Raw genomic sequence first — 60,948 nt, forward strand, 5'->3', positions numbered from 1 at the left:
TTTCCATTATTGAGCTGTAGTTTAACTCACACTTTGTATAATTTCAATTATTTAAAAATTTTTAATATTTTCTTATGATCCAGAATATAAGCTTTAGTGAATGTTCTGTGGACACTTGAAAAGAATGTGTACTCTGATGTTGAGTTGAGTGTTCAGTAAATGTCAATTAGATCCAATTTGTTGATAGTGTTTTTCAGTTCTTCTCTATTATTGCTGGTTTTCTGGTCTACAGGTCCTATCAGGTTTTCAGAGAGGAATGTGAAAGTCTTCAGCTACAATTGCATATTTATCTATTTCTCCTTTCAGTTCTGTCTGGTTTTGCTTCCTTTATTTTGAAGCTCTATTGTTCGGTGCATATCAAAGTGTGTTTTAGATATGATACTGTTTCTCCAGGGAAGTGGAGATATTTTGTATATTAATCATGTAGAATAAAAAAAATACGTCGTGCAGAAAAAAAATTACCATGCTAGTCCTGAAACAGCGATTCTTAGAAAAGCCTGCTTGCAAGGTTGGCTCTTGGCTAGTATCTGGGAACTTAACTGGTAGACAATTCCCTATACTGACATAAAACATTCCTAACTATTAAGAGTGGCTCACTGTGCCTAAACTGTTTATATAAAAATATAGTTTATGCTGAATACCCAGTTTCCTTCTGGGAATCTAGAATTTTGGTACATGCTAGGCAGAGGGTGCCTATATTACTTACCCTTTATAAAAGCCTGAATTTCTAGACTCAGAGAACTTCCCTGGTAGACAACACTGCACATGTCACAACTCATCAATGGAAGAATTAAGCACATCCCGTGTGAATGCACTAGAGAGAACTTTGGAAGTTTGCCTTTGGTTTTCTTCTGGACATCACCCCATGTGCCTTTTCCCTTGGCTGATTTCATTTTGTATCCATTACTGTAATAAATCTTAGCTGGAAGTATGACTATATGATAAGTCCTATGAGTCCTTCTAGTGAATCACTGAACCTGGGGTGGTCTTGGGAATCCCCAACACATATGTCTTCTTCTTAATGAATTGACTCTTTTGTCATTTTGCAAAGTCCCTAGTTATCCCTTTACTCTGAAGTCCTCTTTGTCTGATATCAGTATAGTCACTCCAGCTTTCTTTGATTAGTGTGTGTATGTTGTATCTTTTTGGCATCCTTTTACTTCTTTTGTTTTTAACTGGAGTATAATTGCTTTACAATGTTGTGTTAGTTTCTGCTGTTTGTGGATCAGCTATATGTATACGTATATCCCCTCCCTCTTGGACCTCCCTCCCACCCCACCCACCATCCCAGCCATCTAGATCATCACAGAGCACCGTTTTACTTTTAACCTATCTGTATCGTTATACTTGAACTGAGTTTTGTGTATATAGCACATAGTTGGGTCATGGTTTTAGTTTTTGTTTGTTGGTTGGTTGGTTTTTTTAATCCATTCTGACAATATCTTTCTTTTAATTGGTGTGTTTAGACCATTTACATTTAAAGGAGTCATTGATAGGTTTGGTTTTAGGTGTACCATTTTATTTGTTTTTTTCTATTTGTTCCCACTGTTTTTTAGTCCTCTGTTTTTCCCTTTCCTGCCTTTTTTTTGGAATATTTGAACAGTTTTAGCATCCAATTTCAATTAACCTATTGTCTTTTTTTACTATATCTCTTTGCATAATTATTTTAGTGCTACCTCTAGGAATTATAATATACATACTTAAATTTTTTTTAATTGTATTAAGATATAATTGACATATAACATGATATTAGTTTCAGGTGTACAACATAATGATTCAATATATGTATATATTGTGAAATGATCCCCACAATAAGTCTAGTTAACACCCACCCCCATATATAGTTACAATTTGTTTCTTGTGATGAGAACTTATAAGAACTTATAAGATCTACTCTCTTGGGACTTCCCTGGTAGCGCAGTGTTTAAGAATCCACCCGCTAATGCAGGAGACACAGGTTCGAGCCCTGGTCCAGGAAGATCACACATGCCACGGAGCAAATAAGCCCACGCGCCACAACTACTGAGCCTGCGCTCTAGAGCTTGCTGTCTTGTTTCATCCCTCCCCTATCCCAAAGGGTTACAAGTATTATCATCTCCCCTTAAGAAGTTGTCTCTTGAGCCTCAGGGAGATGAGTAGCACCCAAGGACTCTGCTGAGATATGGTGGAGCCAGGATTTGGAAGCAGGACTTGCAAGCTCTGAAGGCCCTGCCCTCTCCTTGGAGCCAGACTGACGCTGTGTGGATCTTTTGCAAACAAGCTCCTCTGGGGACATGTGAGAGGAGTTACCAAAAAGTGCAGCTCAATCAATGTACAACAAATTCCATCCTATAGAGAATAAAGTTTCGGAGTCTTTTACAATATGTCCAAAGAACTCAAGGTGGAAAAGAACACAATTCAGTGTGCACACGTTCATGCTTCCAAACTCAAGGGATGATATTTAGACAGAAAATCCTTCCCTGTTTGCGGGAGCCAGATGGATCACGTTCTCATCTCGTAGCCGCTTTGAAAAATCTCAACCAGGTCTCCAGGTGTAATGTCTGGCCTGCCTGCCCTAGAACAGCCAGAGGTACATGAACCTGAGCCCCACCGCCCAGAGAGTGGCTTCTTTGGGGGTAAGGGGGGATGCTTTAGCTTCATCAACTGGTGGGAAACTCAGAAGGTGCAAGCAGTTGTCTCGGCCGGCACCCTCACCCCCACACACACACACCGAGACATGGGAAAGGAGGGAGGGTCCAGGGACTGTGCTGGCTGAGTACATGTTCATTCAGATGTGCCTCCACATGCACAGGGCTGTGTGGATGTGTTTCTGCACATGTGTACTCATGACACGGTATGTACAGCATCTTTCCAACATGTCCAAGAGCCAGGCCCACCCAGGACAGCACTGAGCAGTCAGTCTCGAGTCCCTGCCCTTCCTGCACACTGACCCTCAAGCCCGGCACCCCCCGCTCGTGGTGTTCAGGGTCACATTGAGCCCCCACTTAGATCCCCTCCTGGCCTCAGGATGCCCTTCTCTCAGAGCTGATGTCCTGAAGATGCAAGTTGAAGGGATCTTAATGTGACCCAACAGGCAATTCAGCCAGGGACCAGGACCTTGTGGGATCAAACAGCTGTGTCTGCAGTGGGGTGGACACCTGCCATGTGGCCCTCAAGGGCGATGACCTGCTCAAGGTCACTTGTGTGAAGAGTTCGAGCTGGGTCTTTCCTCTGCCCACATCTCTCACTAGGCACCCCATGGTCCTGACTTTCTTCCCTTCCTCACCCCATTCCTCACCGTCCATGTTCCACCCCAGGGCACCCCAGCTGCAAGAACTAATACTTTTTCTATTCCCTCTACATTCCTGATCTGGGGAATGACATCCCCCCTTCCAACCCCTCCTCCAGGTTTCCCAGTCCCAAAAGAGGACCATCCTAAGTCTTCCATCTCCCTAGCACATCCTTTCCCTCTGCCCCTCCTTCACCCCAACTCCTGCCACCTGCATCCAATCACGAAGTCCAGTCAATGCCAACCCTGGAAGTTTCTCCTGAATTCACTGCCTCGTCCATCTCCCATCCACTGACTTGGTCCAGGGCAGCCCCGTCCCTGCCTCTGTGACCCCCTCGGCCCCCTGACTGTGCCCCCCCCGCTCCCATCACTCCACATCCAGTGTCCCCAAGACTCTCTGTGACCTGCCTCCTAAGGGCACGTCTGCCCATGACTTTCCTCTGACGTCAGAGCACAGGGAAGGTCCTTTGGGCAGCTCACAGCACTTCCTGACCTGCTCTCCTCACCTCTCCTCGCCCTTCCTGCTCCACCCAGGCTGACTGGATGACTTGCCCTTTCCCTGACCCACTGCTTGTCGTTGCCTCTGCTCCTGTGCACATCCAGTTCTCTCTGACCTCACACCCTGCTCCATACCCCCCTTCCTCTTCTTCCCCATCAGATACCCCACATCTGAGAAGCTGCCCTGCAGGCCCCAGCCTGGTCAGCTGCCATCCTCTGGGTCCCCAGGCACCCAGGACCTCCCCGTCTCCCCCATGGTTGTGTCGTGCTGTGATTCCCTGTTCCTGTCTGCACCCCTCTGGACTTGCAGCTCCATTCAGGCAGGATTCTGTGTGCTCGTCCCTCCCTCTCTGCGTCTCCAGCATCCACTGAGGGGCTTGGCTTGGGAGAGAAGCAAAGCAATTGTGCAAGCAGGAGGGCTGGAGGCTCTGCGGGGCCAGGACTCCTAGGCAGCTCCTCTGCTGTCTCATCCCAAGGCACCTTGTCAGCCAGGCAGGGCCAGAGATGGTCTCCATCTGGAGGACATGTAGGGACTATTCACTCCATCCCTAAATGTCCCCAGATGTCTAAGACCATGGCCAGGGCACTGTCAATAGCAATGCTGAGCTGAAGTCTACACTTGGCCCCCATCTGGATGAAGAAACAGGGAATGGTCACGAGGGGTGGGGAAGTTCCCTTCTGGAACTAGGCCAGACAAGCTCCTTTTTTTAAGATTATGATACATGCCTTCCTGGAATTGTTCCGTTTCCTGGAATAAATGTATGAACGCAGCTTATCTTTTTCAGCTGCACACCCCTGAGCTGAATCCAACCCCGCCTAGAACTTCAATCACACAGAAAATCAACGCTGCTGGATATTGCACAGCTTAAACTAGAATGGTCTTGAGCTGGGAGGAAAAGACTGTGAAAGGAAACGGGGGACAGAGGTGCTGTTTGGGGGCTGAGAAGGGTCTAAACCCTCACCAGCAGCAGAGGGAGGCAAGACAGGGATTAGTTCACCTCCCAGAGACCCAAGGTTTTCCCCACAGACTCAGTATCGAGGCTCCTCTGTGAACTGGGCATGAACAAGCTGGGCCCCAAGACCCAGACAGACACAGCTTCTAGAACAAGGACCAGATCCCCGCCTGTATCACTCACAGTGCCTCCCCCTCCCCATGTGCCAGACATGTAGTCTGTGGTCACAGAAAAGAGATATCCACTCTGCAAAGACCTCATGGTCCCCCAGGGAAAAGAGGCTCTTATGTAATAACAGAATCCTTATACAAGTTTTCAAACTAGCAGCTGGCGCCCGCTCTTCCCAAGACCAGCAAAGGGAAATGAGGGGGCCAATCCACTACGGATTTTCCCTTATCAGTCAAGAGGACATAGCGTAGACATCACGGAGCCCAGGCTGGGTGTGCCCGGCCTTCTAGATGGATTCCAGCACCTCACTCTTGGTTTCATCTGCACTGCTCAGTCTATGATTCACTGACCAAACTTTGATCAAAACTCCAAAGCCTGAGAAGGGGACCACAGTATGCAGTTGGCCCATCACACATGGAAGCAGGAAATTAAATTTATGTTCACATAAATACCTGGACACAATTGTTCATGGCAGCTTTATTTGTAATAGCCCAAAACTAAAAACAACTAAAGTTATCCTACAACAAGTGAACTGTTAAACAAACAGTGATACATCCATATCAAGGAATATTACTCAGCAATAAAAAAGGAACAAACTGTTGATTCAGGCAACAACTTGGATGGATATCGAGGGAAATATGTTGAGTGAAAAAAGCCAATCTCAAAACTTCACATGTGTGATTTTATTTATACAGCATTCTCAAGAAAGACAAAATTATAAAGGACAGATAAGCACTTTCCAGGGGTTAGCCATGGTAGGAGGGAGAGGAAGAGCTGTGATTATAAAGAGGTAGCTTGAGGGAGAGCTTTGGTGTAACGGAACCGTCTGTCTTCTGGTGGTTATGGTGGTTACATGAATCTATACCTGTGATAAAATGACATAAAACTGTACACACACTTATGCCGATGCCAATTTCCTGGTTCTGTTATTGTACTATAGTTTTGTTCGACGTAACTATTGGGGGAAACTGGCTAAAGATAACAGGACTTCTCTGTATTATCTTTGCAACTTCCTGTGAATCTCTCAACTCTTTTCAAAAGGGTTTGTAGCCACTGGACAGCAACAAAGATCCTGGATAGAAGGGACGTGATGGAGGCAAGGCTCACATGCGCCCAGACTTATGCCTGAAGGTATTTCCCAAACCTTGGTGCAGGTAAACAGCGTCAGACGTAGACTCACAGTCTCATTAAGTGCAGGAAGCAGATCAGAGTTCAGGGTTTTTCTAAGACCACTGGGATTCAAGGAACAGGGGACCAGAGAACAGGGAGCTGCAGAGAAAGAGGCCCCCAAAACTGCATAAAAATGTCCCTTGGAAGAGTGAATGCGAACGTAAACTATAGATGTCAGGTGATAATGATCTGCCAATGTGGGTTCATCGATAATATAATACCTAGAGCAACCACCAAAAAAATCTACAAAAACACTATAGATCATAGAATTCTAAACATGTTCAGGTAAGACATACAAAGGCAAGAAAAGTGAAGCAGAAGAACAAATACAGAAGGAACAGAGAAAGTGTTCAAAACAGTGTAATGGCAGACCCATGCCCCTAACATATCAACAATTACATAAAATACAAATGGCTTAATAAATCAATTAAAAGAGAGATCGAGGGCTCCCCTGGGGGCGCAGTGGTTGAGAGTCCGCCTGCCGATGCAGCGGACGCGGGTTCGTGCCCCGGTCCGGGAAGATCCCACATGCCGCGGAGCGGCTGGGCCCGTGAGCCATGGCCACTGAGCCTGCGCTCCGCAACGGGAGAGGCCACAGCAGTGAGAGGCCCGCGTACCGTAAAAAAAAAAAAAAAAAAAAAAGAGAGAGAGAGATCGATAGAATGGATTTTAAAAAAGCATGTTGTCTACAAGAAACTCACTTCAAGTATTGATATAATGATATGCGTAGGTCAAACGTAAACAGAGAGAAAAATATACACACACAAACATTACTCAGAAGAGAGCAGGGAGACCATAATAATATCAGAAAAAGTAGACTTCAGAGCAAAGAAAATGACCAGGGACAGAGAGGAACATTTTATAATAATACAGGGGTCAATCCACCAAGAATATTTACCAATCGCAAATATGAATGTACCAAACAGCAGAGCTTCAAATACATGAGGTGAAAACTGATTGAGGTGAAAGAGGAAATATATTTCTTATAGTGCAAGAGTGCTGGCAATGAAGTCTCCTACGTGTTATTTATCAGAATACATTTTTCTTTCACTTTTGCTCTTGAAAAATATTTTAGCTGGATACGTACTCTGATTTCTCATTTTATTTTTCATCACTCTACAGATGTTAATTGTCTTCTGGCTTATTCTGTTTCTGGTGATAAAATCTTCTACTGTGTTTTGTTTTGTTTTGTTTTGCTTTTTACGGTACGCGGGCCTCCCACCGTTGTGGCCTCTCCCGTTGCGGAACACAGGCTCCGGACGCGCAGGCTCAGCGGCCATGGCTCACGGGCCCAGCCGCTCCGCGGCATGTGGGATCTTCCCGGACCGGGGCACGAACCCGCGTCCCCTGCATCGGCAGGCGGACTCTCAATCACTGCGCCGCCAGGGAAGCCCTGTTCTACTGTTTTTAATGTGTCTTTTTCTCTAGCTGATTCTAAGGCTTTTCTCTTTAACGTTTTGCTTTTCGACAATTTGGTTGTGCTGCTGACTTTGTGTGATTTTCTTTGTTTTTGTCCTGCTTGGGACTTGTTGAACTTTGCAAACTTTGAATTTATATTTTTCCTCAGATTTGTAAAATGATTGGGTCCTTGGTGGCCTTGGTGAGCTGCTGAACTGAATCTGAGTCACCTGCCTCTGTCTTTTTGTTACGGAGACACCGACTATCCAGGCTGTCAAAACCCCCTTTAGTTAAGTTCTGCTTCTTGCAGCCCAATGTGTCCTCCAGGGGCAATGAACTCCTGGATCCACGTGCTCCAAGGCCCCCACCTCCTGAAGCCTTGCCCTGTGGAGCGCAGCACCCCATTTGGCCTCCCCCATGGCTTCTGACCTAATATTTCCTGGAGTTTTTATTATGGCCTAGGTAAGTGCACTCGGGGTTGGCACCTCTGTGCCTCTAAAGGCCCCCCTTCCTGGAGTAGGAATACTTGTCCAGGTTTTTGTTGAAAGAGACCTTGGTTTTCTCAAGCAGGAGCAGATCATAAGGTCTCCCTCCTACTCTGACTGCTTTTAGGTGGCTTTGAAGCCTCGGTGATTCCATGTTTTGATGTAGGTAACTATTGACCTTCCCAATTAAAGCAAACCTTTAGTCTCCCTTAAATGAAAAGTTTAGTGTTTAAAGCTTTTTAACAGTGTCAGAAGGAAAGTGAAAGCAAAATTCTTAACTTTAACATAAAACTGGGTTCAGGAACACCTGAACCCCAGACACAGCCCTGGCTTCCAGATGGCTTCGGTAAGTGCCCTGAAAGTTCCCATCACTGACTCTGTGGTGAGAGGGCAGCTCCGCTCATATTAAGGCCTCAGTCTGGCTGCCAGAGCCTGTCTTGAGAAGGCTTTCATGCCAAAATACATTTGGTGTTTGAAAGTCCCTTTTCCTGTAGGACCGTGAGGTCTTTGGGCAGAGAGAGCCTCCTCTCTGCATCCAGCTCAGTGAGGGGCAGGGACCTCCGCGGGGAGGAGCGCGGCGGGTGCTGTGGGCGACGTGTCAGGGGGGTGAGGGGGGTACCCTGGGACTTGGGGAGTGAGCGCATCCCACCTATTCTGCCTCAGCCACTGGCTGGAGTTTGGTGCCTCCTCCATCCCCCAAGGCATTTGTCCTGCCCTGGAAAGTGCATTTGCATTTCAGTATTCTGACTCTGAAATCTCCCCTCCCAAGTAGCCCAATGTTTCTGAATGAGAGAAGTTTCAGTGGGCGGCAGGCTCCTTTTGCGGTGTGCAGCTGGGAAGGAACAAGCTCGATTCCTGCCATTACTGAAAATCAACCAGTTCCGGGGAGAGGTGTCTCGGATTTCACAGGAAGGGGGAAGCGGGCAGCATCTAGCCTTGCTCTGTGCTGCTCTGTGCCTACGTCCTGCTCCATTTCCTTTCCAAGTAGAGACACAGCTGAAGTCTTGCCTTTCCACTGGCTGCTGTTGTCAGTGCCCTGGCCATGGTCTTAGACATCTGCGGACATCTAGGGATGAGTCCTTACATGTTCTCCAATGAGGACCGTCTCTGGCCCGGCCCTGGCTGACGGGGCGCCTTGGGGTGAGAGAGTCTGCAGAGGAACTGGGCAGGAGTCTTGGCCCCTTCAGCCTCCAGCCCGCCCCCCCCTCCCGCCTGCACAATTGCTTTGCTCCTGTTCCAAGCCAGGCCCCTCACTGGATGCTGGAGATGCGGGGAGGGAGAGACGAGCACGTAGGATCCTGCCTGAGATCTAGTCCTCACTCCTCTGGGACTACCAGATGGAATGACACTATCTTTCTATGCCCAAATTGGCCATGGCTCAGCTGCCCCTGGGTTGAATGCTGAAAATTAGCCACCTCAATTGTTAGGTCAGTGAAACTACTCTGCATGATACTATAACGGCAGATACATGTCATTACACATGTCCAAATCCGTAGAACGTACAACACCAAGAGTGACCCGTAAGGTGAACTATGGACTCCGGGTGTTTATAATGTGTCTATATAGATCCATCATTTGTAACTGTAAGGTCGGATCTTAACAAACAGCACCGCGAAACAGAGGAAAGCTTCAAGTGAGCTTTATTAGGGAGCGCTCCCGGGCGAGGTTCACTGGTCCGAGAGAAAGGGGCCAGAGAAGTCGCGCCCGGGCGAGGGTTTGGGCAGAATTTATAGGGGAAGAAGGGAAAGGGGTGTGGTGAATCCGGGAGGGCGCAGGGTATTCCTTATTTGGTGGTCTTTTCGGGTATCGTGGCAATATCTGGTGCCGGTTGCATTAGTCTTGGGACTGTTAGTCCCACCCCTCGAAAGGCGGGAAGGCTGGGCCGGGTGGAAAGTCCCCAGGTCAGTTTCTGGAACTGGGTGGTCCGGAAAGTTTTGGTCTGATGCAACCTGTGAGTCTGATTGCGTTCCCCTGCCTCGGGCCAGTTGGCCTTACAGTAACCAAATGTACCATTCTGGCCTGGCATGCTGATAACGGGGGAGGCTCTGCATGCTGTGGGCGTGGACAGGGGATGAACGGAAATCTCTGTACCTTCTCAGTTTTGCTGTGAATCTAAACTGCTCTTACAAAATAAAGTTGTTTTGGGTTTTTTTTTGGTTTTTTAAAATTAGCTGCCTCGGACTATTCCTCTGCTAATTCCCGGCATGTGCTGGGTGTGGCCTCAGAAGGGCCCGATCCGCATGTGCTCCTGCTTCCCCAGTGGCCTCTGCCACCAGGGACCCTCCTGAATGGCCACTCTATCTGGCCGTCCTCCATGGTGTCACCACAGCCACTACCACTCTGGCTTGAGGATTAGGGACATCACCCTCCGCTGGGCTCTACCTTCCCAAGTCTGCAAAAGCTGGTGGGTCCCTTGATCCCCCAGTGCAGTGGAGACCAGGCTGGAACAATTCCCAAGACTCCTCTGGAAGCTCAGGGCTATAAGAAGGTTATAGAACAAGGAGAGTCACTTACAATTGCTGCTTATCAAGTGGGGCCCTGCTCAGATCCCCAGGCTGAAATGTCAGCCTCCATTTGGGGGTTCCAGAAAGGTCCGTGCCTACCTTGTTTCAGGGCTCCCTTTGGCTCAGCGGGCCCTGCTGCTCTATGCAGAGCCCAGGCCCAATAACCAGACGAAGGAGAAAGAGGAGGAGGCCTTCTCATTTCTTACAGTCTAAGGCTCCCCTCCCCAGACCTCATTTCCGGTCCAGGACCTATGGCTCCAGAGTCATGGACAGTGTGTGCTTGGTCTGCACGACCAGGTCACATTCCCATGAAGAGTCTCAAGTGTCCATGTATCTGCCCTTCGTGGGGATTCTCACAGTTACAATTGAACATTGATCCATGTGGCTAGTTTACTAATATCCCACTCCCCGCTACAACTACAGGGGTCCCAAGAGCTGGGACTGTCTAAGCTTGTTACCATCAGACCGCAGCATCAGTCACAATGTCTGGCCTACTATAGGTGCTCAATAAACAGTTGTTTCCCTTATTAATAAATTTACTAACCGATACATTAAAAACACAATGATTCTCTGCAACTGTGAGAAAAATTTTGATATGAAAATTTTTAAAATTGAAGCCATCGTTATACAGGTTACCATCCACCAGATGTGTGTTGCTGTGAAGCTTAAAAATATGCTGGACTGGTTCCAGGGCACTGCTCTCTGGACTGACTTCTATGAACTGGATTCCGCTAAAATGTGAAAAGTATATGTGTACATATAAGTAATAAAAAGCATGCTTTACTTTTTCATAATAAACTCATAAAATGGCTGAGCTATCTCTGGACAATCCTTGGTCTCAGCAAAACTTGTTTTTAGGACTATAACTTGCTTTCAAGAGCGTGCATATATTTCCACAGCCTGATTTTTTTTGTTTGTTTGTTTTGTTGTTTTTTTTTTGCGGTACGCGGGCCTCTCACTGTTGTGGCCTCTCCCGTTGCGGAGCACAGGCTCCTGACGCGCAGGCTCAGCGGCCATGGCTCACGGGCCCAGCCGCTCCGCGGCATGTGGGATCTTCCCAGACTGGGGCATGAACCCGTGTCCCCTGCATCGGCAGGCGGACTCTCAACCACTGCGCCACCAGGGAAGCCCCCACAGCCTGATTTTTACGTCAAGAAAAGTTTAAGGACATGGTGATTGGTGCTGGAGAAATAGGAACCTTGGGGCCTGCATGGTATGACTAGGGTTGCCCTTCTGACGTCATTCTGTCACTTTTGTAAGACAGCATGTCCGTCCCCACTCTGGGGACTGTGGGACAGCTGGCAGGTCACAGGGAAGTCCTCGATGCTGCCCCTCCTGCCTCGTGGATGTCTGGGTGTTTCCCTCTGTGTGCGTCCACCAGAGTGTTCTTTTTTTTCCCATGGAAAGGCATTTGATTTTAAATATAGCAGCGTGTACATGTCAATCCCAAACTCCCAATCTATCCCTCCCCCCGACCCTTCCCCCCCTGGTAACCATAAGTTTGTTCTCTAAGTCGGAGAATCATCAGATCATTCCGAAGGTTGTTGAGATCTGAGTCAACAGGGACATAGGAGGAGCATGGGAACTCTCAGGGCTGCCAGCTGACTGGATGTACCACAGAGCCATCCTCCAGGGTGAGACCCTATGCTCCCTGCGCTTGGAGGACGGGTACTTGGGGGAGTCACTTGCCAGGGTGACAGGAGTGCTGAGGCCATCTGGAGATCCATGGCAGTCTCGCCTGCTGCAGGGAAAGGACCATCGTCCTCACAGCCAGGTCACGTGGAGAGCTGCCAAGGTCATCACCAGACACAGCCATCAGTTTCCCTGCAGGTTTTGGGGGAAGGCCCCCAGCCCTGGGGCCTGAATTTGCCATACTGAATTCAGTTTTCAGCATTTTGTCCCATTCGAGGTGCTGTCCCAAACAACACTGGCATTCAATCTCTTTTAAAGCATTTTAGTAAAAATTAGTCCTGCCATGGCTTTCAGCTCTCTGGGAGGGCATGGAAGAAATGGAGCTTGGGATGGGTAAGTCTTGGTGTGAGTGTGTTTGTGTGAGAGGGCGTGTGTAGGTGGGATCCTGGGTTGTTGGCTGGTGCCGGGGGTGGCCGCGGTGGATGGGCTCTTTGGAATAACTGGTCAGAGTGGGAATGGGGGAAGCAGTAGGAGGTCAGGAGAGGGATGCTGAAGTGGGACGTGGGGGACTTGCAAACGAAGGCCAAGGGGGTCAGCTTTCCTGGGAGCTTTGGGAAGCCTTGGGGGGCAGAGGGCTCTGTGTCCAACCTCAGGGCAGATGTTGCCGCCATCAGACTACTCTCTCCACACCCTTCCTCTTGGCTTTGCTCTCTGGGCAACTCTAGCCAGCCTCTTTCTTTGAGATTTTCCAGAAGAGAGTCATGCTCGGTCCTATCCACATTCTCCTGCTGCTTGAAAAACAAAAGGGACAGAAGCTAGGGTCTCCCAAGAATTCCCCAGGTTCCACGAGCTCTCTAAGCAGGAAACCACACCCTGGGGCAGTAGGCTGGCACCATGTCTGAAAGAGGTGGCTGCTCTTACCTATCTTTAACTCTAATCAAGAGATGTTTTTCAAATTAGCAAACTGAATGCTGGAACTGGTTTTTCCTTGGAAAAATTAAGGACTTAAAAATCAGGATAACAGGGGCTAGACAAGATCTCTCATTGGTGAAACGAGTGCCATTCAGGAGATGTACGCTGGCTAAAATATGTTAGAGCCACTCTCCACCCTGGCAGGTGCAGAGGGTGAGAGAGGAAACTGTTTCTCTAGGGGTGCCACCTGGAGCTTGATCCCCAGCGTGCCTGTGCCGGGCTCTGGATTGGATTCTGGTTGCCTGATGCTATCTGGGCACCCGAACCCTGCCTTGAGTGAGCCTGTCATGCAGCGTGTGGTCAGAGCCCCTGAAAGGACGAGGGCTGTGTCTTCATTCTGCCTTCAGAACAGGCTGGACGGACGGCTCAGTGCTTCTTTGGTGAACACATGTTTAATAAATGCCTAGGTGTGTGATGGAATTTGGTCTGAGATTTGCTTTCATCATAACCTGAGGGGGAGGCTTGGGAGCCATCTAACATGAGCTCATGTGAACATTCCAGTGGTTTCTGCTATTGACCAAACAGAAGCCCAAGAGCTGTACCTGAGCTGATGGCTCAGCTGGATTTGCTCAGAGAGCCGGTTCTGCACCCACCCTGGGCCCCTCACAGATGCTGGAGCTCTTCCTCTTCATCTTGTGGGCCCTCAGTGCAGACAGGACATCTGGCCTGGTGAGGGGTGGAGGTGGAGGGGACAGAACCCTCTTCTCTCTCCCTACTCCTGATGGCTTCTAAAGAAACAGGCATCTGAGACATGAAAAAAATAAATGAAAAGTTTGGATTCAAAGATTTTATTTTCCAAATAGTAGTGGTAGACTGGAGAATCAGATCTTATGAGAGATGTGAGTTCCAGTCTCTAATGCCAGTCAATGAATATCCTCTGGGACAAGACCCAGGACCTCAGCAGCTTTCCAGGGGCCAAAGCTTGGTGCTGGCCCTGCCCCCTCCCCTGGGTGCCCTGAACCAATCACGCTTGTCTCACCCACAAATCCCTCCGAGTGAAACTGCCTCTCCTGTCAGGTTTGAACTATGTGACCACGCTGCCTCCCGCAGAGCTGATTGGCCTAGTGGGATCACCTGACCCAAGGACAGCCAATAGGTAGGCGGAGATAGGATGCGACGAGCTGAACCAATCAGATTCTCTCTCGTGAACTTGCACTGGGAGCCGCAGGCAGCTTGAGAGATGGAAGTGAGTGGATGCAGGAAGAGTAGCCTCTAGAGGGCATGTGCAATCAGACCTTGGGGGTAGATGGCTAACCCAAGTGGTGAGGAAGCAGGAGCGGGGGCGTGAAAGTAACAAGGCACATGAAAGATGTGGAGAGCAGAGGGAGGTCATGACGCTAATGGTTCCTGGAATCCAGAGGAACAGGGAGTTACTGGAGGAACTGGGAGCCAGCAGTCACTGGTGGCTGAGTCATGTTTGTGGTTGAGAATCTTCAACGCAATTCCAGCTGCTGAGGTCCCGGGCTCTGGCAGGCGGATGGTTCTGGTTCTTATCCATCACAGGTGTGTCTCCCCTGCCCCTCCTGTACCCTCACACCATAAAAAGAACACAGCCCTCCAAGAGGAAACCTGACAATAGCAGTGAACAGCCCAGACGCACCTCAGTGTAGCTGGGAAGGAGCCTGTATTAGTCAGCTCTGGTGCCATAACAACACACCACAGACTGGGTGGCTTAAATAACAAACATTTATTTCTCACAGTGCTGGAAGCTGGGAAGTTGAAGATCAAGGTGCTCCCAGATTCAGTTCCTGTGAAAACCCTCTTCGTGGCTAGCAGATGGCTGCCTTCTCACTGTGTCCTCACAAGGAGGAGAGGGAAAGAGAGAGCTCTGGTCTCTCTTCTTCTTATAAGGGCACTAATCCCATCATGGGGGCGTCCAACCTCATGACTTCATCTAAATGTAATTACCTGCCAAAGCCCATCTCCAAATCCCATCACATTGGAGGCTGGAGCTTCAACATGTATTTTGGGGGAACACATTCAGTCCATAACAGAGCTGAACTGTGTCTTTAATAGAATTCACGCTAGTCTGCATTTCCCAAAATAACTCTTCCTGTGCTTTTATTTAGCTCCATTAAAGTAAGCCTAAGGACTTCTCTGGTGGTCCAGTGGTTAAGACTTCGAGCTTCCACAGCATGGGACACAGGTTTCATTCATGGTCGGGAAACTAAGATGCCGGATGCCTCATGGTGCCGCCAAAAAAAATAAATAAAATTTTTTTAAAGCCTAAAGGATGATGAAATAGTGAAATTAATAAAGCAAACTCCATGCCTGCTGGCTAAGTAAGATTCCTCTATACTAAATGGCTGCTGTCAGGACAATTCCTTGAACTTAACTGCTTTTCCTGCTTGCTTCGGGCTGGCAGGATCCCAATGAGCTGGCGGCCAGACACCTACTGTCACGCCTACAGCCATGACCACAGGAGTGACCTGCAGCAGAGGAGAAGGGGAGGTCACACCATCAGAGTCCGACCACGGATATGTACGCCAAGAACCTTCATTTCCGGAAAGACCCATCTGGCCCTTGTCCTCTTCAGAGCAACCACAGAGGAAACAAATATTGGCAGAGAAGGGAAACTCAATAGCCCTATGGGTACAACACATCCACAGCGGGTGGGTGCCCAGGTGATGTAGGTCAGGCCTGACCGACTGGGAGCCTGGAAGCCAGTGTAGAGTGTTGGAAAGCACCCCTGCGACCTCTCACTACCCAGAGCTTGAGGGCAGGGGGCTCGCCTGGATTGTTCTCTGTCCCAGGTGCTCAGCCACCGCCAGGCACATAGTAGGCTCGTGATTTATCTGCTGAACAAATGTCTTGACTCTGAGTAGCACTGAGGCTCTGCGTTTATGAGATAAGATTACCTGGCTTGTATGCTGTCGGGGAGGGAGAGATGCCTGCCCCCCTCTATCCCTCTTGAATTCTTGTGGCTGAACTAATAATATAATCGACTCAAGACAGACTCCTGGAGAAAAAGAAAGAAATCTTAATGCGTGCTCACGGAGGCCTCGTGGAAATGGGACCGAAGAAGTGGCCAAAGCAGGCCGCTTTTATACTTCTTTAGACAAAGGAACAATAAATTTATGAGAAATTGACAGGACAAAAAACAGGTTTTGCAAACTATGGCACGTGGGTCAAATCGAGCCCACCACTTGTTTTTGTAAAAAACACTTCATTGGAACACAGCCTTGTTCACTCCACTACATATTGTCCATGGCTGCTCTGGGGGCTACAAAGCTACAATGGAAGAGACAGAGACCATCTGGGCCACAAAGCCTGAAATATTGACTGTGTGGCCCTTTACAGGAAGAGTTTGCCTGACCCTGACATGACCCTGACCCTGACATGACCCTGACCCTGACATGACCCTGACCCCGACATGACCCAGGTTTTTTCCTCCACCTGGTTCACACTGCTTGTTCCTTCTGTCTATAGTCCTATCACCCCTGTTTCCCAGTAAGCCCCAGCTCATTTTCCAGTTTCAGATTAATCAAAAGAATTAAATCAGACTCAGCTCAGGTGTCCAGGTGTCCTGTGAAGCCTTCCTTGATCAGGGCCTTTGGAGCAGAACCCACGTGGGTTCCAGTCCCACCTCTGTACCATGGCTGTCATGGTCTAGAGACTCAGCACCTAATTGTTTAATGAGTGTGGACAAGCTGCTTCAGTGCTGTGAGCCTCCGATTCTCCATCTGTAAAGTGAGGATAGTAAAACCTGCCTCTGGGGCTGTGGGAAGGGCCCATCTCAGGGCCTGGTGGCCAAGGAGGGCTCGCCAACTGGGCCGAGCAGCATGGCCATGCTCACGCCCTCGGCCACGCCCCCTAACCGCACTGGGTCTGCAGAGCCCGTCTCCCCACCCCCATCCCCTTCGACTGTGACAGCAAAGGCAGGGGTTCTGTCTCTGCTACTTAGGCTTGTTTATGCCTCTGTCTCCACCCCAGCCCAGGATGCCCAGCCACTGTCTGCTGAGGTTCCGGGGGGGCTCATTCTCTGTGTGGCCTCAAGCAAGTCCCTCCTCTTCTCACCTGCTTTTATCATGTATAAATTGAAGGGATTGGGCCTGGTGTTGTCCACGTTCTCCCAGCTCTAAACTCTCTGCTTCGCATCTAAAGGGGACCCTGGCCTCCTGCCTCACCCAGGCTTCCAGGCAGCTGGAACGGGAAGGCCGGGTGATGGCTCCTGGAACCCTCAGGGAGGGGCCGGTGGGCCTGCTGGAAGCAGCACAACTCACAGGAAGCCTGCGGTGTAATGCCAATCTCTGAACAGCCCGTTCATCTAATGACCAGCTTCTAAATTCACTTGTGGGTGTGCGTTTAAACTTTAGTTCACCGGTTTGATTTTCTTTGCAAAAGGGCATTTTTAAAAGTCTCTGCCCCAGCTCGCTCCAGCTATAGGAGCAGGGATGGGGGCAGAGAGACCCCCTTCTGAGTCAAAACCAGGAGGGGCAGCACCAAGCTTTGCCAGGGCTGCAGATCATAACGAGAAGGGGTGGGTGGAGGAAACAAGATCAACATAGGCATGAAAATGTGTCTCCAAGAATGTATTCTATTTCATGAGAAAAACACATTGTCTCCTCCATCTCCGCTCCCGGGGATCCCCCAACCCCGAGTCTCTCCTTCTGGGTTCGTTTTCCCTTTTCTGCCCCTCAGCTCTGAGATGGGCTTCTTCCTTTCCTGGGTAGAGGGCGACCTCTCCTACGTTGCTGTGAGGTACTTGGACAACAGCTGGGCAATTTCTTATGATAACCGTTCACCTCCCATGTGACCCCACAATCCTACTCTTAGGTGTTTACCCAAAAGAAATTAAACTCTATGTTCATGCATACAAAACAAACCTGTATGGGAACATCTATAGTGGCTGTAATCATTATTGTCAAAAATCAAAAACCACGCAAACGTCCTTCAGGTGGTGAATGAACAAAGGGTGGGACGTCCAACCAACGGGATACCACTCAGCAGCGAAAAGGAGCAAAGCCCTGTCACTACTATATTTTGCTACAACATAAATGAACCTCAAACGCATTCTGCTAAGTTAAAGGAACCAGACACAAAAGGCAACCTTCTGTATGATTCTGTTTATATGACATTCTGGAAAAGGCGAAACTATAGGGACAGAAAAAAGATCACAGGAGCTGGGGGTTAGGGGTTGGTTGACAACAAAGAGACGTGGGGGAACTTTAGGGGTGAGGGAGCTCTCCTATATCTGTATTGTGGTGATGGTTACACGACTATATGTGTTTGCCCAAAGTCAAAGAACTGTATACTAAAAAGGGTAAATTTTACTGTTCGTAAATTGTTCCTCAATAAGCCTAATTTTTAAAAATGGATTTGAAAATAAACCTACATATTTACACATATGCATACATGTGTATACACACCTGCTGTACAGCTGTTTTAATGGTTACATAACGTGCCGTTAAATGCAGGTATCCAGCTCCCTGCTATTGAGTGGTTTCCCGAAGGAAAGGGGGCTGGTCCAGCACCTGGCCCAGCGCTGCACCAGCGCCTCCCCGGGCCCTCCTTCAACCCATCCTTCCACGGCCCGGGAGGTAGGGATTCTTACCTGCTCTGCAGAGGGTGCAGCTGAACTAGCGAGGGGGAGTCACCTGTGCAAGTGGCACAGTCAGTGAGCAGAAGACCCAGGATTCCAAACTGGTTCTGTCTAGTTGGGAGGCCCACGCGCCTTCCCTTACGCTGTGCTATTTGAAGGAGATAGCTGTTCCTCACTCTTGTTTGTCCCTCCAGAGCAGCTAATACGTAGGAGATTGGACCCATGAAGGGGTGCCTCCCAGGTACAGCGGGATGCCTGGAACTGAGCCCCACTCTCTGATGGAATGAAGGTCAACGGTCTCTCCACGAACTCACTGCTAACGAGGACTAGCCGTTGGTACACCCTGCAGGGGAGAGCACGATGCATTCAGGAAGTGGCGGTTGAGTGCCCGTTGTGCCAGGCACTGAAGTGAGAGCACGCACACGATCGTACAGCCGTTCCCACTCTCCACCTCAGCCCTGGTGCTTAAACAGAGCACCTGTCCTCACCTGAGGGAGTCAGATGGACCACACAGCCACATCCCAAAGAGAAGGCCCAGGGCTCACAACCAAAAGCAGAAATCTCCAACCGGTCTCCAAGTCTCAGTCTCGGCTTGGCCTGAGACAGGAAAACCAGAGACAGGCAGAGGTGAGCCCTCGCAGGGAACATTCTAGAACCTGACCCTCAAGGAGCCCCAGTCCAACCTGCAGGCTCCCTGTGTTCATCACTGGTAGGAAACAGGGGGCAGGGAGCTCTCCTCGCACCGGGGAGAAGCCCCTCTCTTTCCTGAGACAGCTGGGCTGGAAAGGAGCTCTTCAGAGGACAAAGAAGAGAAGGACGGGGGTCCAGGAGGCGGTGTGGGTGGGCGTGCAGCATGGGAGTGGGTCGGAGTGATGTACACAAGCTGGGTGTGAGTGCATTGTATGCACAGAGCATGTGTGTGTCAGCGAGTGAATCTCTGGCTCCCAGGAGGTCTAAAATGTCTCCTAAAGGGCCACCCGCCCCGTACCCAGGCCCGTGTGTCTCTCGTGAGGGATGGAGCTCCGAATGGCACAGCTCAACGTGCCAGACGCAGTGCTCAACACTTGACCCACTTCATCCATCACTCCTTGGAGTAAGAACTGTCACTGCCCCACTTGACAGATGAGCAGACTGAGTCCCAGGGAGGTAAGGTAACTTGCCAAAGATCCTTACCTAGTGAGTAGAAGAGCAAGACTGAAATCTAGGTCTGAACATTTCCAACATTATGCCCTTAACGATCCCAGAACATCCCAGGCAGTCCTGTGGCAGCTCAAGTCTGGGCTCCAGGCCAAGATCCGGGCTGGGGATCACAGTGCGGTTAGAGTTGGCAGTGGGGCAGTGCCCTCCTGGAGTTTACAAGAGCAGGAGGTAGGTGGCCCTGGTCACGCTCAGAATGCGAGATACGCCCTTGACGCAGGAGTTCTATCTCAGGAACACTCTGAGGCCAGCCAGCACGCCACCTCCCCATGACTCAGCTGAGCCAACTCACCCAAGCAGGGGGCTGAGCTGCCGTGGGGGGGCAGAGAGGAGACATGGTTGAGAGCAAAGCCTTTGACTACAGAAGTCAAGACTCAACTTGGCCCAAGATGGGACAATTTGAACATCAAAAAGAATAACTACACATAGATGGAAAAAATCCAGTAATTGAAATCTGTGTGCTCACCATGATATTTTTAAAAATCTGTCACCTTTGGAGGGTGCAAAAGACTCACCATGTCATTTGAAAAACTGGTAAACAAAGGAAAAGCATTTCCTGAATGACCTATTCTCAGGGAACCAAATGAAAAACTACAAGAAAATGCAAAGTCACAAAACAGCACTGAAAAGGGAGCCATACCTATGTATGCAAACGAGCAGAAAAATTATCTGGAAGGACACACACCAGGCTGTATAAAGGAGGATGGAGCATGGAAAGAGACTTTAGCCTTAATGCCAGCAGTTTCAATCTGGGTTGGGTTGGGTTGGGTTGGGTTGTTCCTGTTGTTAACAAGGAGAATGTATTCACATATTTCTTGTGGAATCAAAGAAATTGATTGTTTTTAAGGTAAGGCTTTGGAGTCAGACTCCCCTAAGTTCAGATCCCCGCTGCACCTCTTGGGAAGGTCCCTTTACTGGAGCATCAGTGCCCTCAGTGCACACTTGGGGGTAATTATTCCTGCTTCACAGGGGCGTTGCACAGATTCGAGAAAAGCCTTTCTCGTGCTGCAGGCTGCAGCGAGCGCTCAGGAAGTGTGGCTAGTTTTGAGCCACAAGGAAGAAGGAGCATGTGGGTGGAAGGAGGATGAAGGGATGCAGAGAAAAGCAAAGGGCTGGCGATGTTTGGAGATGAGACGGGGACAAGGACGTCTCTGGCGGCCCCCACCTGGGCCCACCACTGTGAACCATTTCCCTGGTCGCACCGACGAGGACAGTGGGACGGAGGAGGTGGGCCTGGGCACTGGGCAGAGGCTGCCCTCCCAAGCCCACCACTCCTGCCCCCTCAGGACGGCCGAGAGGAGCACTCCTCACCCCACCCGGCCCCGCAGGCCTCAGCTTGTGCCCGTGCCCCTCTGTGCCAGAGCTGCAGACCAACAAGGAAACCCCCCAGAATCACCACCAACAGAGCTACTTTCAAAATAAAAGCTTATGTAAGTTTGGGCTTCCCTGGTGGCGCAGTGGTTGAGAGTCTGCCTGCCGATGCAGGGGACACGGGTTCGTGCTCCGGTCCGGGAAGATCCCACGTGCCGCGGAGCGGCTGGGCCCGTGAGCCATGGCCGCTGAGCCTGCGCGTCCGGAGCCTGTGCTCCGCAACAGGAGAGGCCACAGCAGTGAGAGGTCCGCGTAACGCAAAAAAAAAAAAAAAAAAAAGCTTATTGTAAGTTTGGACTGACAGAGGCCATCCTTCTGTCAGGATGGTGTCTGTGTGTTGCTGCCTGGTTGTCCAGCCTTTATCGCTGTAAGAGTTTGGTTTTCCCTCTCATGCTGCCCAGGCATACAAATATTTAGAAACATGAATCAAAGTTCACGTGAAAACTGCACTGTCTTGAAGCAGGGCAGGGTACAGGCCGGGTCGACAAGCAGGCCTGGAAGAAGAGCCATCGGAGTTTGAGAGGTAGGTTCAGAAGGAGCTGGTGGTGGCTGAGGTCAGGGCCAAGGTCAACACGCACCAAGTCTCAGGGCAGAGTGGAGCGGGGAGGAGGGCAATGATCGAAGCCCAGTGGGGCAGGGCCCGACAGGGGGGAGTGGCAGAGCCCAAGTGGAGGAGTTTCACCAAGGAAGAGGAGCCCCAAGGAGACCCGAAAACTGGGGCTGCTCTCCACCAGCCTCAGAGCCGATGGAACAAGACAAAGCAAGTCGTCAGAGGTGCCCTGCCCCGCCACACGTGGAAGAGAATGAGCCGCACAGCCACAAGCATGGCAGGGGGTCACTCCCCTTTCCTTGTGGCTCACAGCTCAGATACCTATTCTAGACAAAAGGGGAACCCCAAATCCATGACTGCCTGGGGATGGAGGGCCTGCCCTTTTAGGCACCAGAACGCTATCCTACCCAAAGCCTCCAATAAGTATCTCTCATACGACATGTATCTATGGGTTGTTACATCCTGGGCAAACTGGGCAGGGGTGGGTGGGAGCGGGGGCCCTTAGCATCCTCACTGTGGGGCACGTGGTGGGGAAGCAATGAGGGGGGGAATCAAGGACCAGTAACCTACATCCTTCAGGCTTTCAGCGCAAAGGGGGCCTTTACCGTCAGGATACAGGTGGACTGGAACTGAGACTGGATAACGACTGATGATCCGCCCCTCCCTGCAGACCATCTGCTCTCACAGTCCACATGGTCGTGTTCCCGAGGAGACGCAGCGCCTCTCAGTATCTCCATTCCATTCTCCTCTGGTTTCAGGGGACAATCTTGGAGGTATCTCTCATCCTCCATTCTAGAAGGAGATAGCAGGGTTGGCTTAGCTAATTACCTCCTGGACCGTTGGCCAGAGCCCTTTGGGCCAGCCCACACCTTCTGAGTGGCCAGCCTGGAGTCATGTGATCTTCCTTCAGCCATTCAGTGCCATCCCCTTGCCACGACATCACAGCCCTGTTTCCCTGAGTAAGGGGACTCGCGGTGCCCTGTCAGCTAATGAAACTTCAGATGGGCCGGCATAGTGAGTAACCCAGTCGTGCACGGTGGCAACAGGAAGAAACGCCACTGTCCCCATGCTGCGGCTTGTGGCTTTTCACCTAATCCAGTCTGTTCAGGGTGTCAGAAAATCAGGCCCAAGTGCCGTATGACAGTCATCAAAGTCAGGGCTGGTGGGCTGGGGATTTGCTTGTCCCTGTACTGTCCATGAAGCTGCTGGGCAGGAAAGAGGCCAAAGTGCCCCCCAACTGTGCAGAGAGTGGGGGAGGGGCAGGCCACACACCAGCCTGCTGGCCAGCAGGACCACAGCCTGGAAGACATACATCTTTGGTCTTAACTGTGTTTGTGTTTATGTATATGTAATTTTTTAAATTTATAAAAGGATATGGGCTTCCTTGGTGGCGCGGTGGTTGAGAGTCCGCCTGCCGATGCAGGGGACGCAGGTTCGTGCCCCGGTCCGGGAAGATCCCACATGCCGCGGAGCGGCTGGGCCCGTGAGCCATGGCCGCTGAGCCTGCGTGTCCGGAGCCTGTGCTCCGCAACGGGAGAGGCCACAACAGTGAGAGGCCCATGTACCGCAAAAAAAAAAAAAAAAAAAAAAAAAAAATTATAAAAGAATATAAAATGAAAGATAAGCCTCTATACTGCCCACCCCCATCCCCTAGCCACCCAGGTCCCCTACCTAGAGGAAACCTTATCAATTTCTTTCTTTTTTAAATAAATTTATTTATTTATTTATTTATCTTTGGCTGCGTTGGGTCTTCGTTGCTGCGCACGGGCTTTCTTTAGTTGCGGCGAGTGGGGCTACTCTTCACTGCGGTGCACGGGCTTCTCATTGCAGTGGCTTCTCTTGTTGTGGAGCACAGGTTCTAGGCGTGCGGGCTTCAGTAGTTGTGGCTCGCGGGCTCTAGAGAGCAGGCTCAGTAGTTGTGGCACACGGGCTTAGTTGCTCCACGGCATGTGGGATCTTCCCAGACCGGGGCACAAACCCACGTCCCGTGCATCGGCAGGCATACTCTCAACCACTGCGCCACCAGGGAAGCCCTACATATACTTTTTAATGAGTTTTCTTAAATCTTATATCTATATAAAAGAACAGTCATAAGTGTAAGACATAAGAAATAACAATAAAATATCCATGCACCAACACCCAGTTGAAGAAATAGAAAATCACCAATATCTTAAATAAGCCCCATGACACAAAAAAAGTCTGTACACAAATGTTCACAGCAGCATTATTCATAATTGCCAAAAGGTGGACGCATACTGATGAATGGATAAAAAACATGGGTAGGGACTTCCCTGGTGGTCCAGTGGTTAAGACTCCATGCTCCCAATGCAGGGGGCCCAGGTTCGATCCCTGGTCAGGGAACTAGATCCTGCATGCCACAATTAAGAGCCCGCAGGCTGCAACTAAAAAGGTCTCGCTCGCAGCAACGGAGATCCCACGTGCTGCAACTAAGACCCAGTGCAGCCAAATAAATAAATAAATACTTTTAAAAAATGGGTATATCCAAAAAAAAAAGGGTATATCCACACAATGGAACATTACTTGGCCATAAAGAAGAAGGAAGTAATAATTCATGCTACAACAGGGAGGAAATTTAAAAGCATGCTGGTGAAAGAAACAGGTCACAAATGCTACCTATTTTAAGATTCTATTTATATGTAATGCCCAGATCGGACAAACATATAGAGACAAAAAGTAGATTTATGATTGTTTAAGACTAGAGGCACAGGCAGTGCTCGGAGGTGATAGCTAAAGGGTATGGAGCTTCTTTTTGAAGTGGTGAAAGTGTTCTAAAATTGATTGTGGTGATTGTTTCACAGCTCTGTGAATATACCAAAACCCACCGAATTATAGACTTTAAATGGGTGAAGTGGATGGTATGTGAATTCTATTTTAATAAAGCTGTTATAAAAAAATTAACCCAATTTCTCTCCCTCCTAGTACTGTTGTAGCCACTCTCCTGAATTTTGTGCCTGTTAATGTCTTGCTTTTTAGAAGTTTTTACAAATAAAAAGGTATCCCTTAACAACATTTTTTTAATTTGGTAAAAACAGAATCAAACATCATACATTCTACAACTTGATTATTTTTGCTCACGATTAGGTTCCATGCTGACGGATTGTAGCCATTGTTCATTCACGTTCACAGCATTCCCTTTGTAGAATGTAGCACAGCTAATCATCCTGTCTCGGGTCAACGGACACTGAGGGTGTCAAAACTGCCCCGAGCGTCCTCATGCAAAGCCTCCTGGAGCACCGGGCGGCTCTCCTCTAAGCAGAGGCTTTCAGATCTTTTTGACCAAGACTCACGGTGAGAAATACACTTCACAATGCATCAGGATATTGATGTATACAAGTAAAAGTCTTACCAAAAAATTTGCCAAGAAACAAGATGAAATTCACTCTGGCAAATCCTATTCTCTATCATTGTGTTTCACTGAATGATTTTTAAAATATTGACTGTGACCCACTAAATAGAAGTTATCACTCACTAAAGGAGCACAGACCAGAGTTACTGGGTTGTAGGGTATGACCTTCAGCTTTATTAGAAAAAGAATGGAAAATTAAGCTTCCTACCAGCAGAATACCAGAGATATAACTGCTCAATATTTAAATATTTGTCAGCATGGTAGCTGTAGACTAGGATCTTTTAATTCACATTTCTATAAGTACTTAGGAAGTGCCCCATTTTGTCATGTGTTTATTGGACATTTGTATTCTCTCCTCTGTGGAAAGCCTGTTAATACATTTGTCCACCTTTCTGTTGGGTTGTCTTTTCCTTATTTATTTTTTTTTAATAGATTTATTTATTTATTTTTGGCTCCGTTTCAGTGCTGCCCGCAGGCTTTCTCTAGTTGCGGTGAACAGGGGCTGCTCTTCATTGCGGTGCGCGGGCTTATTGCGGTGGCCTCTCTTGTTGCAGAGCACGGGCTCTAGGCACGTGGGCTTCAGTAGTTGTGGCACATGGGCTCAGTAGCTGTTGTCCGTGGGCTCTAGAGAGCAGACTCAGTAGTTGTGGCGCACGGGCTTCGTTGCTCCGCCGCATGTGGGATCTTCCCGGACCGGGGCACGAACCGGTGTCCCCTGCATCGGCAGGCGGACTCTCAACCACTGCGCCACCAGGGAAGCCCAGAACCTGAACTTTTGAACTGGGTGAAACCACAAATATTCCAAGGACTCTGCAAAAACACTTGCAACTTGTCATAGCAACGGGTTGTTACCTCGCTCTAGTGATAGCCTTAGCAATCCTGTTCAGCCAAGACTAGCTTCTGCACCCAGCTCCAATTAAAATTCTTTGCAATGCAAACCTTCCTTCTTTGCCTTTAAAAACCCATGACTTTAACTCCCTGGTAGGACACTGTTTAGGTCGCTATCCAAACCTGTGTGCCCTGCATTGCAGTTCTTTGATCCCAAATAACTGCTTTCTGCCGGAATATGGCCTCCTAGTTTTATTTAGGTTGACAGAGCATCATCCCATCCGCTGAAGGACTGAATAGAACAAAGAAGGTGGAGGAAGGACAATCTCTCTCCTTGAGCTGAGAGGTCCATCGTTTCCTGCTCTCAGATATCAGAGTTCCTGGTTCTCTGACCTTTAAACTCCAGGACTTACGCCAGCGCCCTACCCTCCATGTGGTCAGGCCTTCACTGGGACTTAGACCATTGGCTCCCTTGGTTCTCCGGCCTTCGGACTTGGACTGAATTACATCACGAGCTTTCTGTTCTGTGTTTGCAGATAGCAGATGGTGGGATTTCTCAGCCTCCATAACCATGTGTACCATCTCCTTTAATAAATCTCCTCTTGCATCTATCTATCCATCTATCTATCTATATCCTATTGGTTCTGTTTGTCTGGAGAGCTGCAACTTATATATTTCCTTTCACATTTAAGTCTGAAATCCTCCCCAAACTGACTTTTTCTGTACAGCGCAAAGTCCATATGATTACGCAGTTTTTTGAGTACCGTTTATTGGTTGAGGATCAGCAAACTATGGCCCACAGGTCAGATCCAGCCCTTTCCCTGTTTTCATACAGCCCAGTAGCTAAGACTGGGTTTTGCATTTTTAGATGGTTGAAAAAAATCAGAAGTTAATATTTCATGACCCATGAAAAGTACATGAAATTTAAATCTCAGTGTACATAGATAAAGTTATGTTTTTATTCTTTTACAAATACAGTTTTATTAGATACACACCCACGTATTACAGTACATAGACGTGAATTGACTATGGCGGCTTTCCTGCTACAACAGCAGAGTTGAATAGTTGCATCGCTCTGAGGCCTACCAATATTTACTCCCTGGCTCTTCACAAAAACTGTTTGCCAACCCTAAATAGTTCATCCTTCCCCACTGATCTGCAGTGTCACCTTTGTTGTAAATTAAGGTTTCGTATATTTGGGGGTCTGTTTTAGAGGTTCTACTCCATTCCATTAGTCAGCCTAACTATCCCTGCACCAAAAACGCACTATTTTGATCACAATAATAATTTATAATAAATTGATATTTCACAGTGCAAGTCTCCCTGCCTGGTGTTTCTTCTTAGTAATGAAAAAGCTAACCTTGCCTCTTTACTTTTTCCAGGTCCATTTTAGAATCTGGTTGCAAATTTCAGGAAAGACCCTGTTGGAATTTGGTTTGGAATTGCACTGAATCTAGAGATGAATTTGGAAAGAAACTGACATATTTATGATATTGCGGTTTCCTAGCCATGCAAAGTCCTTCGATATTTTCTCCAGAGAGATCTCATTCATGTATTGCTTGAATATTTGGGAAAACTCCTCTGTAAAACCATCCAGGAATGCCATTTCTTTGTGGGACAAATTTTAAGTACTGATTTAATCCCTTTAATGGTAATAGGACTACTTAGACTTTTTTACTTATTCGTGGTTCAATTTTGATAACATGTTTTCCTTAGAATGTATTAATTCCATCCAAATTTTCCAATTTATTGTCATGAAGTTATTTATTGATTTCTTGTTTTTTGATCTCCTTAGTATCTGTAGTTATATCCCCCTTTTTATTCCTAAAACATTAACTTGTGTATTCTCTTTTATATGCTTATTTTGATTCATTTCTTTTGGTTCATATCTTTTTACTTTCTTCCTATTTTTTTTTCTTTTCTCTCTCTCTTTTTTTTTTTTTTTTGGTATAATTGACATACGACGTTATCTTAGTTTCAGGAGCACAACATAATGATTTGATATTTGCATATATTGCAAAACGATCACCACGACAAGTCTAGTTAACATCTGTCATCATACATAGTTACAAAACATTTTTTTCTTGTGATGAGCACTTCTAAGATCTATTCTCCTAGAAACTTTCAAATATGCAATATGGTATTATTAACTATAGTCACCATGTGGTACATTACATCCCCATGACTTATTTATCTTATAACTGGAAGCTCGTACTTTTTGACTCCCTCCACCCATTTCACCCACCCCCAACCCCCAGCTCTGGCAACCACCAAACTGTTCCCCGTATCTATAAGCATGATTTTTTTTTTGAAAGATTCCATATATAAGTAAGATCATACAGTATTTGTATTTCTCTGTCTGACTGATTTCGCTTAGCCTAATGCCTTTAAGGTCCATTCGTGTTGTCGCAAATGGCAAGATTGCATTCGTTCTTATGACTGAATAATATTCCGTTCTACATGTATACCACAATTTCCTTATCCATTTACCCATTGATGGACACTTGGCTTGTTTCCATATCTTGGCTGTTGTAAATAATGCTGTGACAAACATGGGGGTGCACATATCTTTTCAAGTTATGTTTTCCTTTTCTTTGGATAAACATCCAGAAGGGGGATTGCTGGATCGTATGGTAATTCTATTTTTAATTTTTTGAGGAAATTTCATGCTGTTTTCCATAGTGGCTGCACCACTTTACATTGCCAGCAACAGTCGACAGGGCTTGTCTTTCCTCCACATCCTCACCAACACTGGTCATTTCTCGTCTTTTTGATAATAGCCATGAGCTGGTGTCTCATCGTAGGTTTGATTTGCATTTCCCTGATGATTATTCCTGTTGAGCATCTTTTCACGTCCCTATTGGCCAGCTGTATGACTTCTATCTATCTTCTTCAACTGGATGATTAACTCATTAATTTGTACCTTTTTCTTTCTTAATGTAAGAACTCATGCTACACTTTTCTTTCTAGGTATCCCTTGACCGGAATGACCCAAGTACTGATCTCTAGTATTTTTGTTATCATCCAGTTCTAAATATTTTCTAGTTTCCATCATGTTTTCTTCTTTGACACATAATTGATCTAACAATGTGTTCTAAAATTTCTAAAAGGATAGAGTTTTTCTAGCTATCACTTTCTTATTGATTTCTAACTTAATTTCATTATGGTTAGAAAAGATGATCTCTATGTTACCAGCCCCTTGAAATTTGTTGCAACTTGCATCAAGGCCAAGGACGTGGTCAGTTTTCATGAGCATTCCTTTGTGTGTGGTCAAAAAGAATCTATATTCGGGCTTCCCTGGTGGCGCAGTGGTTGAGAGTCCGCCTGCCGATGCAGGGGACACGGGTTCGTGCCCCGGTCCGGGAAGATCCCACATGCCGCAGAGCGGCCGGGCCCATGAGCCATGGTTGCTGAGCCTGCACGTCCGGAGCCTGTGCTCCGCAACGGGAGAGGCCACAACAATGAGAGGCCCGCGTACCGCAAAAAAAAAAAAAAAAAATCTATATTCAACAATTGTACTACATGTGTTCATTAAATCAGCTCGTTGGTTTTTCAAAATTGCTGTATCTTTTGTGTCTCCTCGATTTATCAGTTCCAGAGAGAGGTGTTATTTAGATCTCCCACTATCATGGGGAATTTGTCATTTTCTCCTTGCAATAGGCCAAAATTTTCAGTATCTATTTTAGGACTTTTATTAGGTGCAAACAATTTTAGAAGTATTATACCTTCCTACTGAGTTGAAATTTTTTTCAGAAACTTTTTTGGAGCCTTTTTCAACACCGGCAACTAATTCTCTGATTTCCCAGATACCAACTGGGTGTTCAACAATTCAGTTCAGTTTTGACACTAACCCCTGGGAGCTGGCACAGGCCTCAGAGCTCAAGTGCTCAGTCCCCTAAGCCTGCCCTCCTTCACCTTTAGACACCTTTCACCATTCGCAAGACCCGGGCCACCTGTACTTCTGTCAATGGGCTAAAAATCAGCGGTTCCCACAACCCTTCCTAAGGTTCAATAATTTGCTAGAACAGCTCACAGAACTCGGGAAGAGGCACTTTAATTATGTTTACCGGTTTATTATAATGTACAGAACTCAGGAACAACCAAATGGAAGAGATGCATAGGGCAAGGTGTGTGGGCAAGGACCTTCCATGCCCTCTTCAGGCAGCCACTCTCCTGATACCTCCATAGGTTCACCAGCAGGAAGCTCATCAAGTCTCCTTGATCAAGAGTTTTTACAGAGCTTAATCTTCAGCTTGCCCACCCCTCACCTCCCCTTCTTAGAGATCAGTAGCCTGAAAGTTCCAACCCTCTAATCACTTGGTCTTTCTGATGACCAGCCCCATCTTAAGGCTATCTTAGTGTCCCCACCCTAAGTCTCCTCATTAGGACAAACTCGGGTTGATCAAAAGGGGCTCCTTAGGAACAGGAAAAGACATGCCTATCCCTTAGGAAATTCCAAGGGTTTTAGGAGCTCTGGCCAAGAACCAAGGATAAAGACCAAATGTATTTCTTATTACGCCACACCTTTTATCTTTTTTCTGTCCAGTAATCATTTTTGGTTTAAAGCCTATATTGTCTGATATGATTATAGATATACCAGCTTTTAGTTAATTAGTATTAACTAATTAACCAGTTTTTAGTTAGTATTTGCCTAGCATATCTTCTTTTAATTTAAAAAAATTATTATATAATTTATTTTGAATTAATTCAAAATAATAATAAACTTTTGAAATAATTTCAAAAGTTTCAGTTTATTTAAATTTTCAAGTTCAAATTTCAGATACTTTTCAGATGCTTACTAGGTAAAAATTTTAATATACAAAAAGTACTAGAAAGACTACTACAGTGGTTACGCATATACACAATACATAGATTAAAAACTTATTGTTTTGTCATATTTGCTATATCTGCATCTATTTTTTAATAAGGTCATGTGTTTTACATAAATCTCATACCATTTTCACACTTAATAAAATTCATAATTTCTTAATATTCTTAAACACCCAGTCCATATTCAAATTTTCCCTATTATCCCAAATTGTGTTTATAGTTGTTTTTCACACTTAGTTGTTTTGTCTCCAACATGTCTTTCAGTCTAGGACAGTTTATACACACCGCCAATTTTTCTCCTTGATAACAATGTTTTAAAGACATCAGATGAGTTATCATGCACAATGTCCATCTTTTTAACTTCAGTCTTTGTGTCCTTATATTTCAATTGGATCTGCTGTAGACAGTATTCCCTGGATTAGTTGTCTAATCCAGCATAATATTTGTCTTATACTTGGCAAATTTAGTCCATATATACTTATGGTCATTACCAATATATTTGGAATTAGTTATTCCGTCTTCTCTGGTCATTTCTACACACCCCACTTTCTGTATGTAATGTTTATTTTGTAATTGAACTGGGTGTTTTAGTTTTGCTTTCTTGTGTTTATTCTACTTCATTCCTTTTTACTCGACAATTAGTTTGGAGGTTTATGCTCCACGCCTCTGCATCACCTTATGCCATGCGACAGAGGGGGCTTCAAGAAACCCACCCTTGGGCTTCCCTGGGGGCGCAGTGGTTGAGAGTCCGCCTGCCGATGCAGGGGACACGGGTTCGTGTCCCGGTCTGGGAAGATCCCACATGCCGCGGAGCGGCTGGGCCCGTGAGCCATGGCCGCTGAGCCTGCGTGTCCGGAGCTTGTGCTCCGCAACGGGAGAGGCCACAACAGTGAGAGGCCCGCGTACCGCAAAAAAAAAAAAAGAAAGAAAGAAACCCACCCTTTAATTTGGGCCTGTGTCCCTTGGGTTTGGGGAGCTTGAGAACTGGCACGACATGTGACATCAACAGAACTGAAACAAAAAGGAAGAAAACTACACTGGGAGACACTACTCTTACATCAACGCTGGGACATGAATGGGCACAAGCTTATCCTGGACCAGATGTGGGCCAAGCAGGAGGGAGCTGGCCAGGAGCCATTTGTAAGTCCTGTCCAGGATTCCAAAAGACTGATGGTCCCCAGACAACCAGGGCTGACGAAGGAAACATTCGCAATTAGACAGAGGAGAAGACTTGCCCTGTGGAGGGAAGGACAGTCGGTCCCAGCAGGGTACTTCTGAGGAACCCACAAAAGCCCCTTTCAGGAAAATGGTCACTTTGAACACCTGCCAAGCCCAGCGAGCAACACCAGGAGACCTCAAGGGACCAACCATGAAGGGTCTGTCCCCTCGCCCCCAGACCCTCCCGCGAGGGCTCAGCTGCACCTACATCAGGCATGGGATGAGCCACACCCCCACCCCGAAAGCCCTGAGGCAACTTTGTACCACGTGACCGGGCCCCACTGGGCAGAGCTGATTGGCCTAGTGGGGCCACCTGACCCAATGGCAGCCAATCAATCTGTAGGCTAAGTGTGGTGAGCTGAGCCAATCAGATTCTCTCTCAGGAGCTTGCGTTGGGAGCACCTCGCAGGCCACAGGGAGGGATGAAACTGAGCAGATGTGGGGAGAGAAGCCGCAGGAGCGGGTGTGGGATCAGAGACTTGGCGGTGGGGGGGAGGGGTGTCGTGACAGCCCAAGTGGAGAGGACGTAGGAGTGCTGCGGGGTGGAAGCGATAAGGCTGAGAAAAGCTGTGGAGATCAGAGGGAGATAAAGGAGATTTTAACAAGATTGGCAAGAGCATATAGTCTTTCCTTATGGCTGAGGTTTGAACCCCACGGACATAGACTCCAGCTACTAAGTCCTGGAAGCCAGCCTGGGTCTAGCTCCAGGCCAAAGGTCCTGGGTGTGCAGTGGTTCCTGTTCTTGAATATCAGTCAGGTTTGTCTGTCTCCCTTGCTGCCCACCTGTATCCTCACCACTAGAAGCCCCCATTACTTGAGATAACCGGAGTTGGACTTTGTTTCCTGCACGTGAAGAATGCAGCCCACAAATAGAAAGTGAGAGAAAATCACCAAAGAGGCAGAGAACAACATGGCATCATCAGGAACAGAGCATAGCTGCACCCTCAACAGACCACGCCAGGCAGTTCTTGCTGCACTTCCCCCAATAAAATCCTCCTTCATTGGGCTTTATTTTATTCTGTGAAAATAAGCCTTATTGTAAAACAGAATAAATCCACAAACCAAACCTCAAACCCTCTAGCAAAGAAGGCCCCCTTAGTGTATAAATTCACTGCTGACAAGAGAGTCCCTTCAAGTCATTGCTTTTGTTTCTTGTTTCTTGAGAACATGATTCCAATAAGGCCTATGGCTGCCAGGCCCACTCCTGCGATGCCAGCTACCATGATGGCATCTCTGACCTGGAAGAGAGAGGAGGGTGGATCAGATTCTGTGTCAGGAATCTGAGTACATGCTGTACATTCAACAAGAACATCCAGCTCAGGGAGCCTCCCATGCCCCTTGGTCTTCTTGACAAACTCAGAAGTCAACTAACATTGGCAGGGAAATGGGGAGAAGAGGGCAGGATGGGGAAGGAGTGGTGGGTGGGGCCAGCTGGCCAATGACATACACAGGTCTGAAGCGGGAAACTCACTTCACCCTGTGAGTACTTAAAGCACACATCCCCAGAGGGTGGCTGTGAAAAGGACAGGGAGATGAAGCCAGATGGTTGAAATCCTGGCTGGCCAACAGGGAGCTCTCGAAGTAAGTGTGAAGTTGAAGAGTCATTGCTATTGAATCCTCAATAAACCGTGACCTCCGGCAGAGCAAAACCCTCACTTGCTGTCATCTTCGCTGTATTCCCAGCACCCGGTCCTGCCAGGTGCAGAGGTGCTCTTTGCATGTTCTTAAATGACTCAACTATAAAGAGTAGTAATGTTATACTTTAAATTATTAAGATATCTGACTTGTATTGTTTGTACTAGAAAAAAAAAACATTGCAAAAGTAAGAGTAAGTTTCAGGGCAAAAATTGAACATGTATCAAATTTCACTCTTTCCAAAATCCAACTAAAAGTAAAATAAGGCATTTGTTTTAGGCATAATTCCACTAGGACCCAGAGAACACTAAATGCAGTGAAGGCACAATGCCTGAAATCATGAAAACTGTACTTTTTCCCACTAATGGTATCATGAACATGGATCAAGAAATCTCACCCTAAAACCAAGCCAAGCATTTAAGCAGCACCAAGAACTGCAAAGGAGAAGATTATAATGATTTTACGTCAAGAAGTCCAATGAGACAGTGTACTAAAACTCCCAGTAATAAAAAGGATGAAAATGTGGACTTGGTACCCCAAACCCACATCCTTACATGACACCACCAACTCTGCCCTTGGTACCCTAAGCACAGAGCTTGCCTAGGTTGTGTATGTTGTGGCCGAAAAATTCCCACATGCCCACCATAGAGAAGACTTTGAAAAACTTCAATGCTTAAAAAGAATATATGTTGCCACTGCCCAGGCTTATCTGAGCCATAAACGTGTCCAGCATAGCTGTGTGAAATGCCAGGAAATACACCAGTGTAACTAACATCACAAGGTACCCGGAACACATGTCAACAAAAGTTTGCATGAAGCTACTGACCTAAGGTTTGACTGCCGCTCAGGCTTTAGACCTTCCTGTTAAATTAAAGGTAATTAGGCTTGGCTTTGTGGCAACCGTGGTCCTGCTGGGTTCTTGCTAGGGAGCCTGCATAAAACCACTTGGATCCAGTGTTTTCCTTGCTAAGCTATGTGTCAAGGTGGGAGAAATGGTTTGCAGATAATGGAGTAGGAACAATAAGCCCCCAGTTCTTTACAGAACCTCAGTGTGAGGAGAAACGCCGATGGAGCCGGTTCATACAAAAGGTACTTTGTCAAGGAAAACAACAATAGCCTCATTGTTTGTGCTCATGCTTTGTACAGAGTCAAATTGTGTCATTAAATACAAGAAAGTAGTATTTAGTTAGCCCTGAGAGTGCAGATTTTACGGAAAGGATGACCTTCCCAGGAGAGACAGAGCTACCTGCAGATGCCATCGATGATTTTCTTGTTGTAAGGCTGCTGGGTCCAGCCCAGCCACTGTGCTGAAATTACAACAGTTCTGATCATGAAAATGGGCTACACGGTGTGCACCAGAGGTCTTCAATCAGAATATTATGAAAGAGAAAAGTTGCCCCTCATTATCTTTTCTTGAAAGTGGGCAAACAGTAATCCTATCAGACTGCGGACAATTAGCTGCTTATGCTACACATCTACTATGAGTTAAGCCCCGGAATTGTTTCTGGGAAAAAGGCAATTCTAATGTGCTTTTCTTCACTTTCAGCAATGTTCTAAGTGGATATAAGAAGAGTAATATTATTCAGAAAGCAATTGAATTCAGACTATGAGAGGTTATAAAATAACAATGGTTATAAAATATGTGTACAGAAAGTTGGCTTTAATATTTACAGTAGTTGTTATATAATACCCTGTAATTTATCCAGGTTTATGTAATTACACAATACCATTGGCCACATCTTCAATTTCTATTTATCTTAAAATTTTATCTGGGCTTCCCTGGTGGCGCAGTGGTTGGGAGTCCGTCTGCCGATGCAGGGGACATGGGTTCGTGCCCTGGTCCGGGAAGATCCCACATACCGTGGAGCGGCTGGGCCCGTGAGCCATGGCCGCTGAGCCTGCGCGTCCGGAGCCTGTGCTCCGCAACGGGAGAGGCCACAACAGTGAGAGGCCCGCGTATCGCAAAAAAAAAAAAAAAAAAATTTTATCTGACACAGGTAGACTTCAGCATGAGTGTAGCTCCTAGTTGCTTTTTGCTAGAGTACTATTCAGTACAAAAGCTTACTAAGTATACATTTTTTGAAGCCTGAGTATTTTTAAATAGGTAGGTGGAAAATAGGACCATCTTGATTAGAATACTCTTAGGCATGGAAAGCACAAACAACATTTTGGTTTAAATCCATTGTTTCCCTTTCTAAATGGAAACTTAGATGAGTTACATATAGTCCGTTGAAGGAAAATCTCGTCTGCTTCAAAGAGCTGAACACAAATAAACATAATGACTGATAAGATCCTTTTCACACAGAAAATTATCCTCATGAGTTAAGTGAAAAAGAGAGCTGCTGCTTTGATGGCTCTTACAAAACAAAAGCACTGCTGGACATTGTCCAGCGTCCACTAAATCCACCCTCTCTAGTGAGATGGGAGAAGTGCAGAAGCTACATTTTAATTTGGCCACACCGTGTATTATGATCATTACTCACCTCGGCCAGTACTTCCCAAGGGGGTACAGGCTTGCCCTCTGGGGGAAATTTGGCAATATCTACAGACATTTTGGTTCTTACACCTGGGGGTGGAGGGTGCTACTGGCATCTAGTTGGTAGAGGCCATGGATGCTACTAAATATCCTGCAATACACAGGGCAAGTCCTAACAACGAAGACTTACCTTCATTGTTAATGACCCAAAATGTCAACAGTGCTGAGGCTGAGAAACCCTCATCTAGGCCAAGAAATGAAAGAGGAAATCTTTGGAAACAGTATAAATGGCACCTCTTCTTGTTTTGTAGTATGTTCTGGTTTCATGTTCTGTGAGGGGGTCCGGTAGAATTGTTGATGCTGTTTTATCATTGTTGTGTTGTCACGGTTTTGCCTCTTTCAGGTGGCTGGCTAGCGCATTGGGCTAAAGCCTCAGGAAGAGAATGGGATGTGTCCAGTTTGTATTGTTTCATTTTTCAAGAAGGTGCTTGTAGAAAGAGCAAATGATAAAAAATATTTCTTGGTTCTTTCAGTATCTCAAGATTTGGAATTGTATTTAAATGCTCAAAATATTATTTGTGCGTACTGACATATGTATTTTACTAAATTATGTAACAATTTTGTGAAGAAATGCTCTACTTATATTAAATTGTGACTCTCTTCTTTAGTCTATTAATAATCACTAAAGGATAACTAAAAATGAGATGATTTGGAGATATTTTATAAATCTACCAAATCTTCTTAAAATAGCACCCTGAATTTGGTATCTTATACTTCCCAAATTTGTACAGTAATCTCTATTTGGAGTTTATTGCTGCATAGGAGGGTGGACATTTACCTGAAGTAGAAGCCAGGTGTAATCACCACCTCAATTGTTATGCAGGATCACCCATGAAATCAGATTTATTTAGCATATGTTTCTCTTTTTTATGCTGATATCATCACTGCTACTTTTTTAAAAACTTCTACTGTACCCAGATCTACCAATAAGTGTTAGTTTTCTCATTGGAAAAGATAAATAATTGGAAAACAGGGGAGAGAAGAAAAGAAAATCAGAGGAGCAGTCTAGGGGTACAACCTCTGAATAATCAGTGTTCCCGAATGAGAGAAGAGAAAATGGAAAATTTCCCAGAATTGAAGGAACAGGGTTTCCACATTGAAAAGTGTCATCAAGTGCCCAGCACAATTCATGAAAACAGATCCACACAAGGTTTATCATAGTGAAATCTCAGAACACTGAAGATAAAGAGAAGATTCTATAAGCTTCCAGAAAGATAAAATTGGTCACATACAAAGGATCGAAAATCAGAACCGATTCAGACTTCTCGTAAACAATAGCATAAACTAGATGACAATGGAGAAATACCATCACATTTTTTAAAAAATTCTTTTCAGCCTAGAATTCCATACCCAGCCAAACTATCAATCAAATACGAGGATAAAATGAAGACGTTTTCAGGCATAAACAATCTTTTTAAAAGGCATCCTTTCTCAGAATCTATTAGAGGTGGTATTCCACCAAAACAAGAGAGTAATCCAAGAAAGAGAAAGATGTGAGTTGCAGAGGATAAAAGCATTAATACAGGAGAGAACTGAAGGGCATCTCTAAAGGATGCTAGTGATGAGAGATACCAGGATGACAGTATGCATCAAATGTGACTCAAAACAAATGTTTTGAAGGCCATTATCCCCCCTAGATAGATATGCTGAGTGCCATCATCCCCCAGATTCCTTCTGGTTGCCTCACATTTGTAATCTGAGTCATGAGGTTCCTCTCATGGACCCGCCCACTGACTTTCCCAGAAGGAGCCTCTTATAAACTGTCAGGGAAATTGAAACTAGACTGTGACCCAGAGATTCTGGGACTCTTCACCAAACACTGGCAGTATTGCCCTATCCTTCCCTAGCTAGGTGTGTACTTGCTACTAGTCAATTTTTGTATTAACCATCTCTCACATTCATATATACACACACACACACACACACACTTATATTTATTGTATGTGTGTACATATATGTATATGTAAATATATGTATCACACATACATGTACTTATATACATTTTTATATATTTACATACATATTTATTGAATAATAATAACATGAGTGATTGAAGAAAAGAAATAAGAGAACACCCATTGGAAGATACCCACTGTATCATCACAGAGCATAGGATGAATTAACCAACATGCAGGTCAGTGTAATAAATAAACACAGCTGATTATCAGCGGTATGAGGAAGGCTGAGCATGATCCTTGTAGGGGGTGTTGGTGGCTGCCTCCCCAGCAAGTCACTGTGGCCCAGACAGGCCAGTGGACAAGACAGTGGGTGAACCAAGAAAAAGAATGAAGATGAGGACCATTACGACTACTTCAACTATTACAATGTATTAAGTGTACTTTCTGAGTTGCCACTCTGCTAGCATAAGGATGCTCCTATTTAATTCACACAGTAACCCTCCTAGATCAGTATTATCACTTGTACTTTACCAGGGTTTAGAGAACATGAATCGATCTGTCTGCCAGGCCACGTCCTTGACCACCACAATGACCAAGGAAGAAGACACCAGATCTCAAAAAATTAAAAAGTACTGAAAATCAACAACCTGATGGATCTTAAACTCATCCTTTACTGAAAGAAAAAAAAAATCATACTCTTTTTCATCAACAGGCATCCAAGAACTTCTCCAAACAATGTTCTCACACACACACACACACACACACACACACACACACACACACACGAGGGGGCCGCAGGGAAGGGCCAGAAAAGGAGAGGAGAAAGTGAGAGAAAATGGGAAGGAAGTTAGTTACCCGGGTGAAAAAGCAATTCAAAGAAGAGAGTGGCCATGGCCAAAATCAACTAAGTAAATAAAACACACCTGCATCACCTGGAGCCTCCTGGACTGACCCTTGGCTTAAGGCAGGGCTAAGCACAGGGCTTTTTATAAGTCACGGCAGACCTGGGCTTCGGCTCCCACCTCTGCTGCTTATCAGCACGGTTGGAGACAACTCGGGAAAAGAGACAGCACAGATTTGTTTGATGAAATGAATGTCCATCAACAAGCGCTGTGAGCCTCAGTTTCCACATCTGTAAAGCGGGATAGTAAAACCTGCCTCTGAGGTTGTGGGAAGGGTCCATCTCAGGGCCAGGCAGCCAGGGAGGGCCGGGCACCGGGCTGACAGTGACGGCTGTGCTCACACCCTCGGCCATCGTCCCCCGACCACACTGGTCCGCGGTGCCCATCTCCCCACCCTCCTCCCCACCCCAATTGTGACATCCTTGAGGGCAGGCTTCTGCCTCTGCTTCTGTCTCTGCTCTGTCTTGTTTGTGCCCCTGTCTCCAGCCCAGCCCAGCCCACACTGATGCCCAGGTCAGCGGAGGAAATGGTCTGGTTCCCGGGGATGGGGACACACTGAGGACGCACCTGGTCACTGCGGGGGATCCCGTAGCGCAGCTCGTTGACAAAGTGCTCGCAGTTCTCGCTGGTCAGCTTGTAGAGAACTTCCTGGCCCACCAGCTCCTCTGCCTGCTGGACAATCTTGTTGGGAGGCAACGGCGAGTACTTGTCATCGTGCTTATTGTTGACCTGGTACCGGTCTCTCCCGGCCACGTCGCACAGCCGATCCTTCTTCACTATGGCCTTGTCGGTCAGCGCAGACATGACACTGGCCATACCAGCTCCTGCGATTTCACCTGTGGATTCAGGATGAGAAACAGCGGGATCGGTCCTGAGCCGGCCCACAGGGGCTCAGAGCAGCCCCAAGCCTGGCATCCACCACATCTACAAGGGGATGAGCAGATGTGAAAGGGCCACAGCTGTGTGGCTATGAATAAGGTGCTTATGGTCTCTAGGCCTTGGTTTCCATATCTGAAATGAGGAGGAGTAAAGTTCCATGATTTGTTGTGATTATTTTTAACCTAGAGAAGCTGGCCTCGTACACCCTCTTGATTGTGCAAATATGGGCCCTGAGCACACCCACCTCCTTGGAGGAATAGAATGTGAACTTTTTGTGATCCTAAAAATGCTACACTTCCTTGACACATACAAAGCTGATAACTGCAGAAAAGGTAGATGGATTTGCAGAAGTAGATCCTATCCTTCTTGGAGCAAAGGGACCAAAACCCCACAGCTGCTCCCAGAGGTGTGACACCAGGGAGGTCCATGGGGAGGGGCTGGAAGAGGCAACAAATTTCCAGAAATGAAACTGCCTTGAAGCAAGGGATTTGGGCTCAGTAGAAGGACCAGGATAGTTGGGAGGGAAAGCTGATGCCAGCACAGAGATTGGGCATACCTCCTGAGGCAGCCAGCCTACACCGTGTGGGGAGGGGCAAGCTTTTGGTATGATGGCTGAAGAGGTGTGCTTGCACGACAGAGGTGGACGCCAGGGAACATCACAGAGGAGGCTCACTGTCCCTCAAGGAGCCTCTGTGGCCCTGCCGCGATCGGGAACCCCCAAGGCTCTTCTCAGCAGGGGAAGCATCCTGTTACACTGGGCAGGACCCATCTTCCCCTGTAACACCATGTGACAGCAACAAGCAACGGCAAGAGGGTCTGATCAGAGGCCAGGTCCTGTTCTGCTAGGCTTTCCAAAGAGGACTAAACCCCTCTGCCCTGAGTATAATCCTGAGATTTTAGAAAATCAGAAGAATTCAGACTTGCTACTAACAAGGCACAAGGTGCTTGAGGATTCAGTGAAGTAAATAAAAGATGGTGCTGTGTTTGAGCCCCAAATTTATGGAAAGGCTCGGTGTGGTGATTGGATCAGGGGAGCTCCTGAGACCCATCCACCTTCAGCCCCTAGGCGCGTGGGTGGCACGGCTGGGACTGGGGTGAGGCAAGCAAGGTGCCTGGAGCACAGAATTTCAGGAGGTACCAACTCTCAGGGATGCAAGTTCAGAGTCAACACCTAAGAGTGAGGGCTTCCTTACACTTCACACCCTGGGTGTCACCCTGGTGAGTGAGTGCTCAGGCTGACAGTCAGAAGCTCTGGGATCTGCTTCTGGCTCCATCACTGAATGGTCTTGACATGTCACTTAACTTTGCTGAGCCAACACTGGGAATCCACAAATACCAGCTAAGGTGGATTCACAAACACACATCCATATAGGAATTTAAAGTTTCTTTTAAAAGAATTATTTTACTTTTTAAAGTTAGTCTATTAAAGAAAATACCAATTAAATAATTGGAGAGAGGGCACAAGGATATGGCAAGCAATCAGTGACTAAATTTTGGGAAACCTCAGACTTGACAGTATAGCAGCATGTGTAAGGGCAGGGAATAGAGAGTCAGACAGCCAGGGTTTGAGTCCCACCTCCACGACTTTCCTGCTATGTGACCTTGGACAAGTGGCTTAATTTCTCTAAGTCCCCAATTCCTTGTAGAATAGGGTCAGTAAGTTCTACCTGTGCCTACAGTACTGGACGGGGAGCTGCAAGGATTAAAGAAACTGACTAGGTAAGGTGCCTCCACCAGTGCCTAGCACAGGGTGAGTGCCTCATTAGTACTGGGTTGTTCTCTAAGCTTCCTTCCAACTCTAATTTCCACCGTTTTCTCAGTAGCAGGAGGTCAGTCCTCCTTGCCTCACCTATTCCACGGGGTTCCTGTGAAGCTCGAGTGAGAAGATGCAGATAGAAGCATATTTCCCTTTGAGGCGCACCACTCACCCAATGAAGGGTGTCACACCTACCCACCCAGATCCCCTGTCCTGCCATCCCCTGCTTCCTGTCCGGCAGTTACACCCACTCAGTGCAGTCAAGCAATACTGGTGCTGGTCCGAGGTGCTGAACACAGACACGAACTAGACAGCGCACCTGCCCTCAACGAGTTTACACTCTAGTGAAAGGACACTGACAAGGAACAAAAGAAAAAATAACACACTTTCAGGTACTGAAAATGCTATGGAGAAGATTAAGTGAAGTCACATAGGAGAGGATGACCAGGGGAGGCTGCTCTCACTCGGGGTGCGGGGGGGCCACGCCCAGAAACAGGCATTTGAATTGAGACTTGAACGATGAAGAGGAGGCAGCTGTGCTGAGAGCCAGGAAAGAGCATCACAAGCAGAAGGAAGAGCAAAGGCAAGGACCTCGGGAAGAAAGGCACGTGGCGTGCTTGAGGCTGCAAGGAGGCCAATGTGGCTGAAGTCTAGAGACCCAGGAGGAGAGAAGAGGAAGCTTCAAGAAGGTCAGAGAGGCAGGCAGAGGCCAGACCACGCCAGGCTCACAAGCCACAGCACAGATCTGAAACTTATTCTACGTGTGATGGAAAAGCCAGTCGAAATTAAAAGAAGGCGAGTGACATAATCAGATTTATACTTTGGAATGATCACACTGGCTGCCCAGTGAAGGAAGGACTGACCGTAAGTGGACAAGAGGCAGAGAGACCAACCAGAAGCTGCAGTAGCATCAGGTGAGAGAGGATGGTAGCTTACCCCAGGGCACAGCAGTGGACATGCTGAGAAGTGATCAGATTGGGGGTCTGTTTTGGAGATAAAGCCAACAGGATTTCCTGATGGATTAGACGTGGGGTGAAAAGGATCAAGGATGATGCCTAGACTTTTGGTCTAAGCAACCGGATGGTATTGTCCGCTGGAGCCCTCCATTTGGGGTGTGTCAAGTTCAACATGCCAATTAGATACCCAACTGAAGATGCCAAGTCGTCAAGAGGTTACACACATCTGACGCTAAGCAGGGTTAAAATCAAGTTAAGGGAGACATCGACAAATAGAAGGTGTTAGAAGCCAGTGGACCGGATGAGGGAGAAGTAAGGATTAGGGGTATGGGAGAGCAGGAGCCCCCTAGACACAGGAGGCCAAGAAGGAAGGGCCCCGGGCTTCTCTGGTGGCGCAGTGGTTGAGAGTCCGCCTGCCGATGCAGGGGACGCAGGTTCCTGCCCCGGTCCGGGAAGATCCCACATGCCGCGGAGCGGCTGGGCCCGTGAGCCATGGCCACTGAGCCTGCGCGTCCGGGGCCTGTGCTCCGCAATGGGAGAGGCCACAACAGTGAGAGGCCCGCGTACCGCAAAAAAAAAAAAGAAGGAAGGGCCCAGGGGGAAAGGAAGGCAGCACCAGGTGAAGAGCAGAGAAAGGCCACTCATGTTAAATGCTGCAGAGAAGCCAAGTAAGCCGTGACCAGGATATTGATTGTATTGGTGTAGCCTTGATAAGAGCTGCTCCAGGAGGGGAGTAAATACTCCCTGGTGGAGGGAACAGAAGAGAGGATGGGAAGTGAGGAACCAGCAGGGGCCGTGGCAGACAAGAGAGCTGCTCCATGGGAAGTCAGCTAGAGAGGATGTGAGGTCAAAGGGGTGTTTGTTTGTTTTATCAGTGGGAGATATTCCAGTGGTTTCTAGGCCAATAGGAATAATACAGAATTATTATTAATTTGAGGGTACAGTGCTTGTGAAAGTAAGAGAAGGGGGTCCAGGGCCCACACCTAAAGGCTGGCTTTTAAAATAAGGGCAGGGGCACATATATACAATGGAATATTACTCAGCCATAAAAAGAAATGAAATTGAGCTATGTGTAATGAGGTGGATAGACCTAGAGTCTGTCATACCGAATGAAGTAAGTCAGAAAGAGAAAGACAAATACCATATGCTAACACATATATATGGAATTTAAGAAAAAAAAATTTCATGAAGAACCTAGGGGTAAGACAGGAATAAAGACACAGACCCGCAAGAGGGAAGAGATATGGGAACATACGTATATGTATAACTGATTCACTTTGTTATAAAGCAGAAACTAACACACCATTGTAAAGCAATTATACCCCAATAAAAATGTTAAAAAAAAAAAAAAAGACACAGACCTACTAGAGAATGGACTTGAGGATATGGGGAGGGGGAAGGGTAAGCTGTGACAAAGCAAGAGAGAGGCATGGACATATATACACTACCAAATGTAAGGTAGATAGCTAGTGGGAAGCAGCCGCATAGCACAGGGAGATCAGCTCGGTATTTTGTGACCACCTAGAGGGGTGGGATAGGGAGGGTGGGAGGGAGGGAGACGCAAGAGGGAAGAGATATGGGAACATATGTATATGTATAACTGATTCACTTTGTTATAAAGCAGAAACTAACACACCATTGTAAAGCAATTATACTCCAATAATGATGTAAAAAAAATAAAATAAAATAAAATAAGGGCAGGGGCACATTTGCACCGTAACAGAAGAAAAGGCAGATTATGTGGTTCTAGATGTTGGTGGTTTGGTTGATCAGGGGTGGGGATGGTGACATCTACCCTGGTTACTTCTAGATTTCTCTATAAATACAGGGTGAGGTCATTCATTTTGCTACCATTCTTGGTCAGCAAAAGACACATCCAAGAATGTCCACAGCAGCTGCACACAGAGCAGCCCACTAATGGAAGCATCCAATGCCCATCAGCGGAAGAATACATAACAAACTGGGCGATGTCCATATAACCGAGGACACGCAGCAATGGGAAAGTAAGAACAACACAGATGACCTCACAGGCCCAGGGAAAGAGCCGGACACAAAAGAGCACAAGCTGTGTGATTCCTCTGCTCTGAAGTTCTACAACAAGCACAGCTAACCTACAGCAGGAGAACCTAGAAGAGTGGTTGCCTCTAGGGAGGGAGAGAGCATACTGAAGAGGCATGAGGGGGTCTTTTCGGGGAGTGGAAATGTTCTAGATCTTGATCCGGTCATTGTCACATGGATGGATACATTTTTTTTAATTCACTGACTATACACCTGACAGTATTGTGCCCTTTACTGTATTTCAGTTATACCTCAGTTTAAGTAAAAAGTTTGAGAAAACGGGTGGGGAATTCTCCCAATAATCCTGCACATTAAGGATTCTTAATGTCAGTTTACAAATGAGGAAACCAAGGCCGGAGAGTGAAAATGGATTCACAGACAAGTCTGCTGCCCAAACAACTGTGCTCTTCCCAGGAGATTTGCACTTCAGGATCGAATGTGTTTTATACGAAGTCATAATACACAAAATACATGAAAAGCAGAACTGCCCCCTTGGAAGCCCACCTCAGTCTCTCTGCATGGCCCTGGTGTTCCAAGGTGCAGAGTCTGAAAACCACTGCCCCACACCGAGCTGTCTTCCTGTAGCACCCAGGAACCAACCGTCAGTTGGGGGCGAAAGAAGAATATTGGGGTCCCCTGTGAACCACAGCTCCCCATCTCCCTCTGCTCCCAGCCCCAGCACAGTGGAGCGCTGGGCACCCTTACTTGGTGGGGCCAGGTGGATCACATATCCATCGCCAACGTAGACGGCCCAGTGTCTGTAGAAAGGGCGGAAAATCTCGATCAGGTCTCCAGGCTGGAGCTCTGGCTGCAAAACCAAGAAGAGTGCTGTTTCAGGTGACACGAGAGCTTGGAACCAGGGGCAGGGCTCAGCTAGGAGGGTGCAGCTCCGCGGCCTCCAGCTAACAGCTCTCCAGGGTGTCCTCCTGAGCCCTGCCCGGCCAATCCAATGCCAGTCTGACTTCACAAGCCTGTGTCCCAGACCTGCAGGGACTACGGGCCTGCCCACCTGTCATTACAACCTGCCAAGTGCACGCCTAAAGGGTTTCTTCATTAGCCGGGGTTTCTGCCTTATTGTTCCTCTTTCCAGGAGTATTATTTATTGAACTCTTACTCAGAGCCAAGCGCTCTGCTAAGTGTTTTACAGGCGTAGCTCAATAAATTCACACAACCCTCCTATGAGGTGGGCACTGCTGTGAACCCCATGTTATGAATGAGGAAATCAAGGCTCAGAGATGCAAAGGAATGTTCTCAAAGCCACACAGCCCGAGGGGCGTGGCCAGGACTCAACACTAGGCTGCCTGATTCCCAGGCCCAGTGACTTGACCACAGGCAACACCACAGGTTATGTGATTAGAGCCGTGCATCTGGAGACTCTTCCAGGGGGGTCAAATTGGGGGGTGTCACACAGACACTCCGCGACCTGGCCCGGGGCCTGGCAGAGAACTGGTGTCAACCTCTGGCAGTAATGTCCCCCTGGCTGCTCATCCCAAGGATAAGAGGGTGTATGTGTGTGTGTGTCAGTGTGTGTGCGTGTTGGGGTGTGTGTGTGTGTGACAAGCAAAGGAAAACTCTCCTCTGCACTGTGCTCACACCAGTACTTCTGACACTGGATTTGTGGGTTTTCCACACTAAGCGATTCAATCCTCGGTGCACACTGACTGGGCACCCACAGTTTACCTCAGTTCTGACACTAACGGCCCGGAGTTAGCACAGACCCACAGGCTTAGTCCCAGAAGACTGAGGCCCCACACACACTTTAGATGCCAACTGCAAGTTGCAGGTTGTTAGCTGTGCTGTGAACAACCGGCTGTAAATTGGGGGTTCCCACAGCCCCCTCCTTGGGTTCAGTACTTTGCTGGAACAGCTCATAGAACTCAAGAAAATAGCTGACTTGCTAGATTACCAGTTACTAGAAAATATACAACACAGGAAGAGCCAGAGATGCAGAGGGCAAGCTGTGGTGGGAGGGGCACGGAGCTTCCATTACCCCTCTGGGGACCAGCACTCTCCAGCACCCCCGTGCTTTCACCAACAGCCTGGGTTAGGGGTTTTATGGAGGCTTCGTTATGTAGGCACAATGGATTAAATCATTGGCCATTGGTGATTAATGCAACCTCCAGCCCTCTGATCACCTGGTCAGTTGAAAGGGGCTCATTATGAATGACGAAAGACATTCCTCTCACCTCTACTGCTCAGGAAATTACTTGGATTTTAGGAGCTCTGTGGCAGGAACCCGAGACCAAGACTAAATATCCATTTCTCATTATATCACAGTGAGAGTGCGTGGGAGTGAGGGTGTGTGCGTGTGTGTGCAGGGGAAGGTGGGAAAGATGCTGAAATGCTCCTCAGAGCCCCGCCCTGTTAGGGAAGCACAGCAGCCCAGAGCCTGAGAAAACCTGGGGAGGTTCAAGAACACTTTCATTCAACCTATTGAGGTCCCAATGCCAGACACTGGGCTAAGTACTGCGGGTGGGGACACTCCGACCTGGGCCAGGATCAGGGCTGATGAGCTTCCGTGGTCCAAACCAACCTTAAATCTCTTTAGAACACCTGGAGACAGAGCCCATCGGTGGTCGTTCCAGCCCTCTGTCCTTTCCCGCTCACCTGCTTGCTCTTAGGGGACAGACCCATAGGAGTTTGCCCACGTCCCACCGCCAAACTCTGTGGGCCTGAGAGATTCCATCAAAGATAAGGGGGGAGCATGGACTCCCCCTTGTATGGCCTCCCCTGGGATAAAAATGATGGGCAGTGGAAGAGCCAATCACAACTCTATAATGGCTATGAAGCAGGGTCAATGACAGTTCATTTCTACTTATAGAAACAATAAAACTGCAAACAAACATCCCACGTGGTAGGAAAAAAATCTTTTCACAGGAATTTTACAGATAAATCATATTGTCTTATTGCAGTGATTATAATTTATCTTCCCAGAAGAAGGCGCCCAGACCTTACTGGGAAGCTTTCAGAACACTGGACAATGGTCACAATTGATGAATCCCATTTGTTTTCCAGAATAAAAGAAAAAGTATATATTAATTGTTTGGTGAGAGTTATGGGGTCTTCAAGGACCCCCAAAGGGCGATTTAACTGGACATTTCCATGAATAAGCCAGGACACAAAAGCAAGGCTGAGACCCAGCCCTCAGGGAGGCTACTGATTAGAAAAGGAGACAGTTGGAACATCAGGAATATGACGTCAAGTAATAAGCAGCCAGTAGGTACACAGACCCAAGGAGCTCAGGGGCTCACTGTGTTCCAGACAGATATCAATGAAAGATATTGATATACAGAGAAACATGCTTGCAAAAATAAATAAATATATATACACACACACATACACACACACACACAAACACACACAGTGACAAAAATATCTACAAAGAAACTCAGACTTTATAACACTAAATACTGATGCTAAGTGAAAGAAGCCATACCAATAATCTACGTACTGTGTGATTCCATTACACGTCATTCCAGAATAGGCATCACCATAGGACAGAAAGGTAATCAGTGATTGTCAGGGGCTAGGAGTCAGGAGAGGGGTTGACAAGAAAGGGGAATGAGGAAATTTCAGAGCAATTAAATTTTCTGTACTGTTCTCTATTTGATGGTGTTGAATGGTTACTCAGTTGTCCATGTTTATCAGAACTCATCGAACTGAACACTAAAAGGGTAAATTAGACCATAACTTTTTAAAACACTAATTGTTTTAATAAATAAAAAATTTTAACTTTAAAAAAATGGATATCCACAATTTGAAAGCAAAAAAGCTGTGATTTTTTTTTAATACTCAGTCATATTGCCTGTCTCTTGTAATGGCAACAGGCACATATTTCCAAATATGCACTAGCTTAAAACATGACATCACTCAAGGAAACTTCTTTTTAAAAATGAAGTGAAAGGTGCTGGACTCGCCCACGGAGCCCTGTGCACTAGTTAGAAGCAAGGACTCGATGTTCGCATGACCATGTGGATAATCTTTCAGATACAGTGCTGAGTGAAAAAATGAGATTGAGCTCTGCAAAATACCACTTATACGTATTAAAGATACCTACACACAAACCAATAATACATGTCTTACCAGAACCATACCCAAAACAACAATTTTTAAAAACAACAACAAAAGAATCTAAAGAATACATATTAAATATATTAGGATGCTACCTAGCCATTGGGAAGATGAAGAGGGAGAGGAATGATGATAAAAGGGAACTTAATAAAAAAAAAACAGAAGAAAAGGGGTCTTGCAGGGACCAGTGAGGACAGCGTGCCATGAACAGGGATATAAATAATTCACACCCTTTCACTAAACTCTAATTGGAGAAACAACTGCTTAATGATACACACAGCCAACTGAGCTGAATCAAAATTAAGAACTCAAGAAAGCATGTTATAAAATTAGAAATATGAGAACAAAGTCCTTGGGCCAAATTTGTGCCTCTGCTTATTTTTGTATGAGGCAAAGAATGATCTTTACATTTTTCAGTGGTTGGGGGAAAGGTCAAAAGAAGAAGAATATTTTGTGACACATGAAATTATATGAAATTCAAACTTCAGTATCTATAAAGTTTTATTGGCACAAAGCCACCCCCATCATTTACCTTGTGGCCGAGGCTGCTTTCTCTCTACAGCAGTAGAGTAGTTGCAACAGAGACCAGAGATAGTAAAATATTCACTCTCTGGCCCTTCAGTTTGGATCAACAGTGATCACTCAGCTTCATCCCCAGTCCCAGAAACCTAGCTGTACCCTGTTGTCAGGTGGTTCTTCCCCCAGGAACAAGGTGAGCCAGCAGGAAGCCAGAAACTCTCCAGAGCACAGTAACCATGGCTCTCCCACACAACACAGCCAATGACAGTGGCAAAGCTGAGACTCTGCACCCACAGGATTTCAGAACAAAAAGTCTTTATTCTCTCCACAAAAGCACAGTTTACAAAGAGCTGTGTAACAGCCATTTTCCTGAGCAAGCAAATGGAGAACAATATCTGGCCTCTGCAATTCACACTGGAAAAACCACCTAAACAACCATTAATAAGGACCAACTAAATTAATTATGTTATATTTATATGTACAAACAGCCAATAGAGAGAACAAGTTGGATTTACGTGAGCAGACATAGAAACAATCAAAACAAGTAAGTTGGAAAACATTATCCCATTTTTGTTTAAAAAACATTGTTATACATTCACATGCAAAATGTATTATACACTATGTATGAGCTGAGGAAAATACACCAAACTGTTGTGTATTATATACAGTGGGGGTTGGGATTCAGAGACTTTTATATTTTGCTATATTATTTTATTATTTTCTTATAATAAAAACTTTTATTATTTTTATAATATAAAATATTATATTTTTATAATAAAAACTTTTTTAAATAATAAAAACTTTTTATAATAAAAACTTTTATTTTTATAATAAAAACTTTCATTAAAAGAGTTTTAGATGGGAAAACATCCTTCTTATTGATGAACTTGCAGTTTTTTAATTGAAAAAGGTGGATGTTATCTGTCAGCAAAACCTCTTGAAACCATCTCCCATCTGGAGCCTGTAAATATTACCATGTTAATGATGCTTAAAAATCATTAACACTTAAATGTAACACATAAAAGCATAAAATAAAATTTAAAATTATATAGATGGATATGTTTCAGATCTTAGAATAGAGGAAGAAATTCTAAAGATAAAGTCCAAAGAACAAGGCATAAAGTAAAAGATTGAGAGTTTTTACAATTGAAAAATGTTACAGTTCTTACTAAAAGTTTCTATCATTGCCTGTTACATTCATACTCCCTTTTAAGAGAAAATGACCACCCACAATCCCGACTGCCCAGGCAGCCATATTTTATACCATGTGACCACTTCATCCTAGCCTCCATCAGCTGGACTAGAAAAAGGCACGGTTCCCAAGCAGGTCACCACCTATGATCCTCCATAAGTGGACCTGGGCCAACCAAATTTTCTCTCTCTCTCTCTCTCAAAAATCTGAACCAAGTAATGAAAAAGAAAATAGCTTTTGGCAGAGGGGCTAAAATTGAAAAGTCATGACAAAGAGGAGGCAAGGGAGACCCCAGTGAACCACAGGCCAAACCAAGGGTTGGAGTTCTCACACCCACTCTGACCAAGTAGAAGACCCCTGTTGATAGTGGGAGAGAAGGAAGCAGGCATATCAGGAACGGCTAGCTGAGTCACACCAGTGGCGGAGCACCAGAGGAGAGATGCACCAACTCCAGCTGCTGAGTGCCTGGAATCACCGTGATCCTGGACTGCCTCCCAGCCCCCGGGAAGCCCAGCCTTAACACAGCTCCTATACTTAGATTTTCAAGAGAATCCCCTTATCGCTCCACATGTGTCCTTAGAATAAACTTTTTTCACTTGAGCTAGCTTAAGTGGGCTGCTGGTTACTTATAACCAAAAGAGCCAGACCAGAACATTCTGTGCATTGAAAACACACCACAGACAAACTACCATGACCAACTGGAAGAAAATGACAGCTTTAATACATAAAGAGTTTTTATGAATCAATAAAAAATGTAAACACCGGGCTTCCCTGGTGGCGCAGTGGTTGAGAGTCCACCTGATGATGCAGGGGACACGGGTTCGTGCCCCGGTCCGGGAAGATCCCACATGCCGCGGAGCGGCTGGGCCCGTGAGCTATGGCCGCTGAGCCTGCGCGTCCGGAGCCTGTGCTCCGCAACGGGAGAGGCCACAACAGTGAGAGGCCCGCGTACCACAAAAAAAAAAAAAAAAAAAGTAAACACCAAAATAGAATAAAGTGGAGAAAGGGTATAATAAATAATTTTAAAAGGAGAAATACATATTACCACTAATACAAGAAAACACATTCTATCTCACTAGTAATCCAATTAAATTAAAAACTGGTTTGGGGGAAGATTATAATACTAAATATAGGAAAAGATGCAGGTAAGCAGGCACCCTCAGTCACTGCTGTTAGGAGTATAAATAAATACAACTTTTCTGAAGGTCAATTTGGCAATCTGTATCACTAACCTTAAAAATATTCATATCCTTTGACCCAATTTCTATTTATAGACCAGATCTTAAGGAAATAATCTGAAATGCCTATAAAAGATGTCACAAAGTCACATCTAATGGCAAAAAATTAGATACCTAAATATCCTACAAAAAGAGATTAAATATTGCCATAATTATATACTAATATACAGTTATGTTTTAAAAGTTATATTTTAAAAGAATACTTAAGGACAAGAAATGTCTATAATATAATGGTAAGTAAAAAAGCTTTACAATCAACGATAACTCAAGTTTTTTTAAGTAAAAATTTTAAAAGCTTTACACGAAATGATATTTGTTTTAAACTTTGTTCAAAAAAGATAACCAACGCATGTTTTTTTGAAAACTGTGGAAATACACCAAAACATAAACAGTGTTTATTACTAGGTGGTGAAACTTGGGGTATTAATCTTCTTTTTAATTCTGTTCTAGTTTTCCAAATGTGTAAATACATATATATTTGTTTTAGAATCAGAAAACGACGTAAGGCTTGACAAACATCAGTGTGTTCAATCTGGGGTGATCCGTACAATTACTATTATGTAACAAAATAAATACACACAACAAAAAACTAGAAAGATGCATACCAACATCCTAACAGAGATTCCCGCCAGGGGCTGGGGCTAAGCGTGGTTATTGTGATTATGTTGCTTCCTTCTATTTTTCTGCATTTTCCAGCTTTTCTGCAACAAGCAGAAAAGTTTATAACATGCTTCGCAACACTGTTATGAAAATTTTTCAGACATTAGTTTGAATTTCCAAATGTTCAAAATTGAAAGTATTTTTCAGTAAACATCTGTATACCCCACCACCTACATCTACTGTTAGGCTACTGAAGTGGCTGTATCACAAATACGTCCACCTACTCCGTACAAATTACAGGAGGGGAGGTTGCTGGCATGCATGCAGAATCACCCTGTCCTTAACAAACGCCCTCCCCCGCCCCAGGGAAACGGTGTAACTGGTCAACGACACTCCTTGAGAATCCCTTCACATTGGGGATACCCACCTCTGCCTGAGAGGGTCAAGGAACTCTTTCATTTGCTCATTCATTCTACAGATGTTCACAGAGCCGGGCACCTGGGCCACGCCTGTGAACAAAAGCCAAGATACCTGACTTCACGGAGTCAGGTATCAGGTATTTTGTTCAGCATCAAGGAGAGAGACAGAAATTTTTAAAAATTTCTTTGAAGTCTTAGTAAATGAGTAAATCATCCAGAATAGTAGAAGAGATACCAAATAAAAACAAAAAGAAAGGAAGAAAAGGTAGGGCAGGGTTAAGGGGCTGGAGTGGGATGGGAAGGGGGAGGGGATTGCAATAGCAAAAGGGGGTCAGAGAAGGCAGAGAGTGGGGAAAGATGACAGGGAGCATGTACATGGTAGACACAGAATTCAAACCCAAATCCTGCACTTTTGTTTTTTGTTTTGTTTGGCCACACCTCGTGGCATGTGGGATGTAAGTTCCCCGACCTGGGATCCAACCCGTGCCCCCTGCAATGGAAGCTCGGAGTCTTAACCACTGGACCACCAGGGAATTCCCCCAAATCCTTCACTCTTTTTTTTTCCCATATATATGGAATCTAAAAAAAAAAAAAAATGTTTCTGAAGAACCTAAGGGCAGGACAGGAATAAAGACCCAGACGTAGAGAATGGACTTTAGGACACGGGGAGGGGGAAGGGTAAGCTGGGACGAAGTGAGAGAGTGGCATGGACATACATACACTACCAAATGTAAAATAGCTAGCTAGTGGGAAGCAGCCGCATAGCACAGGGAGATCAGCTCGGTGCTTTGAAATCCTTCACTCTTAACCCTCACACTCTCCTGCAATCAGAGGAGGCAGTGGGGAGGAAGCGGCCGGAAAGGAGAAATATGGAGACGGGACAGACAGGAGCAAAAGCACAGTGGTGCGGGCGCCTCAGGGTGATCTTGCGGTTGGGTCAGAAGCAGGATCCCTGGGGTGGAACCCAGGCCTGGCAGTTTTGTAAGCTTCCAGGTGATTCTACTGTGCAGCCCAGAGAACCACAGGAGAGACGGGTTAGGCAGAGAGGGGCAGTCATACCTCACTTTGCAGGTGGGGAAACTGACACTAAGGGAATGAGGTCACTTAGGTCAGCCCGAAAGTAGCAAAGCAGGAACTTGAACCACAGCCTGATCCCCACCACAAGGAAAATCTGCCAGCCTTCTGGCAGATTTCACCATCTGCCCCTGCATGTTAATCCACATTCACTCCTGCAACTCTGATCCAGTGTGAGACCCTCAGCTGTGGGCACTGGACAGGACCAGATGGAAAAGTAAGGGCACTTCCAGAAGAATTTTCAACCCAAGGGTTGAAACAAAACAAAAAGAATGTTTTTCTTTATTTTTTGTTAATTTTACTTTGAATGGGGCACCTATATTTTTAGTTAACTTTACTTATTTATTTTTTTAAATATTTATTTATGTATTTATTTTGGCTGCACCGGGACTTAGTTGCGGCACATGGGATCTTCGTTGTGGCAATGCAGACTCCTTAGTTTCAGCATGTGGACTCTTAGTTGTGGCATGCATGTGGGATCTAGTTCCCTGACCAGGGATCAAACCCCAACCCCTGCACTGGGAGCGTGGAGTCCTACCCACTGGACCACGAGGGAAGTCCCTAGAATGTTTTTCTTTCATTCAAGGCCGCTAAGGAAGCATTCCAATCCGCCTCCACTCAGCTCCATTTGGTTTCCTCATCAGAAGTTTGCAATTTTTTTATTTTAATGAAATATTTCAGGCATACAAAAAATACAGAAAGTAGGCCAATGAGCATTACTGCTCTGCATTGAAATTAGGATGCACTTGGTTTTCAGAAACTGCACACTGATGACAGCCGTGGGCTCTGAAGCCAGACAGCCTGGGTTCAAATTCTGGCTCTGCTACTTACTAGCTGGATAGCCTTGGGCACGTTACCCAACTTCTCCCAGCCTCAGTTTCCTCAGCTCGAAAATGAGGATAATTACAGCATCTGATTCATGAGGTTGTCCTGAGGATCAAATAAATTAGTACCTATAAAGCACTCAGCAAATACTACCTGGCACATAGGTAAACGGCAGTTTTTGCTGCCACTGTTCTTGGGGGTGCTTTTATTATTTTGGATTTGGGAAGGTCAGAGGCAGCTCCAGGAGTAGCTGGAGACACTATGGAGGATGTGAAACCCAGCCTGAGAGCAAGTTCTCCTTGTTCCCAAATCACATGCTCTGGTGAATGTGGAAATCCCTCAACTCACCCACTCCATTTCTGATACTTTGGGGAAAACATCTACAAGCATGTAATTCAAAAACCAGAAGTCCAGGGAGGGTGCTGAAAAGGGACTTTTCCCGCACAGAGTTGGGAGTTTTGATGCCAAGGCTTTAAAAAGAAAAGAAACCCCTGAGGAGCCCACCATCAATCCTGTCTATCTGAGGCTGCGTTGTCAGAAGCAGGGCCCAGGCCACCTGCAAGTGAGGCCCCTCTGCTCTATTGCTGTGTGACCTTCGAGAACCATTTAACCTCTCTGAGCTTCTCTGGTAAAACAGTGCCATTAAGATCCATCCAGCAAAAAAAAAAAAAAAAAAAAAAAGATCCATCCAGCAGAGTTTGTGTGAGGAATAAGTGAGATAATGGGGGTGAAAAGCTGCAAAACCCCTTAATGTTTATTAGAGGGTTGAGACCCTGTGCCCCAGGCTGGGTGGGTCCGGGGAACTCGACGTGGGGGGCAGACTCCCCAGCCTCGGGCCCAGTGAGAAGGTAGAGGAGGGGTTAGGCTGACACATCACCTCTTCCCTTGCCAGCCTCCGGGAGAGGGACAGTGGCAGCTCCAGTGGGTACTAGGTCCAGCCACAGCAACCCAAAGGTCATGTGTATCCTGGAAAAAAGAGGCAAAACTCATTCGCCCTCCCAGGCTCTTGACCTCCAAGCCTCAGACCTGTTCTACATGTTGAACCTCACCCCACGGGAACCAGGACTCCCCCTGAACTCATGTGGGAACCACCACCGCTGTCACCACGCACTCCTCGGGGTTTTCACAGGTTACCTGGAATCCTTACAGCAGCGCATTTCACTGACCAGAAAACAGCTCAGATGTAGGAAGTAACTGGCCCAAGAGAGCTCCCTGAGAAGCAATGCCAGGATTACACTGAATCCTGAAGGTCTTCCTGAATCCAAAGGCCCAGTTCTTTTCACCGCACCCAGTAATTCACACGAAGCTACTGACATCTGCTCAGCATCCCCATGGTGAGCTCTGCCTCCACATCACTGTGCTCTAGTCCGGAAATGCCCCTGACTGTTCACTGGCAAATTCCTACTCATCCCTCACGTCTCCACCTCCTCAGTGCCTCCCCCAGACTCCAGGGCTGAGAGTGTTTATCCGCCGCAGCCCCGTTTATCCGATGACTATAATTGTTGGGCTGAGCCCCTGGGAAGGAATGATCAGTTTCCCTGCCCAGCTCTCCAGCTGGACTGAGCAACCAGCCAGGCACATACAACATTCTCAGCAGAGGTCTGTGGGCAAGAGGGACACATTGCTTCCTCCTCAAGCCCCTCCCAGCCTCTGGCCCCGCCCCCTCCCTTTTGCACCTTAACTAGCCCCACAGAGATCTGTCAGATCATCAGGCAAACCTAGAGGGTCATAAAGAAGTCAATAAGCGAGTCTAGAGTCAGAGACCAGAGCAGGCCCATCGATTTCTGCATATCTGGAGCCTCAGATGCCCTTTGGAGCTTCACGTCCCCAGCAGCCGCTGCTCAACAAGCCACAGGTTTAAGGGCAGGGTGGGTGGAGAAGGGAAGGCAAAGCTCCTGGCCCATGAATTCTAAGTAAATTTAGAACACAGAGGGGAGGGAAATGGTCAGCGCTGGCCCTGACCAGGAGGACTCAGGGCTGGACTAAAGGGCTTGGAGAAACGTGGGCCCATATGGTAGACACACAGCCTCTCGGTCCCAGGGAGGTCCAGGCAGCTGCTTTAACAACAACTAACATTTGTCAAGCCCTAAGAGCCAGACAGTGGCACACCCAGAGTGGGAGAGTGAGAGCCGAATCCTCTGGGTGCAGACAAATAGGGGAGAGTTGTCCATAGAGAATTTTAAAACCATGATAAGACACACCAAAAATCAGTCTGCTGTTTATTATCACCATGTGCCAACACTTTTAAACAATATCAGTGATATTGGTCTAAGTTCTAACTCATGCACTTCCTGTTGAGAGTTAATAATATAGGGACTTCCCTGGTGGCGCAGTGGTTAAGAATCCGCCTGCCGATGAAGGGGACACGGGTTCGAGCCCTGGTCCAGGAAGATCCCACATACCGCAGAGCAACTAAGCCCGTGTGCCACAACTACTGAGACTGCACTCTAGAGCCTCCGAGCCACAACTACTGAAGTCCGCATGCCACAACTACTGAGCCCATGTGCCACAACTACTGAAGCCCGCACACCTAGAGCCCGTGCTCTGTAACAAGAGAAGCCACCGCAATGAGAAGCCCGCGCACCGCAGCAAAGAGTAGCCCCCACTCAACACAATTAGAGAAAGCCACGCGCAGCAACAAATACCCAACGCAGCCATAAATAAATAAGTAAATAAATTTATTTTAAAAATAATAATATATATGTGAGCTTTAAATTAGCCCACTTTCATTTCTTATTCTTTCAGTCTCTACATGGAAGTTTAATCAGAGAACTCCCAGCTATACAGTCAACCCCCAACATACACAGACTCAGCTACATGTGTCTGTTCCAACAGTAAGTTCTGAATGGCTCAGAATGGTTCAAGTTCACTTTCAGCACAGTTTGGGCCACCAACCCCTGTGATCCTACATTTTCCTGTGTTTAAACAGAAGACAAGAGTCTGCTCTCCCAGTGCCAGAAGAAAAGTGTTTCAAAGAGAAGTGTTTGAAAGTCTGGATCAACTTCACCAAGAACTAGACTCTCATTCTAAAGCAATGGATTAAATAAATGTCAAAGTTTACCATCATTCAGCCATTTTCTCTGATTTTTGCCAAGGAAGAAAAACTGGGGAGAATTTTGCCAAATAAGATAAAAACTTACAATGAATTTTCTGGTGAATATGTTTCAGTGAAAATGTTTTAAATGTGGATATATTTTAAAGCCACTAGAATGAGGACTTCCCTGCTGGTCCAGGGTTAAGACTCCACGCTCCCAATGCAGGGGGCCCGGGTTAGACCCCTGGTCAGGGAACTAGATCCCGCATGTGGCAACTAACACCCGGCATAGCCAAATAAATAATAAATGTTTTAAAAAATCATAATAAAAAATCAAAATAAAAACAATTAAAGCCACTAGAATGGATAAACAACAAATGTCCTACTGTATAGCACAGGGAACTATATTCAATATCCTGTGATCAACTATAATGGAAAAGAATATGAAAAAGAATGTATATATGTGTATAACTGAATCACTGTGCCGTACAGCAGAAATTCACACATTGTAGTCAACTATACTCCAATAAAATAAATTTAAAAAAAAATCAGGAATCCCTGGTGGTCCAGGGATTGGGACTCCACACTCACACTGCCGAGGACCCAGTCCAATCCCTGGTCTGGGAACTAAGATCCCATAAGCCATGTGGTGTGGCCAAAAAAAAAAAGAGAAAGAGAGATATCTAGAGATCAGCAAAAATAAATAAAACATAGATGCCACTAGAATTAATTTTTTTAAGACATAGGCAGCGTTGCAATTTCTCCAATTTATTATGAAATGGGATTTTTATGAATTTCTGACAAACTTATCCTAATGTTTAAGGTTTTTCCAATTTGTATATCTGTTGTTTCATATGAGAGAAGCTTTTGAAATTAAAATTAATAAAAAGTGTCTTCTCGACATATACACACTACTATATATAAAATAGATAACTAATAAGGACCTACTGTGTAGCACAGGGAACTCTACTCAATACTCTGTAATGACCCATATAGGAAAAGAATCTAAACAGTGGATATATGTATATGTATAATTGATTCACTTTGCTGTACAGCAGAAACTAATGCAACATTGTGAATCAACTATACTTCAATTAAAAAAATTTTTAATAAATTTAAAAAGTGTTCTTCAACTGTGAATAAAGATAAATGGACAAATCTAGCTCTACTGAGTGTTGAACATGAATATACAAAGAAGATCAATTTTGTCAAAGTCAAGGACAACTTTTCAGAAACTAAAGTTCCAAAACAGAAACTGTAATGGCATTATTATTCACTACTGTGACCAACCTATATGTAAGAATACGTTTTCTTCAAAAATACACTAATGCAATTAAAAGCTATTAACCCATTACTTCTATTTTTCTCTATAACACCTACTTTATTTTTCAGTTTTTATATTTTCACTGGCATGGTTTCATATACAAAGCTCAACAGAAGAAACTTGACTGTGTTTCTTTTCTGGCCATTATTACTATTCATTTCATGATTATTACTGAAAATAATGTTGCTAGATAAAGGAGAGGATGTTTTCAAATGACCACTCCAGATGTCAAATATTCCAGGTACACCCTAATACCAGGCAGTGTGCTAAGCCCTTTACATGGATTAAATCGTAGTCATAATAACAATGAATTACAGTTGAGCACATAATGTTCTGAGCACTTCGTAAGTATTAAGTCATATAATCCTCACTCTGGGGAAGAGAGGTGATTTGAAACTTGGTCAAAGTGCCACAGCTAGGTGCTCAGCAGGAACACAGTCCCGGGGGGAGTCTACCTCAAAAGCCGGGCTCAGAACCTCTCTGGAGCAGGTCCAGCTAGGCTGAAAGGAAGCATTTGCTAAGCACCTTTATGATTTCTGAACCATAGGAAAAGTGAGAGTTGGGAACTTGCTGGCAGGGCTGGTCATGAGGTGCATCAGCTGAGGCCGGAAGAATCACCTGTTGTCAGACCCAGGCTCAGGGGGCAGCAGGTGCAGCCCCAGACACTCAGCCCCAGGAGCCCACCCAGGTGTTCTGGTCTGACTCGGGAAGGCAGCACAGGACCTTGGCGGGGCAAATCTCTCCTTGCTGCCTCCCCGCTTCTGGGGGCCTGTTTCAGGCAGGGCGGCCTCCCAACCCGCCCACGCAGGTACTCACACTGAGACAACTCCAACGGATACCCACCGACGCGCATCTCACACCTGATGCCCACCGGCCAGTGGGGCATCCACATCTGGAGGCCACATTCTCAAGGACCCTCTCTCTCGTAAGTGATGACTCAGACCCACCGAAACACGGCCCCCACTCCCAGCCCACTCGCCCCACACTCAACTTACCACGGGCGCGCGCATCTCCTTCGGTAATGGAGGCCCTCAGTTTCACGCTGGAGTTGGCTTTATCAGCTGAGTAAACGCCTGAGGCAGCGGGGGAGCAGGGATTCATTGTCAGTAGCAGGAAACAGAGTCCCCAAGACCCCAGGGGACTGTGGCTTCTGGCGGGGGAGACCGTGCCCGGTTGGTCTCTAACCCCTCCGAGAACAACGGGCTCACTCCCTGCGAATTCCTCACCGGCCCCCTCCCTGCCCCTGCACTTGGCCGTGAACGGATGAATCCCTTGCAGGGGCCAGGGAGGTACACCTGATACCGGAGAGCCGGGCGGCGCAGCGGCGGGGAGCGCGAGCCGTGTCACCTACCAGGGCGCGCTGCGCCCCCAGAGAGTCAGCGGGGCCGCCCTCGCGCCGGGCCCTCCGTCCCCGGCCGCTGCCCTCAGCGGCTCCCTAACTTGTTTACTCCCGCCTCACCCAAGTTCTCCATCCCCCACACAGCCTGTAACACCTGAGAGCCCCCGCAAGCGTCTCACCCTTCCTCAAGTTCCGGGAAGTACCGCTCCCCCCACCTCGAGGACTTGGAATGCAGCGCGGCCTCCACTGAAAAGGGAACCGGGTAAATGGCCGCAGAGTCCAGGCCAGCGTGAGGTCAACTGGCCCCTCCCCGTGAGACTGACTAATTAGAGCCTCGCAGAGCTCCCTGCCCCGGCGACAGTGACAGCCTGCTCCAGCCTCTGGGGCAGACATACCAGACATACCAGGACGCTCCCCGCTCACCCCGCAGCCTCTCAGCACGTCCTCCCCTGCGCGGAGGCGCCTCCAGAACCCAGCGCAGGGCCACCGCCTCCTCACCTCGGCTACGCACGCGCTGCGGCCCGCTCAACTTAAGATCTTGTATACACATCACACTGGAGTGTCATCAATCTGCTCATTTCCTCCACTCCAGTGGGCTTATACTGTAGTTTAAAACTACAATAGGCCCCCGTTATCCGCGGTTTCTTTTTCTGCAGTCCGCTGAGTAACAAACAAAGAGACAACACTGTGGATAAGCGGGGACTATCTTAACGGTTGCGTACTTCCTACGGTTTCAGACATC

General features: G+C 46.5%; 1 protein-coding gene and 1 non-coding gene across 6 annotated transcripts; one reads left to right on the forward strand and one right to left on the reverse strand.

Annotated features, from left to right (window-relative positions):
- Positions 1 to 23,996: 23,996 nt before the first annotated feature.
- TRNAW-CCA lies at positions 23,997 to 24,069 on the forward strand. Its single transcript has one exon. It is a non-coding gene; the product is annotated as a tRNA-Trp (tRNA).
- A 7,218-nt stretch (positions 24,070 to 31,287) lies between these two features.
- LOC114887355 (HRAS-like suppressor 3) lies at positions 31,288 to 60,620 on the reverse strand. Of its 5 annotated transcripts, none has more exons than XM_029209009.1 (5): positions 60,602 to 60,620; positions 59,863 to 59,940; positions 45,277 to 45,379; positions 39,490 to 39,758; positions 31,288 to 33,189 (listed from the first exon to the last, which is right to left on the reverse strand). In XM_029209009.1, the coding sequence occupies exons 2-5, from the start codon at positions 59,875 to 59,877 to the stop codon at positions 33,088 to 33,090; spliced, it is 489 nt and encodes a 162-aa protein (XP_029064842.1). In that variant the 5' UTR covers positions 59,878 to 59,940; positions 60,602 to 60,620; the 3' UTR covers positions 31,288 to 33,087. The 5 variants fall into 5 exon arrangements, with proteins under 5 accessions (XP_029064842.1, XP_029064840.1, XP_029064843.1 ...); XM_029209007.1 differs by lacking the exon at positions 60,602 to 60,620 and adding an exon at positions 60,386 to 60,484; XM_029209010.1 differs by lacking the exon at positions 60,602 to 60,620 and adding an exon at positions 60,422 to 60,453.
- Positions 60,621 to 60,948: the final 328 nt, after the last annotated feature.

This window comes from Monodon monoceros, unplaced genomic scaffold, assembly GCF_005190385.1.
Source record: "Monodon monoceros isolate NGI ecotype Baffin Bay Population unplaced genomic scaffold, NGI_Narwhal_1 Super_Scaffold_7, whole genome shotgun sequence".
NCBI lineage: Eukaryota > Metazoa > Chordata > Mammalia > Artiodactyla > Monodontidae > Monodon > Monodon monoceros.

Coding starts and splice junctions, on each gene's coding strand:
- LOC114887355 (XM_029209009.1), bottom strand. Junction 39,759..45,276: donor GATCCACCTGGCCCCACCAA/GTAAGGGTGCCC, acceptor CTGAATCCACAG/GTGAAATCGCAGGAGCTGGT. Junction 33,190..39,489: donor GGATCCCCCGCAGTGACCAG/GTGCGTCCTCAG, acceptor TCTCTCTTCCAG/GTCAGAGATGCCATCATGGT.